The following is a 71,170-nucleotide window of genomic DNA, read 5'->3' as shown; positions in this document are numbered from 1 at the left end:
TGATTTAGACACCCAATGTGGTAAGTATAATACTGATTCTTTGGTATTTGAGATTTTTCAACAAGGCTAGAGAATGGTCTAGAGTATGGTCAATATTTACAGCAGCTTCATGGAAATGATCAATGAAAATACATACTCTCTAATATTAGGTAAATTTTCTAAGTAAGATATATTAAATCACCCCTTAAAACTGTGTTCCACTATTTAAAGTGATGCTCCTTTGGATGCACATGTACACTTTGCTCTATTTAAAATGGGCAATCTACTGTATAGCATAGGGAACTCTGCTCAATGTTATGTGGTAGCCTGCATGGGAGGGGAGTTTGTGGGAAAATGGTCACATGTCACTTTGCTGTCCACCTGAAACTATCACAACATTGTTAATCAGCTATATGCCAGTATGAAATAAGAAGTTTAAAAAAAAAACTGTGTCTTAGTCTTGGGTCCCCCTGTGATAACTGTGTGCAATTTGTGACATCTTTTGCAGGTGCCATTCCAGTTTTCCTTTTTTTTGTTAATATGATATAAAATACTCCAAACTTTTATGGTGTAGGCAGTATGTTTGATATTAAACTATTAATTTATGGAGTTTTATACCTAATAGCTTGTTAATATTTTAAGATACTGATATTTTATATCCTTTTTCTTTTTTTTGGTTGCACCATGTAGCTTGTAGGATCTTAGTTACCCAACTAGAGATTGAACCCAGGTCCCCTGCAGTGGAAGTCCAGAGTCCTAACTACTGAACTGCCAGGGAATTCCCCTGATATCCTCTTTATATGAAACAATTGACTTCAAATTTTAAGCTGGAATGTCATTGCAAAATTGTTCAGAAAATTATTACAACCATGTAATTTGTAGAGATTTTCAATACTTAGATTAAGAATTATGTGCAAAATGGTCACAGTCTATGTTCTGATCATCCAACAAAAATAATTTTTAAAAGGTTATAAAAAAGTTTATGTTAGCATAGAAAAAGATTGAATTCAGACATACATTTCAGTGTACATGAAAATTTTAGGAATGAAAAAACAGTCATCCTTCCTCAGGCAGGAAAGTATAGGTGATTTAATAAATGGCACAATTGGCCACCCATAAGAAGAAAAAAATAAGATTGGGCTCTCAAACTCACTACATTCAGAAATAAAGCCTGGATGCATGAAACTTCAAAGATAAGAAAAAAATGTTAATAATATTTTAGAGTCTAAACATATAATTTAAGATTTAGAAAGATCTTTCATTTATTTTTTATTTTATTGAAGTATAGTTGATTTAAAATGTGTTAATTTCTGTTGTACAGCAAAGTATTTCAGTTATGCATATATATGTATACTTTTCATATTCTTTTCCATTATGGTTTATCACAGGATATTGAATATAATTTCCTGTGTTGTGCTCAACAGTAGGACCCTGTTCTTTATATTATACATATTCATTCTTTATATTAATAAAATAGTTTGCATCTGCTAATCTCAAACTCCCAAACCTTCCCTCTCCCTCCTTCCCCTCCCCCCAAGCATGGCAACCAAAGTCTGATTTCTATGACTGTGAGTAGAAGGACCTTTTAAATAGGAGAAAAATTCAGAAAATCAAGAAAAAGTTAGATTTATTATAGCTCATAAAAAAATTTTTTTAATGTGAAAAGATAACAAAACCAAAAAGTAGATTGAAAAAATGTTCACAATGCATGAAATTGAATAAGGATTATTACCTGCAATATACAATAAGAGTCTATAAATTAACATTTTTTAAAAAGACAACTTTACGCTCTGTAGCAATGGAGGCTATAGTTCATCCCATTAACCTCCCTCTTCTGTCTGCCCTCAGGAAGAGGGGCCTAGGAGAGCCTTGGAGGAGAAGCTGCTTTCCAAAGCTGTGTGGAAGAGTGGATCCTTGAGCTGTGCAAGGAACAGACTATGTCAGCAAGGGATAGACTGTGTCCATGACCTCTTCAGTTCAGTTCAGTTCACTTCAGTTGCTCAGTCATGTCATGACCTCTTAGATCTATATTCAAATAGAGAACTGCTGGACTTCCCAGTGGTCCAGAGGTTGAGAATCTACCTGCCAATGCAGGGGACATGAGTTCGATCCCTGGTCCAGAAGGATCCCATATGCCTGCTGCTGCTGCCACTAAGTCGCTTCAGTTGTGTCCGACTCTGTGCAACCCCATAGATGGCAGCCCACTAGGCTCCCCCGTCCCCAGGATTCTCCAGGCAAGAACACTGGAGTGGGTTGCCATTTCCTTCTCCAATGCATGAAAGTGAAAAGTGAAAGTGAAGTCGCTCAGTTGTGTCCGACTCTTAGCGACCCCATGGACTGCAGCCCAGAAGGCTCCTCCGTCTATGGGATTTTCCAGGCAAGAGTACTGGAGTGGGATCCATTGCCTTCTCCCATCCCACATGCCAGGGAGCTAAAAAAAAAAAAAAAAAAAAAAAAGCTCCTGCATCACAACTAATGAAGCCCATGCTCTGCAACAAGAGAAGCCACCACAAGTCCTCACACCGCAGCTAGAGAATAGCCCCCACTCACTGCAACTAGAGAAAGCCCATGCGTGTCAAGGAAGACCCAGTGCAGCCATGCTGTTGTGAGGAGTGTAGGTGGCTGACAGCGTCCAGTTGCAGTACTGCTGGGGTTTGCCACAACCTGCATGCCAAGGCGCCGTCTCCCTGGGTTATTCTTAGTCCATGGCTGAGCCCAGTAGGCCTAGCGCTGGGCCATTTGTGCCTCGCATAGTGTTCAGCTCATGTGAAATCAGCCTGGCCAGGGCATTCTCAGTGCTGTCTGCACTGCCCTTGAGGCTCTTAGCCGCTTCTCCTTTTATGGGCCAGTCCTGTGTCATGATGTGAAGGTTCTCCTTGTCTACTCTGGCTTCTCATTTTTATCTTTTATAGGCATTTACCCTTGAACTTCCAATTCCATCTTTGGCATCTGCTTGCTAGAGGACTCAGTCTGGGGTGATTCATTGTGCAGCAGTACATAACAAAACAGCTAGATGTGGGTGCTGCCATAACAAACGCCCAAAATGTGTGGCACTGGTTTTGAAACTGCCCAGCAGGGGCCGGAGGAGCCTGAGGGCAAAGGCTTTCAAAGAGCTTCAGTGCGAGTGTAAGCTAAAACCTAAAGGACCCGAAGAGAATTGTTGGAGGACACAAAGGACAGAGAGGAAAGGGGGTCCTTTCCCAGAAAGTTTGGCAACACTGTCACGTGAAGTAATACAGAAAATAAGAAATGTCTTTGTTGAACTCAAGGAGTCAACCAAGGAGATTTCTAGGTAGAATTTTGAAGGTGTTACCTGCTTTCTACACATTGCCTGTGATGAAACATGAAAGGAGAGAGAGAAACTGAAAAATAACTTAACTGTAAAGGAGACTGGGGCTTCCCAGGTGGCACAGTGGTAAAGAATCCGCCTGCCAATGCGGGATACTCGGGTTCAATACCTGGGTCAGGAAGATTCACTGGAGGAGGAAGTGACAACCCACTTCAGTATTTCTTGCCTGGAAAATTCCATGGACAGAGTCTGGAGGGCTACAATCCTTGGAGTCACAAAGAGTTGAACACGATTGAGCACATGTGCAAAGCAAAATAAAGGAGACCACGTATGGTATGATTCCATTATTATATGAAATGGAATCAGAACAGGCAAATCTATAGAAACAGAAAGATTTGTGGTTGCTATAGCTGGACACTGAGGACTGTGGGGAAATGAGGAATGACTGCGAATGGGTATGGGGTTATTTTTTGGGGTGATGAATATGTTCTAAAACTCATAGTGGTGATGGTCGTAAAAGCTCTATGAGTGAACTAAAAACCATTGGACTGCATACTTTAAATGGATGAATCGTATGGAATGTGAACTACATCTTAACAAAGCCTTCCTGAATACTCAGGACCAGGACTTGGACTCAAATTTAAAATTGGTTTTCATTGTTGGCATCTCCAGATGGTAAATTATTCTAAAATTAAGAAGTATCTCTTGGGAATTCCCTGGTGGTCCAGTGGTCAGGACTCTGGTACTTTCACTGCCATGACCTGGGTTCAATCCCTGATCAGGGAACTCAGATGTTTCAAACCACGAGGTGTGGGGGTACAAAAATAGTGTCTCTTTGCAAAAATAAAATCCAAGACACTATTAGGAAAACATTATCTAAAAATGAAATTAAAGGTTAACACTACAAAATGATCTAAGGAGGTGTCCAACAGAACCTGTCAGATGGAAAGTAGTCTCCCCAGGTATCTTCAGGATATTCACTCACAGTAGTCTTTTAGTGAGCCCAAGGTAGAGAAGAGCTGATCTCAAAGAGTTATGGCTTTTGTTGAAAGGAGTGGGATAAAAATCAATGCATTAAAACCCCACAGCGCCTTTAAGGGAACTGCCCTGCCAGCAGCATTATCAGCTTAGACTAACAGGCACAAAATGAAAAGAGGCCTTTGCAACCCTTTTATAGGCAAGAAGCAGGCTGAGAAGACTACTTGGTTGCAAACTCAGTTTTTCTTTTGGGAAAGGAAGGATGATTCAGAGGGTGGAAACAAGAACCCAGACACTGGAGCCAGAAACCACAGTGAACAAGAATGATTCTCATGCAGTTGGGCAAAGGACTAATCCAACAAACATTTCAGAATTGGCTCTGTTGTGTACCTCCTTCTTCCCCTCTTTTTGAGGTTATCTGATGCCTTTCCCAGTATGGTATGAACAACGTATGTAGGGAAGAGATAACTTGCCTCTTTAGTTTACAGATCTGCTATACAGAGAAGGGGTGTGAGGGAGAGACCAGTTAAGAGATAAATTCAGAAGCTCTTAAGATAGCCCAAGAAAGAGATAGTGGTGGTTTTGAATAGGCAGCAGTGGAAAAAGTGATTAAGTGGTGAGATTCAATGTATTTTGAAATCCGAGCCAACAGGCTTTGAGTTCAGTCAGTTCAGTTCAGTCACTCAGTCATGTCCAACTCTTTGTGACCCCATGAATTGCAGCATCCAGGCCTCCCTGTCCATCACCAACTCCCGGAGTTCACTCAGACTCACGTCCATCGAGTCAGTGATGCCATCCAGCCATCTCATCCTCCGTCATCCCCTTCTCCTCCTGCCCCCAATCCCTCCCAGCATCAGAGTCTTTTCCAATGAGTCAGCTCTTCGCATGAGGTGGCCAAAGTACTGGAGTTTCAGCTTTAGCGTCATTCCTTCCAAAGAAATCCCAGGGCTGATGTCCTTCAGAATGGACTGGTTGGATCTCCTTGCAGTCCAAGGGACTCTCAAGAGTCTTCTCCAACACCACAGTTTAAAAGCATCAATTCTTCGGTGCTCAGCTTTCTTCACAGTCCAACTCTCACATCCATACATGACCACTGGAAAAACCATAGCCTTGACTAGACGGACCTTTGTTGGCAAAGTAGTGTCTCTGCTTTTGAATATGCTATCTAGGTTGGTCATAACTTTCCTTCCAAGGAGTAAGCATCTTTTAATCTCATGGCTGCAGTCACCATCTGCAGTGATTTTGGAGCCCAAGAAAATAAAGTCTGACACTGTTTCCACTCTTTCCCCATCTATTTCCCATGAAGAGATGGGACCAGATGCCATGATCTTTGTTTTCTGAATGTTGAGTTTTAAGCCAGCTTTTTCACTCTCCTCTTTCACTTTTTTTTTTTTTTTCTCTTTCACTTTCATCAAGAGGCTTTTTAGATCGTCTTCACTTTCTGCCATACGGGTGGTGTCATCTGCATATCTGAGGTTATTGATATTTCTCCCAGCAATCTTGATTCCAGCTTGTGCTTCTTCCAGCCCAGCATTTCTCATGATGTACTCTGCATAGAAGTTAAATAAGCAGGGTGACAATATATAGCTTTGATGTACTCCTTTTCCTATTTGGAACCAGTCTGTTGGCTTTGAGTTAGGACATGAGAAAAAAAGAAGAGTTGAATATGAAGCCCTGGAAGAACCTGGTGAATGAATGTCCCACTCATACCCCTTTCATCTGCCTCCTTTCAGAGCAGAATTTTCCAGAATGACCTACACTGTTGTCTCCATTTTCTCACTCCCACTTTGTCATCCCACACCTAGTTTCTGCCTACTACCTCTGCAAAATTGCTGTTGACAATATTACCAATGACCACCATATTTCTAAATCCAATGGACACTTACCCATCCTCTTTTATTTTTTTTACTTTAAAAATTTTATATTGGAGTGTAGCTGATTTACAATATTGTGTTGGTTTCAGGTGTACAGCAAAGTGAATCTGTTATATATATATATACATCCACTAGTTTTTAGATTCTTTTCCCATATAGACCATACACAGTTACTGTGTAGAGTTTCCCATGCTATATAGTAGGTCCTTATTATTACCTATTTTATATGTAGTGTCCCAATCCCAATCTTCCAATTTATCCCTTCTCTCTTATCCCCTGGAAACCATGTTTATTTTCTAAATCTGTAACTCTTTTTATTTTGTCAATAAGTTCATGTGTACCATTTTTTTTTATATTCCACATACAACTTATCCATAATTTTTCTCTTTCTCTGACTTACTTCACTCAGTATGATAATCTCTATGTTCATCCATGTTGCTGCAAATTGCATTATTTTGCAACCAGCCAATCTGATCGCAAACTCAGGGAGGCCTGGCATGCTGCAGTACATGGGGTCACAAAGAATCGAACATGACTGAGCGACTGAACTGAACATCAAAAGATTATATTTGAGTGCTTCGTGTGTGTGTGTGAGTGTGTATGTGTGTGCGCATGCATGCACGTATGCATGCTAAGTTGCTTCAGACTCTTTGAGACCCTCTGGATTCTAGCTTGCCAGGCTCCTCTGTCCATGGGATGCTCCAGGCAAGAATACTGGAGTGTGTTGCCACGCCCTCCTCCAGGGGATCTTCCTGACCCAAGATTGGAACCCAGGTTTCCCACTTTGCAGGCAGATTGTTTACCATGTGAGTCAACAGGGAAACCAGCCTGTGTGGGTAGCCCAAGGCAAGTAGCCTGCCTGGCCTTCATTGTAATCAGCTCTACATTTAGCCCTTCTAAGTCTCTTGCAACGTTAGGTGTTACAAGAGGTAAGTGTTGCAAGAGGGCATCAGAGGGCAGACACACTGAAACCATACTCACAGAAAACTAGTCAATCTAATCACACTAGGACCACAGCCTTGTCTAACTCAATGAAACTAAGCCATGCCTGTGGGGCCACCCAAGACGGGCAGGTCATGGTGGAGAGGTCTGACAGAATGTGGTCCACTGGAGAAGGGAATCGCAAACCACTTCAGTATTCTTGCCTTGAGCACCCCATGAGCAGTATGAAAAGGCAAAATGATAGGATACTGAAAGAGGAACTCCCCAGGTTGGTAGGAGCCCAGTATGCTACTGGAGATCAGTAGCATACTAGACAATCTAGGAATCAGCAAACTAAAATGGACTGGAATGGCTGAATTTAACTTAGATGACCATTATATCTACTACTGTGGGCAGGAATCCCGTAGAAGAAATGGAATAGCCATCATAGTCAACAAAAGAGTCCAAAATGCAGTACTTGGATGCAATCTCAAAAACAACAGAATGATCTCTGTTTGTTTCCAAGGCAAACCATTCAATATCACAGTAATCCAAGTCTATGCCCCGACCACTAACACTGAAGAGGCTGAAGTTGAATGGTTCTATGAAGACCTACAAGACTTTTTAGAACTAACACCCAAAAAAGATGTCCTTTTCTTTATATGGGACTGGAATGCAAAAGTAGGAAGTCAAGAAACACCTGGAGTAACAGGCGAATTTGGCAACGGAGTACAGAATGAAGAAGGGTAAAGGATAGAGTTTTGCCAAGAGAACGCACTGGTCATAGCAAACACCCTCTTCCAACAACACAAGAGAAGACTCTACATGTGGACATCACCAGATGGCCAATACCAAAATAAGATTGATTATATTCTTTGCAGCCAAAGATGGAGAAGCTCTATACAGTCAGCAAAAACAAGACCAGGAGCTGACTGTGGCTCAGATCATGAACTCCTTATTGCCAAATTCAGACTTAAATTGAAGAAAGTAGGGAAAACCACTAGACCATTCAGGTATGACCTAAATAAAATCCCTTATGATTATACACTGGAAGTAAGAAATAGATTTAAGGAAGTAGATCTGATAGACAGAGTGCCTGATGAACTATGGAATGAGGTTCATGACATATTACAGGAGACAGGGATCAAGACCATCCCCATGGAAAAGAAATGCAAAAAAGCAAAATGGCTGCCTGGGGAGGCCTTACAAATAGCTGTGAAAAGAAGAGAAGCGAAAAGCAAAGGAGAAAATGAAAGATACAAGCATCTGAATGGAGAGTTCCAAAGAATAGCAAGAAGAGATAAGAAAGCCTTCCTCAGTGATCAATGCAAAGAAATAGAGGAAAACAACAGAATGGGAAAGACTAGAGATCTCTTCAAGAAAATTAGAGATACCAAGGGAACATTTCATGCAAAGATGGGCTCAACAAAGGACAGAAATGGTATGGACCTAACAGAAGCAGAAGATATTAGGAAGACATGGCAAGAATACACAGGAGAACTGTACAAAAAAGGTCTTCATGACCCAGATAATCACGATGATATGATCACTCACCTAGTGCCAGGCATCCTGGAATGTGAAGTCAAGTGGGCTTTAGGAAGCATCACTATGAACAAAGCTAGTGGAGGTGATGGAATTCCAGTTGAACTATTTTAAATCCTAAAAGATGATGCTGTGAAAGTGCTGCACTCAGTATGTCATCAAAGTTGGAAAACTCAGCAGTGGCCACAGGACTGGAAAAGGTCAGTTTTCATTCCAATCCCAAAGAAAGGCAATGTCAAAGAATGCTCAAACTACCGCACAATTGCACTCATCTCACACGCTAGTAAAGTAATGCTTAAAATTCTCCAAGCCAGGCTTCAGCAATATGTGAACTGTGAACTTCCTGATGTTCAAGCTGGTTTTAGAAAAGACAGAGGAACCAGAGATCAAATTGCCAACATCTGCTGGATCAGAGAAAAAGCAAGAGAGTTCCAGAAAAACATCTATTTCTGCTTTGTTGACTATGCCAAAGCCTTTGACTGTGTGGATCACAATAAACTGTGGAAAATTCTGAAAGAGATGGGAATACCAGAACACCTGATCTGCCTCTTGAGAAATTTGTATGCAGGTCAGGAAGCAACAGCTAGAACTGAACATGGAACAACAGACTGGTTCCAAATAGGAAAAGGAGTTCATCAAGGCTGTATATTGTCACCCTGTTTATTTAACTTCTATGCAGAGTACATCATGAGAAATGCTGGGCTGGAAGAAGCACAAGCTGGAATCAAGATTGCTGGGAGAAATATCAATAACCTCAGATATGCAGATGACACCACCCTTATGACATAAAGTGAAGAGGAACTAAAGAGCCTCTTGATGAAAGTGAAAGTGGAGAGTGAAAAAGTCGGCTTAAAGCTCAACATTCAGAAAACGAAGATCATGGCATCTGGTCCCATTAATTCATGGGAAATAGATGGGGAAACAGTGGAAACAGTGTCAGACTTTATTCTTTTGGGCTCCAAAATCACTGCAGATGGTGATTGCAGCCATAAAATTAAAAGACGCTTACTCCTTGGAAGGAAAGTTATGACCAACCTAGATAGCATATTCAAAAGCAGAGACATTACTTTGCCAACAAAGGTCCATCTAGTCAAGGCTATGGGTTTTCCATGAGTTTGGGTAAACTCTGGGAATTGGTGATGGACAGGGAGGCCTGGTGTGCTGCGGTTCATGGGGTCGAAGAGTTGGACATGACTGAGCGACTCACTGAACTGAATTGGTTTTTCCTGTAGTCATGTATGGATGTGAGAGTTGGACTATAAAGAAAGCTGAGCGCCAAAGAACTGATGCTTTTGAACTGTGGTGTTGGAGAAGACTCTTGAGAGTTCCCTTGGCTGCAAGGAGATCCAACCAGTCCATCCTAAAGGAGATCAGTCCTGGGTGTTCATTGGAAGGACTGATGTTGAAGCTGAGACTCCAATACTTTGGCCACCTGATGCAAAGAGCTGAAGAGCTTTTCATTTGAAAAGACCCTGATGCTGGGAAAGATTGAGGGCAGGAAGAGAAGGGGATGACAGAGGATGAGATGGTTGGATGACATCACTGACTCAATGGACATGAGTTGGGTGAACTCTAGGAGTTGGTGATGGACAGGGAGGCCTGGCGTGTCGTTGTTCACAGGGTCACAAAGAGTCAGACATGACTGAGCGACTAAACTGAACTGAACTGATGACTGACTAATATTCCATTGTACATATGTACCACCCCTTCTGTATCCATTCCTCTGTTGATGGACATTTAGGTTGTTCGACGTTCTGGCTATTGTAAACAATAAATGTTGGAGAGGGTGTGGAGAAAAGGGAACCCTCCTTGTTGACGGGAATGGAAACTGGTACAGCTACGATAGAGAACAGTATGGAAGTTCCTTATAAAACTTATAAAAGAGCTACCATATGATCCAGCAATTCGTACTCCTGGGTATATACTCTGAGACAACCAGAATCAAAAAGACACATGCACCCCAGTACTCACTGCAGCACTAATTAAAAGAGCCAGAACATGGAAGCAACCCATTTTCTTTTTATTTGATCACTCTGCTGCATTTAGTACAGGTACACTGCCTTTTTGAAGTATATTCTTCCCTTGGCTCTCTTGAGCCATGTACTTCTGATTTTCTGCTACCCCTCTGGTTGCCCCTTCTCATTTTCCTCTTCTGGATTCTTTTCTAATACACTATTTATATAGATCAATATCTCTGAATGACCCTTTTCTATAGTCTGTCAATCCTAGGATTTCTAAACCAACACCTCCTGCCTAGACTTGTCTTCTGAGCTCCAGTTCTATATATCTACTTGCATATTCAAGAATCCAACAGATAAACAAACTGAACGTGTGAATGTAGGAGTCATCACTTTCCCCAACAAACCTACTCTTCCTCCAGTGTCCCCAGCCTCTATAAGGAAATACCATCTACCCAACTGCTCAAGCCAGAAAGCTATAGTCTTGGCTACTCACCCTCTCTTACACACAGACAATCAATCATTAGTTCCTGTAATTCTACGTCTTGGATCACTCACTCTCAAATCTGTCCATTTCTTTTTATCTACTGCTGCCAAGCAAGATGTAGGCCAAGCCATCATCATCCCTTGCCTGGACTTTTGTATCAGCCCCCTGCCTCTATCCAGCAGCCTCCTTGTACTCAACTTTAGCTCTCCATGCTATTTGCTTGTTTAGGCACAAACAGGACAGTGCATTCCCTCAGTTTAAAGTCTGTCAATGATCTCCTACATCCTTGGAATTTACTACAAATTGCTTAAGATAGCTCATAAGACTTTGCATAATCTGGATTGTGCTGTCTCTTTCACCTCAGCCTCATATCATTTTCCTTTCTTTTCTGGAGCCCGTCTCAATGATCTGCTCTCAATCCCTTGAACATGCTCACTTTTGGACCTTCACACTTTCCCTCTGCTTAAGCAGCTCTTCTCCATTCTGTCTGGCTCTCACTCATCCTTCAAGCCTCAGATTAATAACACTTCCTGAGGGCAGTTGACCCTAGCCCCCAGATTACGTCAGCTCACTCTGTTTTCTTAACCTTTTGAACTTCTGCTTGGCAGCACTTTGCTTGTGATTCTTCTAATAAGTTAGTAGAGTATCTGTTTCATGTCTGCTTTCCCCACCAGAGTATTAGCTCCATTACAACAGAGCCTGCTTATTTTATTCATCATCATAGATAAGCATGTAGTTAGATACTGAGTATTTCTGGACTGGCTGACAGCTGGGGGGCCTAAGTAGCACTAGTCTTGGGTACAGACTAGACTTGCCTAAGGCTATAACCCCCACCCTTTCCTCTCTTAAAGGAAGTTATAAGGACCAGAGGAAATAAAAGTACTGGGTGACTTCATGCACTGTCTAGTACAATATGAAAGAGTATTCATCACAATTTTACTTATTAGAGTGAAAAATTTTAAAAAAGCCAATAGCCCCTAAATGTCCAGCAATATGGGAATGGCTTCATACATTAACCAGTGGTTTAAAATAACTGCCTAATATATCTAAGCCTTGTTTTTCAAATAGAACCTCACATAGGACCCCAACGTAAGATGCATTAAAATTGGCTATTCTGGTGAACATGGGAGGGGGCAGAGTTTCATCTTTTCGGCCTCCCCAGTTTTCCCTTTCTCTCCCCTCCCCCACTTTTCATCCTTTCTCCTACAGGTCTTGAAGGTGTTCCAGTTCCTGGCTCTATTCTCTCTTTTCAAGTCAGGACATCATTTTCTGTTTGGGTTTCCATGAGACACTCCCAAATACTTTGTTGTGTCGTTGTTATGCTGACTCAAGTTGGTTTTCTGTTACTTGTAATTTTCAAAAACAAAAACATCTTAAATAATACTGTTGCAGCTTGAAATTCATTTTTGTAATGGAAAGAGAACTGCGTTTGGAGTCAGAGAAAACTGTTTTTAAATCCATGTCCTGACTTCAGGCAAATAGTCATTTTCAACTCAGTTTTCTCATCTGCAAACGGGGCTGAACTTTTTCAAGTATTAAAAAAACAATATTAATATATTAAAAGGATCAGTATTAAGTAGGCTTTCAACAAATGCTTAACAAATAAGATTAAAGTCTTGTTAGAGGTCCCTCCTACCTACTATAACTTGAAGGAGCATATTTAGTGCAGCCAAAGCTAGCAAGACTGCCATCTTGTGGCAATTTACAGTATCACTTGACACATTTGAAGTAAAACGTTCACGGTCACATCTCTCTCTTTTTAAAAAAAAAATTCTTTGGCAGCACCACGCGGCATGTGGGATCTTAGTTCCCTGACCAGGGATGGAACCTACAACCCCTGCATTGGAAGCGCAGAGTCATAATCACTGGACCACCAGGGAAGTCCCATATCTCTTTTTCTGACTGACTCTCCTGCTTCCTTCTTTCTCTTATAAGGCTCCATATGATTGTATTTGGCCTACCCGAATAACCCAGGATCACCTCCCCATTTCAAGATCCTTAATTTAATCACATCTTCAAAATCCCTTTTGCCATGTAAGGTAGCATATTCACAGGTTCCAAAGATTTGAACGTGAACATCTTTGGAGAGTCATTATCCCACATATCACAGTGCATTTTTCTTCAGTATAACATTGGTAGCTTAAAACTGGCCATGATAGGAGTATTTACAATACAGAAATTGGCAAATGCTACAAATCAGGTATTTCCCCAGGGGAGCACATACTGCTAAAGTCTCACTGCATACCTCTGGTCCTGATGGTTTGTTGAGGTGAAAAGCCATTAGAATTACGATATAATCCAGAGGACTCCTAGGGCACCTCCTAGTTCTGCCGTGTTTAGTGCAAAAAATTGTGGGAATTTTATATAGGCAGGAGCACCAAGGTCTTCAATCCCTTAAGAAAAAAGTTTTGGGTGACCTACAGAAAATCAGTTATGGCTCCATCTAGAGGCTATACGATTAAGTTAAAGTTAATGCAGTATATGTGGAAGTGATATCTGCCATTTATGGATCAGGACTTTTCCTTCATGCCCTATCTCTTTTTCCATCACTATGATCCTGATGAACGTAGGTGTTGGTTGAAAACAAAGAGAATATGGAACGTGTAGTGGATATGTGAAGTCAAAATTATCAACTAAGACCTTGTGATCAGTTCCAGAAAGATTGTGTCATGTCAGCTCAATAGGTATGTGTGTGGGCAAGCTAAGTTGCTTCTGTCGTATCTGACTCTTTGTGACCCTATGAACTGTAGCCCGGAAGGCTCTTTTGTCCCTGGGATCCTTTAGGCAAGAATACTGGAGTGGGTTGCCATGTCCTCCTCCAGGGGATCTTCCCGACCCAGGGATCAAACCCACGTCTCTCATGTCTCCTGCATTGGCAGGCAGATTCTTTACCACTTGTGCCCCTTGGTAAACTCTCAGTTAAACTGCATCTAATTTTCTTCTCCCCATCTTCCAATAGATATAGGGTGTGGCATGTTGTGGTGGTTGCTCTTTGAAGTTCAATTCACAGGCTGATAAACATTGATGAAGGGTTACTGTGGAAATGGAGGAAGATGAATATCATTCCAAAATCCTGGACTTGGAGCTGGATGAAGTAATTGATGAGACTTGGATCGATTCCTTTGCGGGGTGGGGGGTGGTAGGAGGATAAGTATAGTGATGACAATTTGGTTATAAAAGGGAGGGTTGTTTTAGTTAGGAGTTTTGGTTTGTTTCATTTATTAAAGTGTTAATATAGAAAGAAGAGGATATATTGCTCTTGGGCCATCCAGGGTTTATTATCATGACATCTATCACTTATTGGGCACTCAGCATCGGCCTGCGCTTCATATATCTGGGCAATACTATCCCAAACAAAGAGAGTGCACCTTTTATCATCAAAGCTGACAGAGCTCACTGTCCTTGTATAGCTGACCCAGCCAACTCCATTCTCTTTACTTTGAGTTCCCTGAGACAAGTGATTTGGGGAAAGGAGAAAAGCCATTAAAAGTTCATTAATGAATGGGTTCCTACTGTGGACAGCTGGAGCTCAGTCCCTCTGGGGACCCTCAAAAACACTGTGAAACACACACCTGAAAATGTCCCTCCAAGGGACAAGGAAGCTGCAATATTTATTGACTGCTGGTTCTGGCTTTGAGACAGAAAGCAGAGTAGGCTTTGTGGAGTTCTTTAGGAAATTCTAGCTTTCCAGTCTCAGAAGCTGCAACTTCCCTTTTCTCTTTACTTACACATGATGTGATGGCTTGGGCTACAGCAACGAACTTGCAACTTTAAAAGTAAGTCAAACTGAATCACAGAGCTATCAGCTCGGACACTAGCGAGCCAGTAAAAGTGCCCACCGACATTATTCTTGTGAGCAAAACACACTTAAAAAAAAATGTTACCCTAGTCAATTTTTCTCTTATCCGCAGCCAAAAGCATTCATATTACTGACTTATCTAGTCTTGCAGGCAAGGGCACACAGGCCCAGACTTTGAATCAAAAGTTAGTGATATAAAGGAAATTTACTGGTGGTCCAGTGTTTAGGACTTGGCACTTTCATGGTCTGAGCTCATTCCCTGATTGGAGAACTAAGATCCCACAAGCTGCAAGGTGAAGTTTAAAAAAAAAGTTAGTGATATAAAGAAGCAGATGCTTGGGACTTTTCTGGTGGTCCAGTGGTTAAGAATCCACCTGCCAATGCAGGGGACACGAGTTCAATCCCTGGTCTGGGAAGATCCCAGAAGCCTCGGAGCAACTAAGCCAGTGAGCCACAACTACTGAGCCCACATGCTCTAAAACCCATGCTCCGCAACAAGAGAAGCCACCACTATGAGAAGCCTACGCACTGCGACTAGAGAAAAGTGTGTGTAACAACGAAGACCCAGTGCAGCCAAGAATAAAATAATAAATAAAAAATTTTAAAAAGCAGATGCTCTTTGATGATGGGCCAGTAGTGGCAGTGCTTCTAATGGCACCATCCAGAATGTTGACCCTTCAGATCTTATTTTGCCTCCTAGTTACCTTTACCAGGGACAGAGACAATAGACTTTCAGAATCAAATAATAATTATTACTACTCATTGAATATTTAGTGAGCCAAATGTTTTTATAAGTTTTTTCTAATTGTCACATCGATGATTCAAGATGAATTTTAACATATATGTTAAAATTTTTTGGCTGCAGCATGTGGGATCTTAGATGAATTTTAACATACATATATATTTTAAAAATTTTTCGGCTGCAGCATGTGGGATCTTAGATTCCTGACCAGAGACCAAACCTACAACCCCTGAAGTAGAAGCACAAAGTCTTAATCACTGGGCCAACAGGGAAGTTCCTGGATTTTAATATCTTTTCCTGAGGTTAACTACCTTGACCAAGATTACACATTAAGTGTTGTGGTTCAGGTTCAGATGAGCATGGTGCCAAAGCCAGATCTTAACCACTGTATTATCATATCGCCAATATCTCTTTTGCCAACTTGTAATGTTTGGACTTGAGAGCTTAACTCAGGGACTCTGTCCTAGGAGAAGAAAGATGGGCTCACATAGATTGTTGTCTGTCAGCCCCTTCTGGCAGGGGGATATAGGATCTGCCCAAACACAGACAGGCTCTGGGCCAGGCAGCACAGATGCAGACACTCCTCTGAGCCAGGCTGGCAAACACTCCAGATGAACCAGCAGACTTTGTGTCTGAAACTCTGAGTGATAAGGAAGAATCTTGTGTGGCATCCTCTGAGACAAAGCGATCCTGCAGGTTTAGAATTTTGCTGAAATCCAGGCAAAATAAGTGGCAAAATACATGAAGAGGGGGCACATGTGAGAATCAATCAACTCTCTGCTGACAATTCTTGCTTGAGAAATAACTGTACTCCTTTCTCCCTTTCTCTTCCCAGGCTAGATTTTGAAGCTCTGAGGCTGAAACCCCCCAAATCCAGTCTTCCGCTCATCTCCTATTTACCCATCTCCAAGTCTCAGAGCCACCTGGACCCCTCTCACCCTTTCGTTTAGTCACATTCTCCATAAATATCTATTGAGTACCAATTTTGTGCCAGAGAAGCAAGGACTCTAACCTCAAGGTAGTTAACAAGATACTAAAAGATAATCACACAAATAATTATTTAATTAAGACTGTGCTATCTGCCAAGAAGGAAAAGTAATATTCAATAGGAGTGGACCCCTGGGGAACTAGATCTAGTCTGAAGGTTCCTGTTCATCCTCTTTCCTCCTGTCTGCCTCCTCTTCACTGACCACTTTGTACAAATGCTGTCTCCTGCACTGTCTTCTTTGTTGCATCCCCATGCTAAAGCCTTGATTCAGACCTCACTACATCTTTATAGCTGTTTTCTAATAGGTCTCCCTGCCTCTTTTTTCACTCACTCAAGCCTATGCTCTACACCAGAGAGTTGTATTTCTAAAATGCGATCTAACCTGCTCTGTCTCGCTTTCAGATTAGGGTTTCGCATCTTCTGCCTGGTACAACTTACTCAACCTCTTTTTTCAGGCTTATCTCCTATCCTTCTCCTCCAGGAAACTCTCACCTCATCCAGGCACAGATTCCCATCTCCCCTACTGTTTATTCATGCTTGCCCTGCAATGAATTCATCTCAGCCCAGGGGAAGATTATTCTGAATTCAAGGGGCTCACTGAACATGAGCTTGATGAGAGTCCAGCATGGATGAGGCACTGAGCACTGGGCAATGAACAAGATCAGTGAGGAGGAAAAGCTGGAACCAGTAGTCAGCGCATCTTCTGATAGTATCCCCCATTGGTGATGCTGGTTTCCACAATACATTGCTAAAGGTCCATGAGAGCAGTGACAGGGACTGACTTGTCTACTGCTGTACTCCTAGTTGTGCCTGGTACAAAGTAGTGTGGAGCTTAGCACAGAACTCAATAATTTTTTTCAGTGTATAAATAAACGAAAAAAATAAAAGTCACAGATTTTTAAAAATTCTTAAACAGTCTTGCACTGGAGTCACAATGCCTATGTTCAGACTCCTTAAAAGATTAGAAGTTCCTGAAGGGCAGGCATGGTGATGTACTCACGTGTACACTCTTTACAAAGAATCACTTTACCAAATGGTTTTACATGGGTTATTGGTTCTGTTTCTCATTACCACCACATGCATTACTATTCCCAGTTTATATTTGGGGAAGATTTGTTCCTTATTTTCTTCATTCTCCTTTCTGTTTCCTCCTTTCTCTCCCCTTCCTTTAGGAAGCATGTATGGTTTAAGCATTTCTTGTCTGTAATCCAGAGAGACTTCAGTTCAGTTCAGTCGCTCAGTCGTGTCCGACTCTTTGCGACCCCATGAATCACAGCACGCCAGGCCTCCCTGTCCATCACCAACTCCTGGAGTTCACTCAGACTCACGTCCATTGAGTCGGTGATGCCTTCCATCTCATCCTCTGTTGTCCCCTTCTCCTCCTGCCCCGGATCCCTCCCAGCATCAGAGTCTTTTCCAATGAGTCAACACTTCGCATGAGGTGGCCAAAGTACTGGAGTTTCAGCTTTAGCATCATTCCTTCCAAAGAAATCCCAGGGCTGATCTCCTTCAGAATGGACTGGTTGGATCTCCTTGCAGTCCAAGGGACTCTCAAGAGTCTTCTCCAACACCACAGTTCAAAAGCATCAATTCTTCGGCGCTCAGCTTTCTTCACAGTCCAACTCTCACATCCATACATGACCACTGGAAAAACTATAGCCTTGACTAGATGGACCTTTGTTGGCAAAGTAATGTCTCTGCTTTTGAATATGCTATCTAGGTTGGTCATAACTTTTCTTCCAAGGAGTAAACATCTTTTAATTTCATGGCTGCAGTCACCATCTGCAGTGATTTTGGAGCCCAAAAAAACAAAGTCTGACACTGTTTCCTCTGTTTCCCCATCTATTTCCCATGAAGTGATGGGACCAGATGCCATGATCTTCGTTTTCTGAGTGTTGAGCTTTAAGCCAACTTTTTCACTCTTCCTCTTTCACTTTCATCAGAGGCTTTTTAGTTCCTCTTCATTTTCTGCCATAAGGGTGGTGTCATCTGCATATCTGAGGTTATTGATATTTCTCCCAGCAATCTTGATTCCAGCTTGTGTTTCTTCCAGCCCAGCATTTCTCATGATGTACTCTGCGTAGAAGTTAAATGAGCAGGATGACAATATACAGCCTTGACATACTCCTTTTCCTATTTGGAACCAGTCTGTTGTTCCATGTCCAGCTCTAACTGATACTTCCTGACCTGCATATAGGTTTCTCAAGAGGCAGGTCAGGTGGTCTGCTAGTCCCATCTCTTTCAGAATTTTCCACAGTTTATTGTGATCCACACAGTCAAAGGCTTTGGCATAGTCAATAAAGCAGAAATAGATGTTTTTCTGGAACTCTCTTGCTTTTTCTCTGATCCAGCAGATGTTGGCAATTTGATCTCTGGTTCCTCTGCCTTTTCTAAAACCAGCTTGAACATCTGGAAGTTCACGGTTCACATATTGTTGAAGCCTGGCTTGGAGAATTTTGAGCATTACTTTGCTAGCCTGTGAGATGAGTGCAATTGTACGGTAGTTTGAGCATTCTTTGGCATTGCCTTTTTTTGGGATTGGAATGAAAATTGACATTTTCCAGTCCTGTGGCCACTGCTGAGTTTTCCAAATTTGCTGGCATATTGAGTGCAGCACTTGCATAGCATCATCTTTCAGGATTTGGAGTAGCTCAACTGGAATTCCATCACCTCCACTAGCTTTGTTCATAGTGATGAACACTAAGGCCCACTTGACTTCACATTCCAGGATGTCTGGCTCTAGGTGAGTGATCACACCATTGTGATTATCTTGGTCTTGAAGATCTTTTTTGTACAGTTCTTCTGTGTATTCTTGCCACCTCTTCTTAATATCTTCTGCTTCTGTTAGGTCCATACCATTTCTGTCCTTTATCGAGCCCATCTTTGCATGAAATGTTCCCTTGGTATTTCTAATTTTCTTGAAGAGATCTCTAGTCTTTCCCATTCTATTGTTTTCCTCTATTTCTTTGCATTGATGGCTGAGGAAGGCTTTCTTATCTCTTCTTGCTATTCTTTGGAACTCTGCGTTCAGATGCTTGTATCTTTCCTTTGCTCCTTTGCTTTTTGCTTCTCTTCTTTTCACAGCTATTTGTAAGGCCTCCCCAGACAGCCATTTTGCTTTTTTGCATTTCTTTTCCATGGGGATGGTCTTGATCCCTTCCTCCTGTACAATGTCACGAACCTCAGTCCATAGTTCATCAAGCACTCTATCAGACCTAGTCCCTTAAATCTATTTCTCACTTCCACTGTATAATCATAAGGGATTTGATTTAGGTCATACCTGAATGATCTAGTGGTTTTCCTATTTTCTTCAATTTAAGTCTGAATTTGGCAATAAGGAGTTCATGATCTGAGCCACAGTCAGCTCCTGGTCTTGTTTTTGCTGACTGTATAGAGCGTCTCCATCTTTGGCTGCAAAGAATATAATCAATCTTATTTTGGTGTTGGCCATCTGGTGATGTCCATGTGTAGAGTCTTCTCTTGTGTTGTTGGAAGAGGGTGTTTGCTATGACCAGTGCATTTTCTTGGCAAAACTCTATTAGCCTTTGCCCTTCTTCATTCCGTATTCCAAGGCCAAATTTGCTTGTTAATCCAGGTGTTTCTTGACTTCCTACTTTTGCATTCCAGTCCCCTATAATGAAAAGGACATCTTTTTTGGGTGTTAGTTCTAAAAGGTCTTGTAGGTCTTCATAGAACCGTTCCACTTCAGCTTCTTCAGCGTTACTGGTTGGGGCATAGACTTGGATTACTGTGATATTGAATGGTTTGCCTTGGAAACGAACAGAGATCATTCTGTTATTTTTGAGATTGCATCCAAGTACTGCATTTCAGACTCTTGTTGACCATGATGGCTACTCCATTTCTTCTAAGGGATTCCTGCCCGAAGTAGTAGATATAATGGTCATCTGAGTTAAATTCACCTGTTCCAGTCCATTTTAATTCGCTGATTACTAGAATGTCGACGTTCACCCTTGCCATCTCTTGTTTGACCACTTTCTATTTGCCTTGATTCATGGACCTGACATTCCAGGTTCCTATGCAATATTGCTCTTTACAGCATCGGACCTTGCTTCTATCACCAGTCACATCCACAACTGGGTGTTTTTGCTTTGGCTGCATCCCTTCATTCTTTCTGGAGTTATTTCTCCACTGATCTCCAGTAGCATATTGGGCACCTACTGACCTGGGGAGTTTCTCTTTCAGTATCCTATCATTTTGTCTTTTCATACTGCTCATGGGGTTCTCAAGGCAAGAATACTGAAGTGGTTTGCCATTCCTTTCTCCAGTGGACCACATTCTGTCAGACCTCTCCACCATGACCCGCCCGTCTTGGGTCGCCCCACAGGCATGGCTCAGTTTCATTGAGTTAGACAAGGCTGTGGTCCTAGTGTGATTAGATTGACTAGTTTTCTGTGAGTATGGTTTCAGTGTGTCTGCCCTCTGATGCCCTCTTGCAACACTTACCTCTTGTAACACCTAACGTTGCAAGAGACTTAGAAGGGCTAAATGTAGAGCTGATTACAATGAAGGCCAGGCAGGCTACTTGCCTTGGGCTACCCACACAGGCTGGTTTCCCTGTTGACTCACATGGTAAACAATCTGCCTGCAAAGTGGGAAACCTGGGTTCCAATCTTGGGTCAGGAAGATCCCCTGGAGGAGGGCGTGGCAACACACTCCAGTATTCTTGCCTGGAGCATTCCATGGACAGAGGAGCCTGGTAGGCTAGAGTCTAGAGGGTCTCAAAGAGTCTGAGGCAACTTAGCATGCATACGTGCACACAGGCGCACACACATACACACTCACACACACACACGAAGCACTCAAATATAATCTTTTGATGTTCAGTTCAGTTCAGTCGCTCAGTCATGTTCGACTCTTTGTGACCCCATGGACTGCAGCATGCCAGGCATCCTTGTCCATCACCAACTTCCAGAGTTTACTCAAACTCAGGTCTATTGAATCCGTGATGCCATCCAACCATCTCATTCTCTGTCGTTTCCTTCTCCTCCTGCTTTCAATCATTCCCAGCATCAGGGTCTTTTCAAATGAGTCAGTTCTTCTAATCAGGTGGCCAAAGTATTGGAGTTTCAGTTTCAGTGTCAGTCCTTCCAATGAATATTCAAGACTGATTTCCTTGAGGATGGACTGGTTGGATCTCCTTGCAGTCCAAGGGACTCTCAAGAGTCTCCTCAAACACCACAGTTCAAAAGCATCAATTCTTCAGTGCTCAGCTTTCTTTATGGTTCAATTCTCACATCCATACATGACTACTGGAAAAACCAAAGCTTTGGCTAGACGGACCTTTGTTGGCAAAGTAATGTCTCTGCTTTTTAATATACTGTCTATGTTGGTCATAATTTTTCTTCCAAGGAGCAAGTGTCTCTTAATTTCACAGCTGCAGTCATTGTCTGTGGTGATTTTGGAGCCCCCCCAAAATAAAGTCTGTCACTGTTTCCACTGTTTTTCCATCTATTTGCCATGAAGCGATGGGACCAGATGCCATGATCTTCGTTTTCTGAACGTTGAGCTTTAAGCCAGATTTTTCACTCTCCTCTTTCACTTTCATCAAGAGGCTCTTTAGTTCTTCTTCACTTTCTGCCATAAGGGTGGTGTCATCTGCATATCTGAGGTTATTGATATTTCTCCCAGTAATCTTGATTCCAGCTTGTGCTTCTTCCAGCCCAGTATTTCTCATGATGTACTCTGCATAGAAGTTAAATAAACAGGGTGACAATATATAGCTTTGATATATTCCTTTCCCGATTTGGAACCAGTGTGTTGTTCCATGTCCAGTTCTAACTGTTGCTTCCTGACCTGCATACAGATTTCTTAGGAGGCAGTTCAGGAGTTCTGGTATTCCCATCTCTTTAAGAATTTTCCACATTTTGTGGTGATCCATACAGTCAAAGGCTTTGGCATAGTCAATAAAGCAGAAATAGATGTTTTTCTGGAACTCTCTTGCTTTTTTGATGATCCAGCAGATGTTGGCAATTTGATCTCTGGTTCCTTTACCTTTTCTAAATCCAGCTTGAACATCTGGAAGTTCACAGTTCACGGACTGTTGAAGCCTGGCTTGGAGAATTTTGAGCATTACTTTGCTAGCCTGTGAGATGAGTGCAGTTGTGTGGTAGTTTGAGCATTCTTTGGCATTGCCTTTCTTTGGGATTGGAATGAAAACTGATCTTTTCCAGTCCTGCGGCCACTGCTGAGTTTTCCAACTTTTGATGTTATGTCTGAATAAAGTTCATGTGTGAGACACTGTTCTTGTTAAATGTCAGTATTTAAAATATACTCCAATTTTTGTTCCATATTTTGTCACGTGATTTTTTCTTTTAACTATTCCGGGAGTCATAAAATTGAGAAGAGCCCCAGGTTTAGATAACTTAGGTAACCTGACCAAATTCTGACCCCTGGCAAAGCACCTAAGTCGTAGCTGGAACCCCGGATGTCTTCCCACCAGGGCCATCACTGCCTCCAAATTGCAGTAGATGATTCCAGTATGGTCTATCACAGGGGTTACGTTCTGGGGTTTAGTCACATAAATGTGTTTCCTCTAAAATTCCGACACTTTGTGAACTTGGCAAATAATTCAGCATCCTCGCTTGAAAACTGGAGGCCATAATGGTACCTACCGCGGAGAGTTCCTATTAGAATTAAGTGAAAATGAGCTTGAAGCTTTCAGCAGAGGCCTGGCATGTACTCAGCGCGCAGTAAATGGTAGTCGTTATTATAAGAATTGTATTTGTTGAATGACTGACTCTGGCATATAACGCTTGCATTGAACTTGACGCTTGGAGCTGTCAGAGGCGTTCAACTGAAGGGGTGGCATCTTGCCAATTTTTTTCTGGAAATAAAATCTTTGTGGGAGTATAATCACTGGTTGGAAAGCGTGAGCCTTGAGAGAACAAAGCTCAGATCCCCAGGCCCAAGGAGCACGGAAGCGAAGTCTCCCTTGCGCTTAGCGGCCACCGTGCTGAACCTCCCCCGGACTGAGTGGCAGCCGGCTGGGAACGCCCAGCCGGGGCAAAGATGCCTCAGAAGCAAGGTTTTAGCAGAGTGAAGCAGGATCTCTTCTAATTCTGCTCATCTTTTTTCCCCCTCTCGATTATCTTATTCTCGGGGACCACACCCTGAGTGCGGGGAAGAAGGACTCCTAAACCGCGGGGCGGAGGCTTCCGCGCGGTCCCAGACCTGACCATCTATGGTCACAGAGCGCACCGAACTAACAGGAAGTGGGTTGCGCTTCCACCTTCCCAGTCCCGGCGAGAGCAAGCAGGGCAGCGGCGGCGGGTACGCCCAGAAATCCTGGGCTATGCCTGAGCGCCCCCGCCGACCCCTCCCCACACCCAGCCTCCGCAGGTACTCTCAAAACACTGCCCAGACCAATGGCCTCCCAACATCACAAACGGGGAAACCGAGGTATCCACGCCCAGAGGGAGGCGGAGCTTAGCTTGGTCTACTACTGTTGGAGGGCGTGGTCTAGCCTTAGACACGCCCCCGTCGCTCCCGTCTCGGGGGCGGGGCTCTTTTACCAAGCTACAGGGGAATTCTTTCTCCCGGGCGTGGCGGATAAGGGGCGGAGTCACTAGCCGGGCGGCCAGACTTCCTCCCGGGTCCCTCCACTGGGCCGGCGTTTTAGCCGGCCCTTCATTTCCGGTGGGGGTGCCGCGCCCAGTGAGGGCCCGGAAGTGGGTCGCGCGAAGGTTGCTGGGCGGTTCTTGCCGGAAGTGGAGAGAGGCTGATCGCAGTCCGGAGGTGAGACAGAAGTCTGAGGTGAGTGTGCGCGGTGGGGAGTGACTGGGGTCCATTCTTCGGCCCACTGGCCTTTGGCGTTATTAATGGCCTTTCTGGCCTAGGTGCGTGCGGTGAGCCCTCCTGAGGGGGCCAGCGCGGTGGGGCTCTTAACGCCGACCCCGGATCCTGGGCGCGGTCTCTTGAGGTGGGGCCGGGGTGACCAACTGAGCCGGCTCTCCTGTGGAGGCCCTCCCTCCGCTGGACCTAGCGGTTCTGGAGGTCAGTCTCAACGGAGGCCTGATTCCTAAGGAGCTCTGACTGAAAGAAACCTCCGAGACCTTAGTCTTCACTAGTCCTGGTCTCGCCCCCATTGCTTGGATGGGTAAACTGATTCCCGAAGAGACGAGGCTTGTCTTACTGCGAAACAATTGGAAACAATCTTTTAACAGGTAAACAATCGGAATCTAGACCTCAGTTCCTTAGTTTACCAACCCCAGATCCCTCCCCCGTTCATTTCCCAGGAACCTTTCTGTACCTTGGGGTGGTCTTCCGGTAGGTGTCTCTCAGGCAGTTGCAGGTTTAAGGGCTACCCGCTGCGTGGAACTTTTATTTAAAAGCACAGCATGTTTGGAATGCCTGGGGAGTTTTTTTTTTTTTTAAGAGTGGAGCAGTTCTTTGTGTTTGCAATTTGAGAGCCTCCCCTTTCTCTTAGTCTGTAGTTCTTATCTTGAAAACCCAAGTTAACTTTATTGAAGGTATCTCATACTTCTGGTCATAAAATCTGTTGGCTCAGGTTTGGTCTGGCTCCACTGCAAAGCCTCGGTAGCCATAGGTGCTTTATTTAATTTGTTTGAGTCTCATTTTATCTCATCTTTTAAGTGAAGATCTCTGCTCACCTCACAGGATTAAATTCTGTGTAACAAATTATGTTCATTCTTTGTTAGGCACTCTGCCATATCCAGGGGTTGCAGAAACAAAATAAGGTAGACCCTGCCCTTATGGATCTGACATTGGTCACAGGGAATTTAACAAATATTATAAATGTGATGCCTGTTAGGAAAGAACAGGGTACTGTGGCAGTATGTAACAAGGGGCTCAGGAAAATCGCTTCTGCAGAAGCAGGGTTTAAGTTGAGTTTAAAACAATGAAGAACTCGATGAAGACAGGATGAGAAACTTAAAGCAGAGGTTAGTATCAGAACTGTGTCAGTTGAAGCTCTTTACAGGGATCCCTGTTCAAGTGAAAAACGGGGTGGGGAGCCCAGCACATTAATCATTTGCTAGTCATTTATTGAATATGTGTGAGGCACGTATGAAATGAGGCACTTGGCCCTGGTGACCAAGAATACAGTAGTTCTCTTGGAGTGGAGGAGGAAGCAGACAAGTAAATCGAGGGTAGCTTACAGTGTTGAGGTGCGCTGTGTAAGCACAGGACTACCTGAGCCAGGTTTCCAGGCTTTGGGGAGGAAGTGGGAGAGTAAGTCTTGCAGGATTTATTTGGCCATATGGTGAATCTGAAAAAAGAATTTCCAGCCAAAGAGTCCAATGCAAGAAATGGAGACTGGATGTTGAAAGACCAAAACTGGAATTCCAGTAAAGCTCAGAGAAGTGGAGGAAGTGGGCAGTGGTGGGATCAAATATGAAGGCCCTTGTAAACCCTGCTAAGGAATTTGGAGCTTACCCTGAATGCTGTGGGGAGGCTTTGAACACTCTTAAGTAGGAAAATGATATGGTCAGATTGATGTTTTATTAATAATTTGCCTGTGGAGGGGGGAGGGGAAGGACCTTAATGGGGAAGTAGACGGGTGTTCGGAAGGTTGAACAATGGCTTGAACTAAGACAGTGAGAATGGAAAGAAGAGGAGGGATCAAATTTGAGCAATATGAAAAAGATGGAATCCGTAAATTTGGAGGCTGATTACTTATGGAAATGAAAAAATAGAGCCTAGGACAATTGTCTGATTTTCTGGTTTAGGGAAGTGGTAGTACTATTTACCAAGATAGGTACTCAATAAAGAAGGTTAACTGGAGAGGTGATACGGAAAGAAAATAAATTTTGGACATATTTAGTTTGAGGTGTTTGCAGCACATCTAGGCAAAGATGTCTAATAAGGTATCCCGGCTAGAAGAAACAACACGAACAAAGATGTGGAGGCAGGAGAGGGTTTATATTGTTCAGTGAAGTACTGGGATCTCGGGTTTGTAGAGGAAGATAAGACCAGAAAGAAAAGGTAGGTGCTCCCAGGTTGTCAGGGGCTTTTGATGCCTTGTTTGAGTGCATTTGGATTTATTCTGTGGTTGCCATTTTGCTTATTGTTTGAGTTACTGCTGTTCAGTATAAAGAAATTAAAGTTGAATTTTCTTCCCTCTTCCCCAGAAATACTTCGTCAGATGTTTTGGAGGAGTTTAAATAAAGTGGTAGTGGTGAAGGTACTTTGTCAAGTACAACCTGTCATACAAATCAAAAGTGGTAGTATTGCTAAGCTTCAGTGTGTGTATTTTTGATTTGCAGAGGTTAGCTGTTTAGTTTGTAAAATGTTTCCAGCCTGAAGGATTGAAGCCTTTTTTCCATCCCTTTTCTTCCTTATACATACCTTTGTTTAGTTGCAGTTATTTTTCAACTAGGAACTGAGCCTTTAAAAAATGACTTCCTTTTTCAGTTTTCTGTGAGGCGTGGTGAATCAAAGATGCATTTTACTTAAGCAAATGCAGTGTCATTGGAAGTTGAACCTTCTGGTTTGAAATTTAATCCTGAGATTTGAAATCTGAGAATCATCAAGCCATATCTTAGGCAGTCCAACTGATTATTTCTTTGCCTTACCCTCATCAGTTTATTTTCTATTAAGCTGGCTTTCATATCGATACTTAAGCTTTTCAACCAAACCAGACTGCTTGTTTGAAAAGAACCATTTTCATCTTGTTACCCCTTCACTGGCTTCATTTTCCCAGAAAATCAAGTCTAAACTCTTTTGTCCAATTTACAGAGTTCTCCAGAGTCAGACCCTTAATTTAGTTTTCATTGGGTGGTACAGATTGACATTCTGATTTAGAGAGTTCCAAACTATTAGCATTTTATTTGTACCTTTTGCACTTACCTTTTGCTCATGATTACATTAGAACAGAGTTTCTCAACCTCAGCATAATTCACCCTTTGGGCCAAATAATTCTTCATTTTGCAGGGTTGTGCTATGCTTTGTAGGATTTCAGCAGTATCCCTGGCCTCTACCTATAAGATGCTAGGGGCAGTCCTTCATCTGTGATAACCAAAAATGTCTTCAGATATTGCCAGATGTCTCCCGGATGGAGAATAGTGCATGAGAAAATATCTTAGCTCTGATTGTGTGGTGTCTTATCTTCAATTCAGTTCTCTGAGAGCAGGCTCCATTGCCGTGATTAACACAGTGTATGGCACATGATAAGCGCAGTGTACTTTGCAAGAAATGGATCATGGGTTTCATTGAAGCGTCAAGAATTGTTTATTCAAGGAATTTCTGGGTGGGCTTTGAAGGACTGGCTGTTTTATGGTTTTTCCCCCCTCAGAGAATGTGATCTTAATGAAGAAAGCCATTGTTAAGGCACTCACTAGAAATGAGATTTGTATTAGTTGACAGCACAAGTCAGCCGATTTATAGTTCTCCTATATTGGAGGTATATAAATTCCTCTCTTCTTTGCCTGCACTTAGGCAGCTTTCTTTAGCAAACAGGGATTCTCATTTTATTTATTTTTGGTTGTGCTGGATCTTCGTTGCTGCGCACAGGCTTTCTCTAGTTGTGGCGACTGGGGGTTACTCTTGGTTGCAGTGCACGGGCTTCTCGTTGAAGTGGCTTCTCTTGTTGCAGAGCATGGGCTCTAGGTGCATGGGCTTCAGCAGTTGCAATACTCAGACTCAGTAGTTGTGGGCTCTAGAGCTCAGACTCAATAGTTGTGTTGAATGGGCTTAGTTGCTCTGAGGCATGTGGAATCTTCCTGGACCAAGGATGGAGCCAGTGTCCCCTGTATTGGCAGGTGGATTCTTAGCCTCTGTATTCTTATCCACCAGGAAGGTCCCTATCATTTAGTTTAAATTGCATGCAGTTTATGGTGTTGTTACTCAACATTTATTTTGACTGATAAAATTGTTATATAGTTGACCCTCGTACAACATGGATTTTCAAGGGTTCAGTTACACCGATGGATATGGAGGGCTGGCTGTAAAGTTATTTGTGGAGTTCCTGCTGCACTGAGGGCCTGTGCTCATACCTCCAAGTAGTTCAAGGGTTGACTGTAGTTTCATGACCATAAAGTTAATGCAGCTCTAGCATTCACCATGAAACTATTTGTTCTTGATATACCATCACGTAAACATAATAAAAACTATCAAAGCTCTAAAAATACTCCTCAGCTACAATGCAGCTTTGTTTGCCTTATATTACCAGACCTGTTGTGTCACATTTTTCCATTCCACTGCAAAACATAGTTGAAGTGTTTCGTGGAAAGAGTGAGCTTTGTTGTTGTTGTCTTTTCCCCTCCAGGGGTCAGTAAAATTCCTGTACTTAAGTTAATTATAGAGGTACAGTCACAGGTCTTTTCATATCTGTAGCTGTAGCTGAATCATGGCTAGGGACAAATGACATCCTTGAATCTATCTCTGTGCATGAGAATGGGAAATGCTGTTCTGTTTAAAGCAACTACCAATTGAAATCAACCAATGTGGTTTTTCCTTATATAATGTAAAAGATGCCTACTGAGTGCTTTTATGCTGTTAGTCTTCATAATACGAATGAATGTTCATTGAATATAAGAGAGAAGGTAACCCATGACCACACAAAGTTATCTCTTTGCCCCAAAGCATTGAAACAGCTAGTTCTTAAATCTGACTTCAGCTTGTACAATTACTAACTTTACTCACTCTTGGAGCTTTAGATAGAGGACATGTTTATTGAGGGAACAGGAGACAAGTGCTGATATTAGGCAGAATTCTTTCCCTCCCTAGAAGACACACCTTTCTTGCTGGGGTGGCAGTGACTTGGGCACTAAATGTCATTGGTTTCATCAGAGAAACCAAATGCTTGGAGAAGAACATTGGCTCCTGATTTGGGTTAGATTTAGATAGCATCTTTACTGGGGCGAAGTGCTGTCTGTTCTTTGGTTTCTGGGTTACAAGCCAACTTGTAAGTATCCTGTTAGCATGTGTAGGTTTTGCTCTGTAACATGTTAGAGCCTAGTGATGAGAATTTCTATATTGTTAGGAGTAGAACTAAACTAATGCCTTATGGTTTAGCAGTAGCTTAGAAGAGCTATCCAAGTGGAACTGTTTTGTTGTCTTTTGTTTAGAAGAAATTATATAACTTTTTTTTTTTTTTTTAAGTTTGGAAAACGGAAGGGGAAATTGTGCAAAAATCCATCACTTTAACTTGGCAAATACTGTAAATCTTGTGTTCTTTTCAAGTCTTTTTCCACAGTAGCTATTTCCATGTAGCTATTTCCCTGTAATTAGAAGTCTAAACTAACACTGCAGTGAACATCTTCATGCCTATCACTTTTCCCACATTGGTATTACTTCCTTAGGATAACATCCTGGGAACAGAATTCCAAAGTAAAGGCCAGCAGAAGCATTTTGAAGCAGATCGGGTGGGCTACAATAATATACAGGGTGACTTGTATAGTTGCTTTATTTTCAATTCTACTTAAGGGTATGACCTACAAGAACAACTACCAGACAAAGCAGAAAACATTTTGATCATAGCAGCTTTTTGTAAGTAGAAATTCATTCCACTGCCTTAATTGCCTAGTGAAAAGAGGCAAGAACTGCAGGAGTAACCTGGTTCCATTTACTTCTGAATGACAGGTAGAAGGAATTGGGTTGTTTGAATTGTTAGAATGAGGAGAATATGGAGCAGCTTTGGCAGGAGTCACTGACCATTTCTGATTTCACTTAGTTTCAAACCACAAAAGAAGTTGCTGGAGAATCAAGCTCCTCGTTTCTTTTTGTTCTGCATAATATCCCTCCAAAAGCCTATGCATTCTCATTACTTAATGATATTTCCTTGCTGATGACTTGTAAACTTTGATCTCCAGCCTTGATCCTTCCCCAAGCTTATTTCTAACTATTTATTGGATATTCCTACTTGGAAGCTTCATCTTCTGTTCAAACTGTGTATCCAAGATTGACCTTATGTTCTTGCCTTAGCTAGAACATGCCAAAAACGTGTTTTTGCCTATAGCATCATCATTCTCTTACTCCCCTGAATTTGCCACTCTGGAGTCATCTTTGACTTCCTTCTCTGAATGCTACTATACAGACAGTTAATACTTGTTCTGTGTTTAATGCTCACTTGTTTTGTGTGACCTCAGGGGGCAGAACCAAGATCAGTGGGTGGAAGTTGCAGAGAGACTGGTTTTGCCTCCATATAAGGAAGAACTTTTAAATACTTTGAGCTGTGCGAATGGAATAGACTGCCTCCAGAAGTCTTGAGTTCTCCACACTGAGGGTGTTTGAACAGAGACTACCTGACTAATTGCTGAGGATGTTGAAAGATTTGTTCTTGCATCTGATTATGCTTTCTAGACTCCTTCCTGATCCTGAGAGCCAGTGATTCGGTGAAAGATAGCTTTGTCAGTCCTGCTAGACTCCCTCAGAGCAGAAAAACTATTTTACTGTTAATTCAGGTGCTGGTCACTTAGTGACCTAAAAGTGATTTTTTTTTTTCTTTGCAATATGAAAAATGTTTTTTGCAGTAGCTCTTTTATTTTGCAGCTAGTTGAACAGCTTTCAACCTAAGCTAAATCCTAATAATTATCGTCCTTCTTTCCCCCCAAAACCGAGTCTTTCAGTACTTGTAAAAATTTTGCTTTCATCGTATTACTCCTTCCTTAAACATCCTTGAAAGGCTTCACATTTATCACAGCACGAAATTCAAATGCTGCCTGGCCCTCAGTGCCCTCCATAACTAGCCCACCTTGCTTATCCCCATAATACTCTGTAGACTGTCCGCTCACACTCTGTACTGAGCCTCCTTGGTCTTTATTTGCTTTTCATTGCTCTAGAATGTCTTCTCTTTTTTCTTTTAGTTTTTCTGCCCCACTTCTCTCCTGAAACCCCTGAGAGTAACTCTAGTCCTCATTGATTTCTTCTGAACTCCAAGCATATAGTCATTTATAGTCTTAATAGTAATAATCCTAAATAGTAATTTAGGATCATACAACATCTTACAAAGAAAAAGCTCCAGTGTATTGGTTGATACTTTAACTTTTCCCAGTCCAAATGAAATTAATCCCTTAACAGAACTTTAAAACACATAGTCTTCAGGATTTATTCCATTGGCATTTGTGTTGTCTTTCTCAATAAGAATGAAAGCTTCTAGATGGCAGAGACCGTGGGTCTGCCATTTCTTCAGTAGCTGTGACAGTCTGAGCACTTTCATGTTATGAGCATCTTCTATGTGCCAGATTTTCTAGATGCTGGAAATTTGGTGGGGGGGCAGTTAGGGGAGCAGAGGCAGGGAGAATGAAGAAGTTTCCCATGCTTCTGGAGCCTATATTCTAGTACATGGTAGGCAGTGATAACATTTTACCTTTGAACTGCATTTTAAGGCTCCCAAAGAGACTGTGCTTAGTCGCTCAGTTGTGTCTGACTCTTTGTGACTGTAACCCGCCTGGCTCCTCTGTCCATGGGGATTCTCCAGGCAAGAATACTGGAGTGGGTTGCCATGCCCTCCTCCCCGGGGGTCTTCCTAACTCAGGGATCAAACCCAGATCTCCTGCATTGCAGGTGGATTCTTTACAGTTTGAGCCACCAGGGAATCCCATGAATACTGAAGTGGGTAGCCTATCCCTTTTCCAGGGGATCTTCCCCACCTAGGAATCGAACTGGGGTCTCCTGCATTGCAGGCGGATTCTTCACTACCAGCTGAGCTACTTATCTATAAAACCAACTCGTTGGATCCTTACATCTCCGTGTGCTAGGTGCATGCATGCTAAGTCACTTCAGTCGCGTCCGACTGACCATTTGGACTGAAGCCTGCCAGGTTCCTCTGTCCATGGGATTCTCCAGGCAAGGATACTGGAGTGGGTTGCCATTTCCTTCAACCCAGGGGCTGAATCCGTATCTCTTAGGTCTCCTGCATAGGCAGGCTTGTTCTTCACCACTGGCGCCACCTGGGAATCCCCAGGTGTGCGAGGTGATGATCCATTAAATGACTGTCCTGAAGTTACACAGCTAATACATGACAGAGTGGGGACTCAAACCTTGGTCTCCTGAATCGTAGTTTTATTAAGACTTGAGTAATTAAGACTGCCTCGCCTTCCGAGGGTTTTATGATGAACACATAAATAGTTGGGAATCTGTATATTCATTTATGGACACTTACATACAGTTGTTGGCTATTGGCAACCAAAAATGACAGGGAACAAGATTAGATTCTGTATTGGGAAAAATCTTATTGTAAATATTTACCTTCCATATATGTGTCATCTCTACTGAAGGTGAAAAAAAATATTGGCCTCCATGGAGGAAATTGAAAGCAGAGAAATTGAAGGCTGCTAATAATGTGACTCAGGATACCATAAAGAGACCTTGAAGCCACAGTGCTGTGCTCAGCAAACAGCTGGGCCTGGATGCTGTGATGAACTCGTCAGTCCCTTAAGCGCTTGAAAGCCATGTAGAGTGGTGGGAAGAGCCTGAGAATTTGTGTTCTCCCCACTTTAACTTCTGTCAGTTTCTTTCCTCTAAAGATGGGGATCAGTATCTTTGTAACATACATCATAGAATTACTAGACAAAGAAGCAGCAGTTTGATGATGTAAAGCACAACTATAAGGGACTTTTGTTTTTTGTTTTTTTCTTTATACATTTTTTGTTTGTTTTGTTGGCTGCACCTTGGGGCGTGCAGGATCTTAGTTCCCCGACCGAGGATTGAACCTGTGCTCCTTGCATTGGGATTGTGGAGTCCTAACCACTGGACTGTCAGGGAAGTCGGGGAATTTTGTTTTTAATTGATATTATATCATTTAATAAAGTTATCTTCCTTAAGGTATTTGGTTTGACAATCTCCATATCAGTGTAATTTGTGCCCAAGAAGGCCGTGTTTATTTGAAAGACAATGTTTGTTAGATCCTACAATTGAGGGGGGGAATTTTTTTTAAGAAAGGGGGAAAAACACCCCACACTTCTCCTCAGACTTGACACAGAGAGGAGACAGCCAGACTTGTGTTGAGGGGAGAGAGGGTAAAGGCCCTTATTATTATCATTTTTTTCAAGGACCTATATTAACCTATTGTGTTTATAGTGCCTACCACATTTGTAATACTGGAATTACAAAGGCAAGACATGGTCTCTTCTGTAGGGTGACTAATTGCCTAATGACTATTAAATGATTTTAAAGCTGTGTGTGAAATGTATGGTAGAAATAAGTACACAATGAAATATTGTGGGAGACATACTGGAAATGCTTCTTGGTGAGATGATACCTTGCCTGAGATTTAATGGATGGTAGGAATTCTAGGGGCAGATTGAGAAGGGAAAGTGTACCAAACGGGAAAAAACTTCCTAGAGGAGGTGAAAGCGTAGCTGAATCTGAAAAAGGTAGTAGAAGTTATGAGATAAGGAACAGGTTGGGAGGGAAAGCAACCAAGCAGAGTGGATAGCATTGAAAAGTCTTAAAAGTGAGAGAAAGCGTTAACTCTTTCTGGAAATTGCCAGTAGTTTGGGTTGCTGTGGAATGTTGAGGAAAGGTGTGGCAGGAGATAAAACTGGTGGAGAGGTGGGAAATTTAAAACAGGGCCAGATTGTAGAAACCCTTGTTTGGACTTGACTCTGAATCACTGTGGTAATAAGGAGAATGGATAAGAGGGTGTGTTACTGAAATTAGAGGACTGGTGAACAGGTTATTGCAGTAATTTAGGCAACGTCATGATGGCTGAATTTTTATAAATCGGGATGAAGACAAGGGGCATTTATTTATGATACACAAAATAGAGCCTATGGATTTTGATGACTGATGAGATTAGTAAGAAGAGAGTTTAGTTAATGTTTATGGAATCCTAGCCATGTTTCAGGACTGAGCCAGTCAAGCAATTCCACATGTATTTCCTCACGTATTCTTTCTACAGCCCTTTGGATTTTATGCTGTTGTTCCTGTTTTACAAATAAGGAAGCTGAGGTTCAAAAAGTTTGGTAACACTCAGACACAGAGACTCCCAATCTATCTGACTTCTCTAAAGAATAATGCTCTTAACCACTATACTGTACTGCTTAACAGTTTCCAGGTTACTGTCTTTTTTTTTTTTAAATTGGAGTATGGCTACTTTACAATGTTGTATTAGTTTCTGCTCTACAGCAGAGTGAATCAGTTATATGTATACATATATCCACTCTTTTTAGATTTCCTTCCCATTTAGGTCACCACAGAGCATTGAGTAGAGTTCCCTGTGCTATACAGTAGGTTCTCATTAGTTACCTATTTTATACATCAGTTTATACATCAGCTCAGTTGTGTCCGACTCTGCGACCCTGTGGACTGCAGTACACAGGGCTTCCCTGTCCATCACCAACTCCCGGAGCTTGCTTAAACTCATGTCCATTGAGTCAGTGATGCCATCCAACCATCTCATCCTCTGTCGTCCCCTTCTCCTCCTGCCTTCAATCATTCCCAGCATCAGGGTCTTTCAAATGAGTCAGTTCTTCGAATCAGGTGGCCCAAGTATTGGAGTTTCAGCTTCAGTGTCAGTCCTTCCAATGAATATTTAGGACTGATTTGCTTTAGGATGGACTGGTTGGAGCTCCTTGCAGTCCAAGGGACTCTCAAGAGTCTCCTCCAACACCACAGTTCAAAAGCATCAATTCTTCAGTGCTCAGTTTGCTTTATAGTCCAATTCTCACATCCATACATGATTACTGGAAAAGCCAAAGCTTTGGCTAGACGGACCTTTGTTGGCCAAGTAATGTCTCTGCTTTTTAATATGCTGTCTAGGTTGGTCATAAATTTTCTTCCAAGGAGCAAGCATCTTTTAATTTCACAGCTGCAGTCATTGTCTGCGGTGATTTTGGAGCCCCCCAAAATAAAGTCTGTCACTGTTTCCATTGTTTCCCCATCTATTTGCCATGAAGTGATGGGACCAGATTCCATGATATTGGCTTTCTGAATGTTGTGTTTCAAGCCAGCTTTTTCACTCTCCTCTTTCACTTTCATCAAGAGGCTCTTTAGTTCTTCTTCACTTTCTGCCATAAGTGTGGTGCCATCTGCATATCTGAGGTTATTGATATTTCTTCCGGCAATCTTGATTCCAACTTGTGCTTCATCCAGTCCAGCATTTCTCATGATGTACTTTGCATATAAGTTAAAGAAGCAGGTTAACAATATATAGCCAATGTATTTTATATATAGTAGTGTATGTATGTGAATCCCAATCTCCAGATTCATCCCATCCCCCTTCCTCCCCATCCCTGATATCCATAAGTTTATTCTCTACATCTGTGTTTCTATTTTCTGCTTTGCACATAAGTTCTTCTGTATGACTTTTCTAGATTCCACATATAAATGATACTATATGATGCTTGTTTTTCTGACTTCACTCTGTATTACAGTCTCTAGGTCTGCCCGTGCCTCGTCATATGGCACTATTTTGTTCCTTTTTATGGCTGAGTAATATTTTATCATGTGTATGTTATATTTTCTTTATCCATTCCTCTATTGATGGACATATAGGTTGCGTCCATGTCCTGGCTGTTGTAAATAGTGCTGCAATGAGTTTTGGGGTGCAGGTTACTATCTTGATTACCTCAAGTGATTGGTGGCAGCGCTGTAAATGCTGTATTACTGAAACAGGGTGGGGTCTGGAGGAGCAGTGTTAGGGAAAATGATGAGTTCTGTTTTGGACATTTCCTTTGGGACATCTAGTTGATGTCTAGGTGGGAGCTTGATCTAAAATTCTGAATTCCAGAAGGATGGCCTGAGCTGGATACACTGCTCTGGGAATTGTTAGTCTGTAGGTGCTTGTGGTGGTATCACTTGGCGAGTGGACTGAATAGTAATATGATAGTACTGGTTGACAGCTTTGGAGTGGACATGAGCACCTAAAGATTGGTATATATACATCATAGAGCATAAGACAAGGTATGTCTTTTGGTCCCTTTCTTTCAGAATGTCTAGAATACATACATCTCAAATTTCAGTCCACCCCTACCAAAAACAAAAAACTAGGTACTATTTTCCTATATTTGATTAGTGGTGGAATGAGATAGCTTTAATGATAGCCGTTTTGTCCTTTCTCATTCTGCTTAAGTTAAACAGCAGAACGATAGCTTGTTTAGAATTAAAAACTTGTAAGTACAAATGAAAAATGGAAAAGAAGAAACCAAAATCCCATGAAGCTGTATTATTAAGCTATTAAGACTGGTAAGTGTTCAGCAACCCTGGCAGCCTGTAGAGACACTTGTCCTGTGTAACCATGTTAACAGTGGCCTCAACCTGTAGCATCCATTATGTATGACGGAACATGTTTTATAACAGAGTGAGTGGTATCTATTAATGGAAGGTAACTTGGGAGTTTATTGCATTCACTGCCTTTCCCCATGGTATTTACATAGTGTGATGGATTATATATATATATCAGTCTGTCCCTGGATAGTACCCAGAACAAACAGGGCAGCAATTGGGATACTCAGTGATCATGCTGTAACGTAAGGGAGAGTTATGGATGCTTCTAGTCTGCTCCATAGTCTGTTCATTTTCAGTAAGAATTTGGAGGCTTCTGCTGCCTCTCTAGGCCAGGGAATGGAAAGGTTTATTTGGTTCGCATTCTCATCTTTCTCTTTGATTAGCTTTTAAACAACACACTTTGGCAAATCACTAGCCTCTGAGAGATCAGAGCCTATACACAGAAAAGAGTGGGCAGGGATGATCTTAGTTTATCTGGTGAGTTGCTTCTCTCTTCCACAGGGAAGACAATGTGTTAAATCGAGGTATTCGGTCATGTCGTCATCTTTGAGGAAATTGTGATTCTATCGTCATTTTAGGTGGCTTCAAGGGAGTTGAGTCTTCAGTTACCTGACCAGATTAATGCTTTGAAATGAAATCTTTTCAAGTCTTCGGCTCAAATTTCACTTGACTGATTTTTACAAGATCACTTACAGTCTCAGCCACTTCATATTGATGTATATTGATAACGTTAACACTTACATATATGGGTTTGTGGGCAACTTTCAGAACCCTTGTCCCTTTGGAGTTCTGAGATTCTATACTTCAGGTTCATTGACTTCATAAATATTTATGGAACACTTTCTACCTGCCAGGTAGTGGTCTAGATGGTAGAGGATAAACTTGTTTAGGAAACAAACCAGAAAAAGTCCCTTCTCTTTTGAGAAGAAAGGAACTTCCTTTCTTTAGGATATCAGACATTGAATGAGGCTAGTTCAGTAAGTTGGTATTTGTGAAAAGATCTATAACAAGCCCTTCTGGATGTGTCTTGTTTTCCTTCTCTACTGCATATCTAGATCCTGCCCATCCTCCTTGGAAGCCTGGCTCAATTGGCAGCTTCTCCCTGATAGCCTTATCTGACCCAGCTGATATAGCCTTCTCTTCTCTGAAATCCTATGTTATTTTGCCTGCAACTTACGTCACCTTAAATTTTTTTCTGTTTGTTTTTAATAGTTTTAGTGCACAGTGTACAGTTCTCTTTTAGACTCTACGTTATTGTGGGTAGGATAAATATCCTGTTCATCTTGGCCTTGGGCATTCCACATGCAGGCAGCAAGATGTTGTAGGAAAAAACACTGAACTTAGAGCCAGAAGACTTGAGTACAGGCTTCCCAACTAACTAACTTTGTGACTATAGGCAAGTCATTTAACTTCATTGAAATTGTTTCCTATCTTTAAGAATATAGTAATTATCTTTCCATTCATAAGTAGTTGAGAAGCTTATTAAACTGAGAGAACATACGTGACTGTTCCTTGTAAGTTCTAAATTCTTACACAAATACTTAGTTGATGATATCATAGTAAATATTCAGTAAGTATTTGGATGAGTAAGTATTTGTTTTCAGTTAACACTGTTTCCTGGGTAGTTCTTTTGCTTAATGAGGTCTCTAGGCTTCTGCAAATATGCTAAACTATCTTCCGTCTTATTTTACTGTAAAATGATTCTGTTCCTCAGAATTGGCATCTTCTTCATCTCCAGGGCATTCTTTTTTATTTCTCCCCCCTAGGTTCTGTGTCATATTAAAGCAACAAATAACATTTGGTCTGTTTCAGCAGGTGGTACATTATGGCTGACATGCGAAATCTGGTAGAAAGATTGGAGAGAGTGGTGGGCCGCCTGGAGGCAGTCTCCCATGCCTCTGACACACACTGTGGGTATGGAGACAGTGCTGCAAAAGGTAAGCAGTATACATGCCAGTAGAATGCTTTGAGTGAAACTTGGTGTCCTGGCCTGAAATTTTTCTATCTTGGTATGATCTCTTCTTTGGAGCTAACTTGCTGAAACATTTAATTTAGAAAGTTCATCGCCTGTAAGATAAGGGAGGAAGTGATTTCTATGCAGGGAGGCCTGTGGTTAAGTTATTTTAACTGGAGAACTTCCTGCTTGTATGCTATTTCCTGTTCTTTCTTTAGCAAAATGACTCTAGTATAAGTCAAATGACAAGTGATATTAAAATTTCCTCTCTCCAAATTATTGGCAGATTGACCACATGTACCAGTTGAATTATAGAATGTTAGGCTAAAAGGAGCTTTGGTGGGGGGTAATTTTGTTTATTTTTGTTCTGTTGATTAAAAAAATCAAGCTCAGTTAGGAATGGGGACTTAGCTAGGATCACATAAGAAGTTAATGGTGATTCTGGAGCTAGAATGCAAACTCCTGACTTACACTTCAGCCTTCTGTTTACTGTGTTACCTTGCCTCTCTGCTTTCATATGGAGGTGCCTTTAACAAACTCTTTCTCATGTGTGACCATTCTTGGTGGTGTGTCTGTCTTCAGCAGGAACAACTCCATATGTGCAAGCATTTGACTCACTGCTGGCCGGTCCTGTGGCAGAGTACCTCAAGATCAGTAAAGAGATTGGGGGAGATGTGCAGAAACATGTAAGGAGGTTTGGCCCTTTTTACCATCTTTTGAGGACTGGTGGCTTTCTTCAAATCCTAGTCATCCTTGGTTTAAGAGCCCCTTGAGAGGCTCCTGGCTTCTTCTACCTGCATTGAGGAACTCAGTCTATGCACTGAAACAGTTTTTCACATTTTTTCCCAGGCCCTCTGCTTTTATCGCATGCTCTGATGGGCTTCTTTTATATAGATAGCTTGCTCTGCTCATCTTGGTAGTGAGAATATGCTACCCCACCATGTTATATAACCAAGCTTGGGGTGGCTTATTCAGAGGACTCATCATCATGACTTAGCATTTATGAAACTGTGCTTGGTAGTTATGCTAAAACTATGCTAATGTGAGTTATTTTCACACTTAGCCCACAGTAAGAATACGAAGTAGGCACTGACAGGTGCTCTCCACCCACCTCCCTTCATGTGCTGCTACCCACGCTGTCACCACCGCCCCCCCCGCTCTGTCTTTCTCTGCAGGACCCAGAACCTTCCTGCTAGTCTTTGAGTGATCCTTTGTAAGCAGTAACCATGTTTAGGATCAGCCTGACCCTTCAGTAAAACTGTTTGCCTAATCTTTGGAAGATCTATTTGAAGCCTCTTAGATACCATCTGTTGGCAGTGGTGTTAACTCTAGAGAGTGGGACTGGGGCTTAGGAGTATGGGGCTTGCATTTTTACTTTATACAGTAGATAACATTTGAAAAAGTTTAAAACGTATCAGTTCTACATTTAAAAAATACAAACCCAGAAAAAATGACTTGACTTTGAATTTTTATATGTGGTAGTGCTTATAGCTTCATGCTTCTTAAAATTCATTTGTCCATGACCCTCAGTAAGAAATACATATTTGTAACCAAGATATGCATGTGTGCTAAGTCTCTTTAGTCGTGTCTGACTCTTTGCGACCCTATGGACTGTAGCCTGCCAGGCTTCTCTGTCCATGGAATTCTCCAGGCAAGGATACTGCAGTGGGTTGCCCCCTCATCCAGGGATCTTTCCGACTCAGGGATCGAAACCGTGTCTCTTACATCTCCTTCGTTGGCAGGCAGGTTCTTTACCACTAGCACCACCTGGGAAGACCAGTTAAGATAGATGTTTCACAAAATAGTGTTTATGCTACTTGTATTGCACCTTAAAAAAAAAATTTTCTAATTGATGTATTGCACTCATTGTTCTACTGTACTTCACTTAATAAAGTGCTCATTATGTGTCACAAAGTTGATTTAATTATCTGTAGTAGGTCATGGTCCAACACTTGAAAACAGCTTTAACCTTATGGAGTAAATACCTTAAGAATTTGAGGCATAAGCTTAGGCTTTTGCTTTTAATCCTACCTCTGGTTTTTGAAAACAATTTTTTTTTGGTGATGAGAGGTAGGAGAGATTTTTCAGTGTACTTCATACCACACATGTGCAATTGCAAACTTGACTTTTTTGGAAGCCCTAAGTATCTTCATTTCCAACTCTGGATATACAACCCTGATTAGTTCCAACAGGAGCAATGGTATATGTAATTCTGCTGTCAGTCCCTGAAATCTGGATTACCTAAAGAAATCAACATGAAGTGCCTGGGTTGCTGTCAGAATACATGAACGTGGAGGTTTCAGGTTATTCTTATCAGGACCTGTCCAGTTGTGAAGTGTCGCTGATAGCTGGTTCTTTTCCTGTCCTCTTGTTTCCAGGCGGAGATGGTCCACACAGGTCTGAAGTTAGAGCGAGCTCTCTTGGTTACAGCCTCTCAGTGCCAGCAGCCAGCAGGCGTAAGTTCACTGCTAGTTGGTTTTGTTATGGTTTGACGTGCAGGACAGGTTGAGGGCTTTCTGCTGAGCTATCACAACATGTTAAGATAGACCTACCAGGCACCAAGTCCCAGGAGAGTCTGGTTTTAAGCCCCACTATGGGAATGTGCCATTTGACAGTCTTTTCTGGCCTCTTGGCTGAGCCCAAATTCATCATATTGTCTCCTAAGTTCATTAGGCCCTAGAAAGTGATTCTCTTGCGCCACTGTGGATGTGCTTTTATTAGTAAGACTGCTGGGGAGATCGTAAAAGTATTGCCTCTCCCCTCACCCTAAGTGGTTGGACATCTCTCTTAAACTTTATTCCTACCTCAAAATTTTATGCTGCCAAAGTATGAAAATAAATTTGAGAAAATTTAGATTTTTCTCAGAGCCACACATTTTAGCTTTGTTTTGTTTCTTCTTTTTTGCATTTGGCTCTCCTAGGTAGAGGGGTAATAAAATAGGTTTTCGTGCTAATGCTGTATTAAAACCTGTGAACCCTCAACATGCCTAAACAATATAAAAGTAGCAGAAGTAATGTTAAATATGTTAGACTCTAGTTTTTAATCTTAAAAGACAAAAGGTTAAAGCATTTTGTCTAAACCTTTTTTCCCAACCCCACACTTTTCACAACAATTCAGGCTGCGGAGACATTATTATATTTCCCTTACTTTAGATCAAGGATTGGCAGACTGTAGTCTGCAGGCCAAATCTGGCCCACCACCTATTTTAAGTCAAGTTTTTTTGAAACACAGCCATGTCCATTCTTTTAAGTATTGTCTGTTGTTGCTCTATGCACTACAACAGCAGAGTTAAGAAATAGCAACAGAGCCCGTATGGCCTGCAAAGACTGAAATATTTACGGTCTGGCTCTTTACAGAAAGTTTACCAACTCCTGCTTTAGACTGTTCTCATACTGAGATCTGAGAATCGAGATGTTCAGGAAACCAAGCTTTGTGGGAAGGATGAAAACACAGAAACACAAGATTCGTCCATTATGCTAAGCTTCCTGCTCAAATGCCAAGTCCTCTAATTGCATTTGATTCAGCAGATCTCTTCTCAGCAGCTGCTGTATGGCTAGCACTGTGTTGAGGGCTGTGGAGATTATAAAATAGGGCTAAAACAAAGCCCTTGTGTTTGAAGAATTAATGAGGAAGAAAAACATGTTCACATGGGTTCATTAATAAATGGTTGCGTGGTAAGGTGCCAGAATTGGCTCTGCTGACGAGAGATGCTGGAGGAGGCCAGTGTGGCTGGGGTTGGAAGGCTGTTCCTCATGAAGCAGAGGATCACGTGGATAGATGGAAAGACAAGAGCCCATCGTGAGTCAGGGCCCAGAAATGAGCTGGTAGCTCCTGTTAGTGGGACAGAAAAGAGACAAATGACAGAAATGGTAGAATTTTGTGGTATAGCTGGGGTATGGGTCCTGATCATGAAGAACCACAAAATCCTGCCTGAGAAGCTGGAACTCTGAGGAGAGTGAGGTGTTGAGTAGTAGTGTAGCCATATGAATCTTTGGAGATAAATACAGAGTTTATGTGTATGCTTGTTGTAGTTCATGAAGAATTCTTGCCTTACAAGATCAGAGTTGAGCAACATAAAACATAAAAGGACACTAACCTCTGTCTTTTCCTGCCTCTTTTTTTCTAGAACAAGCTTTCTGACTTGTTGGCACCCATCTCCGAGCAGATCCAAGAAGTGGTGACCTTCCGGGAGAAGAACCGAGGCAGCAAGTTGTTCAATCACCTGTCAGCTGTCAGCGAAAGTATCCAGGCCCTGGGTTGGGTGGCTATGGTGAGCTGTGCAGCTTCTATGGGAGGGAAGGGACAGAGATCAGGAGATGTGGCTGGAAAGGCCCTGAGTCACTGACAGCTTTTTCTTTTTCTAGGCTCCCAAGCCTGGTCCCTATGTGAAGGAAATGAATGATGCTGCCATGTTTTATACAAATCGAGTCCTCAAGGAGTACAAAGATGTGTAAGTCCAGCTTGTCCTCAAGGGGTCAAGAACAAACCCAGCTGGTTACTTGACTTGCTAGAGTAGGGCTTTGGGTTAAGTTAAGGCTGGCCATGGCTGCTGTGTTTATTCTCTTATCTCAGGGCTGCTTTTTGGAAAGTGTGATAGATGTTGACTCATAGAAGCTGCATTTGCAAGCAGGAAGTGTTTCTTCTTCCTCTTCTGCTTTTTCTCTGGGGTTTGTAGAGGGCTTTTGAGTTTTCTCATCCTTGCCTTTATGGTTTAGGAGCTTTTGCTGGATATGAAAATGAACTAATGCCCTTTTTTTTTGGCCTGTGTGGATAAGATTTTGTTCCTTTTTGAAAACTTCTAACTGGCTCAATGGCAAAAGTTACAAGATTTACTATAAAGTGACCCTGACTATTCTTATAGTCAGGTAAAGTGAGAGGAAGGCTGCCTGACCAGTGCAGGTATTGCGTAAGGGGAGTTATTGTATGTCCAACCACATGAGTCCACCAGTGTGAACTTCTCCATCACTGGTTTTGAGCTGGAGTGACTACAGGCACCTGTTACTTGGCTACGTAACTCTCCAAACCCTTCTTTTCTTCCCTCCATTTGTCCTCAGTAATCAGCATATGTTGAGTGACTACTCGGAAGGAATGAGCCTTCATGTGGGTCTGAAATATCTCCCAGAACACCAGGCAGTTCCTTGATCCTTCCAGTAATCTGGAATTAAGCATCACAACATTTTGATTATATCCCACTATTATACTCTACAATTTACAGTTGAGGAAATTGGGTTTTATGCTCAGTTCAGTTTAGTCGCTCAGTTATGTCCGACTCTTTGTGACCCCATGGTCTGTAGCATGCCAGGCTTCCCTGTCCATCACCAACTCCCGGAGCTTACTCAAACTCATCTCCATTGGGTCGGTGATGCCATCCAACCATCTCATCTTCTGTCGTCCTCTTCTCCTCCTGCCTTCGATCTTTCCCAGTGAGGTCTTTTCCAGTGAGTCAGTTCTTTGCATCAGGTGGACAGAGTATTGGAGCTTCAACATCAGACCTTCCATTGTCTGTGAGTGAGACCATCACTCAGCACTGATTTCCTTTAGGATGGACTGGGTTGATCTCCTTGCAGTCCAAGAGACTCTCAAGAGTCTTCTCCAACACCACAGTTCAAAGCATCAATTCTTTGGCGCTCAATAATCATAAAGTCTTCCAGCTAATAATATGTAAGAGAGGAGACTTGAACTACAGTGCAGTGCTACTTCTGTAATTTAATACTGATTCAGTTCAAACGCTCAGTTGTGTCCGACTCTGCGACCCCATGAATTGCAGCACGCCAGGCCTCCCTGTCCATCACCAGCTCCCGGGGTTCATTCAAATTCACGTCCATCGAGTCGGTGATGCCATCCAGCCATCTCATCCTCTGCCGTCCCCTTCTCCTCCTGCCCCCAATCCCTCCCAGCATCAGAGTCTTTTCCAATGAGTCAACTCTTCACATGAGGTGGCCAAAGTACTGGAGTTTCAGCTTCAGCATCATTTCTTCCAAGGAACACCCAGGACTGATCTCCTTTAGAATGGACTGGTTGGATCTCCTTGCAGTCCAAGGGACTCTCAAGAGTCTCCTCCAGGACCACAGTTCAAAAGCATCAATTCTTCAGCACTCAGCTTTTCTTCACAGTCCAACTCTCACATCCATACATGACTACTGGAAAAACCATAGCCTTGACTAGACGGACCTTTGTTGGCAAAGTAATGTCTCTGCTTTTGAATATGCTATCTAGGTTGGTCATAACTTTCCTTCCAAGGAATAAGCGTCTTTTAATTTCATGGCTGCAATCACCATCTGCAGTGATTTTGGAGCCCCAGAAAATAAAGTCTGACACTGCACTGTTTCCCCATCTATTTGCCATGAAGTGATGGGACCAGATGCCATGATCTTCGTTTTCTGAATGTTGAGCCTTAAGCCAACTTTTTCACTCTTCCTCTTTCACTTCCATCAAGAGGCTTTTTAGTTCCTCTTCACTTTCTGCCATAAGGGTGGTGTCATCTGCATATCTGAGGTTATTGATATTTGTCCCGGCAATCTTGATTCCAGCTTGTGCTTCTTCCAGCCCAGCATTTCTCATGATGTACTCTGCGTAGAAGTTAAATGAGCAGGGTGACAATATGCAGCCTTGACATACTCCTTTTCCTATTTGGAACCAGTCTGTTGTTCCATGTCCAGTTCTAACTATTGCTTCCTGACCTGCATATAGGTTTCTCAAGAGGCAGGTCAGGTGGTCTGCTATTCCCATCTCTTTCAGAATCTTCCACAGTTTATTGTGATCCACACAGTCAAAGGCTTTGGCATAGTCAATAAAGCAGAAATAGATGTTTTTCTGGAACTCTCTTGCTTTTTCTCTGATCCAGCAGATGTTGGCAATTTGATCTCTGGTTCCTCTGCCTTTTCTAAAACCAGCTTGAACATCTGGAAGTTCACTATTCACATGTTGCTGAAGCCTGGCTTGGAGAATTTTGAGCATTACTTTACTAGTGTGTGAGATGAGTGTAATTGTGCGGTAGTTGGAGCATTCTTTGGCGTTGCCTTTCTTTGGGATTGGAATGAAAACTGACCTTTTCCAGTCCTGTGGCCACTGCTGAGTTTTCCAAATTTGCTGGCATATTGAGTGCAGCACTTTCACAGCATCATCTTTCCTCCTAAAGGGAAGTGTTTTATTTTTAATTTTTTGGAGGAAGGCATATTTTTGACCTAAGGCATTGTGTTACAAGGCAGTTGAGTTTCTTGGAGTCCTAAAGATCCATAGTGATGCTTGAGAGCCCTCTTGACCATGGCTTCAGGCACAGAATATTTGCTCTTTTCAGTTTTTTATATAAGATTATGCCTAAGGTCTTATTATGCTTTGAAAAAACAGCTTGTTACTTTAAAAAGTTTAAGGCATATTGCTATAAGAGGTAGAGATATAGAGTCCCTATCAGTATGGACTTTGGTCTAATTAGGGTAAGAAAATAGGTTTAAAAAAGAAAGGAGAAGCTCAGTTATGATAGAAAAGCTGCCATTGAGCAGAGCCTAAGGAGCATCACAGGCAGGAAAATGTGCGCTCATAGAGAGGAAGGGTCTGGAATCATTGTTGTAATGTACCCTGATTGCCTGCAGTGAGTTGTTCTTTAATTCTCCCAGGGATAAAAAGCACGTGGACTGGGTCAAAGCTTACTTGAGTATATGGACAGAGCTGCAGGCTTACATTAAGGAGTTCCATACCACCGGACTGGCCTGGAGCAGAACGGTGAGTTCTCGTCCCCTCCTGTCATTCCTCCAGGAAATAGGAGAGGAGGAAAAGGGGTAAAAGAGTAAAGAAAGCGAGGGTAAGGGAAAGAATACTCAGTTCTGTTCCGTGTTGGTAAACATGGGTCAGGGACGTGCTCGGGCTGGAGGGGAGACAGACGAATAAATAACATCATCCCAACCCCCAGGAAGCTTAAAGCGGAAACGAAACCCCAGTACCAATCACCAGGCCAAGTGGTATTATAAAGGTACACACTACAGAGTATGAGAAAGCGTGATTCTCACCTGGGAGAGACTGTACTTTAAGGAGTCATATTCTCATCTGAGACTTTTCAGGTATAGGATGGAAGTGGGCGAGATGGGTAACAGCAAAGCTTAAAGTAAATGCAGAATAAATGTCATCTGCCTTCAGTAAGAAGAGAGGGTCAAATTTTTAGGAGGAAAGGATGAAAAGGAAGTAGTTGAGACATTTAGACTTTGTAACAAGTGATAAGGGGACTTCCTTGGTGGTCCAATGGCTAAGACTCTGCACTCCTAATGCAGGGGACCTGGGTTCAATCCCTGGTCAGGGAACTAGATCCCAACGTGCCACAAGGACCTGGCACAGCCAAATAAATACTTTTTTTTTTTAATTGATGATAAGAAGCTATTATAGGTGTTTGGGCAAAATAGTGGTAATGATCAGATTTGTCTTTAAAAGAGTCTTAGTATATAGATTAGGGGCAAGGACTAGTGTAAGTACTATTTGAGTACTCATGGTGCAAGAGGCTGATACAAACAAACTTAGGGAGATACAACCAAGATAATAGAATGAGTTAATGAGAAGATGATTGAACAGTCAAGCTTGGATGGTAATACCTTTCGCTAGAATAGAAATGGGGTGATTGTACAGGAAGGGGAGCAGGCAGGAGATGGTGAAATCAAACTTGGATTTTGTAAGTCTGAGGTATTGCTGATACACTAAGATTTTTAGAACTCTAGGTTTAGAGCTGGAAAAATGGAGCTGAGTTGGGTGTGGGTCGGGAGCATTAATCATTGCATCAAGGACTACAGTGAAAATCCCATGTATCTTGGACACATGTAAGGCTCTGTTGGGGCTGGTACCGAGGGGAAGAAAAGTTGACTGTGTTCCCTGCACTTACTGTTCCAGGGGCCTGTGGCAAAAGAACTGAGTGGCTTGCCATCTGGACCCTCTGCTGGATCTGGTCCTCCTCCGCCCCCCCCAGGCCCACCTCCCCCCCCAGTCCCCACCAGTTCAGGCTCAGATGACTCTGCTTCACGCTCAGCACTGTTTGCGCAGATTAATCAGGGGGAGAGCATCACACATGGTAAGTGAACGCTTTGGCAAGAGTAGTCAGTAAACAACTTGTTTTGGCAAGAACTTACAGGCTAGCAACCTGGCAGTCTGTAAACCAGAATCATGGTTTGTTTATGGGAGGTTCATTTGGGGTGTTACATTCTTTCAGGTTGCCTAAAGGGACAGCAGAGCTGGCTTAAATGGAAATGAAAATGGGTCATTATAGTTGTGGGGATCTCTCTTCCCATTGGAAAGTGATTTAAGGGGCACATGCAGAGTACCTACTATATTGTGCCAAGGCATGGTGCCAGTGGTTCTCCATAGAGCTTTTTCCATGTTACCACATGGTCTCTTTGGGAAGTCATCGTGGAAGGGGGTGGTTAACTTCTTCCGAGGATGTATATTAGTCATAACAGAAAACTTGCATAAGAATGACCTAATGTTGGCATAGAAAAGGCTCATATACAGTAGGTTGAAGTCTAAATTATACAACACTCTCCTAGGAATCTACCTATAAAAATAATCAACGGACAAGTTTTAGACATTATTATTTATAGTAGCTAAGAATGGTATAACAATCTATATATCCAACTTTAAGAGAAATGGTTAACTGTGATATGTTCCTCTTGATGGAATATTATGCAACCGTTAAGTCTTTTTTCTGCCATGAACCATGCCGTGTTTAAAGAAAAAAAACTAACCACACGGAGTGGTGATACTAAAAAGCTAGTGTTGCTTATGTAGATTGGGCTCTGTTCATAAGCAAGGCATGTGTCAGCCTATTGAGGGCGATTATGGAATTTTTTTTTCCCTTAAAAAAATATATTTTTAGAAACTATAGGCTAACTTGAGAAAAATTTTACTGTGTTACTTGGTTGAACCAAATTTTTTTGGTCTAAATGTGTATGCTTACATCTAAATAAAAAACAACTATGAATAGAAAAATTATTGGAAGGGAAGTTTCAAGTGCCAGCACTGATTGGGGGTGGGTGGTAAGTTAGCTGTGAATGAGGTTATTTTTCCTTTTACCAAATTTTCTTTATTATCACATAGTACTTTTTCTTCTTCTGTTGCTTTAAAAACTATGTATGTATTTTGTGAGTATATACTTAGTGTCTTTCTAGATCTTTTTCTTGTGTTTTTATCCCCATCCCCCCCATATATACACATTCTGCGTTTTATTTATTTTTTAGTGGAATTTTATAATTTAACCTTGAGGTAGAAGAGAATTATACAAGTGCTTCTCCAGCGGTGTGAGAGCGAACATCTCAGAGGCTCTGGGTTTTGGCTTTGAATTTTTGGTTAAGGATCAGTGTAACTTCTGATAGCAGAAGTTGGTTATTGCCTCAGCTCAAAGCCCTGGTACGAAGGACAGGAACAAAGCAGCTGTCGTTCTTACAGCCCTGAAACATGTATCCGATGACATGAAGACTCACAAGAACCCTGCCTTGAAGGCTCAGAGTGGTCTGATACGAAGTGGCCCCAAACCCTTCTCTGCATCTAAACCAGATCCCCCCAAACCAGTCACAAAGAAGGAGCCAGCCCTACTTGAACTGGAGGGCAAGAAGTGGAGAGTGGTGAGTTAAAAATGCCCAGAGTGGGGGAACAAGTGGGGGCAAAGAGACTAAACGGGGCGCAGCCAAACGAGTGCAGGCTTTTGATTACAAGAAAGAAAGTTTGGCATAGTCTGGTTTTGGGGGTGTGCTTAGTGATGAGGTTCCTAAAAAGGGATCTCTTTAACAGGAAAATCAGGAGAATGTTTCCAACCTGGTGATAGAGGATACAGAGCTGAAACAGGTGGCTTACATATTCAAGTGTGTGAACTCGACATTGCAGATCAAAGGCAAAATTAACTCCATTACTGTAGGTGAGTTCTTCTTGGCCCAGGCAGGCTCTGTCCTAGAGCTTAAGAGGGCTGGCACCCTACCTCTCCTATTTCTAGAGATTCTTAATAGAGTGTTTTCCTTTAAAGTTATACTGTTAACCTGCTCCCTTTCTTCTCCTAGATAACTGTAAGAAACTTGGTCTGGTGTTTGATGACGTGGTGGGCATTGTGGAGATAATCAATAGTAAGGATGTCAAAGTTCAGGTAACTCGATACCTTGGCTCCTTCCTTTGGTTTCGGGGATTAATTGAAAGAGACACAGCCGACCCGCAGATGTTGCCGTGGTAGAAATCTGACTCTGTGGGGTCTGTAAGCTGAGCTGCTCCGTATGTGGCAGGAAAAGAGTTGGCCCTTAGCGTGAGCTGTTTCCAGCACCATCCCCACCCACCCCTAGTATCCAGTATCTGTTGTACACCTGTGAGTTGTTCATGTGCTCCTGTGAAACAGGGAAAGCTTTTCCCACAGTTAACTGTTGTTCTTCCAGAGGCCAGAACTCAGTGCTCTTGTTTCCTCTGCAGGTAATGGGTAAAGTGCCAACCATTTCCATCAACAAAACAGATGGCTGCCACGTTTACCTGAGCAAGAACTCCCTGGATTGTGAGATAGTCAGTGCCAAATCTTCTGAGATGAATGTCCTCATTCCTACAGAAGGCGGTGACTTCGTAAGTTTCTTGATCCCTTTAGTAGTATGATGTGAAAACAGAAGGGCTGAAGGTTAGTGTTGGAGAAAGCTAGTTGATGGACATTCTGCACCAAGTGAGGTCCAACCCAGCTGTGCATACCTCAAGCACATGGAAGCCTGAGGTGGTCCCACAGAGTAGACCCCCTAAGGAGAGTGGTTTCTGGCTTAGGCTGAGCAGATGCTCAGGGTAGCAGAAAGGACTGGGGTTGAGTCACAGCACCCTGCTGAGCCATTCACATTCCCATCTGTACCTCACATGCTTAACAGCTGCTTAATAGCTGTCCAGGGTCACTGGTCAGTAGGAAATAGACTGACACCTCCACCTGGCTAGCTTTGGAGGCTCTGTCCTCATTCCTGCACTGCACTGCTTCGTCACTGTGTCAGTGGCGGGGGAGGTGGTCTCTAAGATGTGGTGCTGTCAGTTCCATAGCCCCCATAGCCAGGCTTTCACAAGAGGATTCCATTTCTCTCATTACATCCTACTTGCTCTCACAGTTTAGTGCAAACAGGCATTGGGAGAAAAGTGTTAAGATTTAATTAGCCCCATGTCGCCTAGCTCAGGTTTAAACTTGTTGTTTCTCTGTTTGCAGAATGAGTTCCCAGTCCCTGAGCAGTTTAAGACCCTATGGAATGGGCAGAAGTTGGTCACCACAGTGACAGAAATTGCTGGATAAGCGAAGTGCCACTGGGTTCCTTGTCCTCTCCCTCACACCATGGGATAAATCTGTATCATGACGGTTCTTTTTTAGATTTCCTCTACCTTTCTGCTCTTAAACTGCTTCTCTGCTTTGAGAAGCACAGCTACCTGCCTTCACTGAAATATACCTCAGGCTGAGATTTGGGGTGGGATAGCAGGTCAGTTGATCTTCCGCAGGAAGGTGCAGCTCTTTCATATCAGCTCAACCACACCGCCAGTCCATTCTTAAGCAACTGCAGACCAGGACAGGTGTGTTTTAGCTTTCAGCCTTTGGGGTTATTTGACCAACAAATAGTCTTTTGGGAAGACTATAGCAGTCCCAGGAATTAACAGGTCAGAATGTTCACACAAGTTAACCTTTTTCTAACAACGAGTGTGAAGGTAACAGAAGCTGATCCTAGTTAGTTCTTCTAACTTAAACTAATTATCACTATTGACAAGTGCGGCAAGGGTTGCACGGGACCAAAGGCTGAAGCGTGGCCATCTAGCATTCCTAGCAAAATGATTTCCTACAAGCATTCCTTTTCTTCTGCATTCCATCCCGCACCTGGCCAAACCTGACCGTAGGTCGTCCTGCGTAGGCTGCTGCGGTGGCGCCCTGCACCCAGGCCGGCTAAAGGAGTCGCAGACCCTTTCTCTCTTGGGCCCCTGCCCAGCACCTTCCTACAGAGATGACTTAAAAGAGTGAAAAAAAAGGAAAACTGCACCATTCCCAGAAATCTGGCTCCCTTTCTCCTTCCATTCTAGGTGCCCGTCGTCCATCTTCACTGCTTCCATGGCCCTGTCATACTCACAACTTTTGGCTTTTGTCTGGGCACCTGAACAAAGGACTAAAATCTCCACTGCAGGCTGTTTTTAGGTCTTGTGTAAAAATCTTGCACAGCCTTGCTAATGCAACTTTCAGTTTTCCTCTAGGACAGACACTTTACCAAAATATGCAACTTTTTTTTGGTGGGAAGAGAGATTGTCCTGTGATTTCTACCCATTTCCTGAGGCCTGTGGAAATAAACCTTTATGTACTTAAAGTTATACAGAAAATAGAATAAAATTAATACCAAACTCGTTTAGTATTTATGTATGATATTTGCTGAACAGAGATGTAAGAACTTTGAAAAGAAAAATGACACCAAGGATAAGAAACTACTCTTTATTTTAGATAACTTCATAAAATTGTTTTCACCCGTCCCCATTTCTTGCCTTTCATCCCCTTGTTTCAGTTGAAAAGTCTTGAAAGAGGTGAAGGAAAACCAGAAGGTAAACTTTGTAGCACTTAAGTGCTTCCCTCAAACGCAGCTAATCATTTCCAAAGACGGGGCATTCTGCAGAACAGTCTTCCAGAAGTGGTGCTAGGATTTCATGGGGTAAGGGAGTCAGGGGCTAAGATGTTGTCTTTAGCAGAAATTCTCAAAAGAGTCCTTAATAGTCTAAGGTGGGTAGATCTCCAAGAGAAAAGGGATATGGAATGTAAGTTTCTTGAGCAATCTTTTTTTTTTCACAGAACACATCAGAAGCAGTTTGGAGTGTGCTGGTAATACACATTTTTGAGATGGAAGTTAGAAAGCCTGATCTGTTCATATTTCCCCCCCTCCCATTCTTTGCTAACACCAGCAATAGAGTAACTCTGGAATCCAGACCACCAGTCATATTCAGAAGGGACAGGTTTATCAAGGGTGGAATGGAAAGAACCAGCTACCTCCTCCTCTTTAAATTTTTACATTTTTCTTTAAACCTCCCTATCGACCCCATCTAAGTTAAGCAATATGTATACTTCCTGCCTTAAGCAATCCAATTGGGTGCTACTTCCCTCCTTTTGTGACAGAGCAACTAATTCATCACTACCTAAGGAGACAGTGCTACCAAGGCAAGATCATGGGCTGCCGGAATTTGTAAAATAATACCCAAGACACACAGAAAGCAACATACTCAGAGGAGGACAGCCTTAAAGAAATTACATGGATGCATTAGCCAAGCGATACTTTTCTGAGCACTGGTCAAATCACCGGAACAGTTAAGAAAGCATTTTTCGTGAATACCTCAGGCCTGGGTACTGGCCCCTTGGCTTGAGATGTGGCTAGATTTTCCTGAGAAAGTCACTCATCTTAGACTATTTCATTGGTTTAGTTTGTTCAGTCTCATCCAGGCCTGGGCAAAGCTCTGGCACTGACCTGCAGCAAACTCCTGGTTCCTAAAAGAGCCTGACCATATCAAAGGCTGTAAAACAAGCTCCACGGCTATTAGCTAATTAAACTGGCATTCAGCACCATCTGCTGATAGGATGAGGCAAAGGATAAGATTCGTATCTTGGATCTTTCCAAGCGGGGCATGTTCGATGATGACTAGAGAAAAGGATTAGTTGCTAGCTGGATCTGAGCTCAGGCTTGGGCATAGAGGGAACTGGTGTGGGAGTGGGAGGGGTTCCCTGAGCTCTGGTTCAGACTACAAGGGTTTCACTCAAGGAAGGGTATGATGTGGGCGTAAAACCATTCTTCAGACAGCTGAAGATGGTCACCTTCAAGAGCCAGGAATACCAGCTGTCCGGCCTTGTCCATTGCCTTTAGCCCCAGGCGGTCCTGTAGAGGATAAGGCCATAATTAAGAAGCTTAATGGTTTCACAGTAAAATCATAAATAATGTTAATGAGATATTCTCAAAAATGCAGTATTTTCTCTTGAGTATTAAAATTTAGGTAAATGAAATGCAAACAAGGATACTTCCCTCCCATTTTTTCCCCTAAATATTGATGGCTGTTCCTCTCATTGCTTGAAGCCTTAGGTGGTAGGATTTTAGTCCACTATGTATCTAAGCTGATTGGTCTTCTCTTTAGGACACCATGGGGATGGGCTGGTGGTCCATTAGTGTCTTCTGATTTTTATGGAGTCAAACAATTGGGAAAAAAAGTTATGTGCCACTGAGGTGGTTCTATACAGACTTTTATACTCTGCTTTCTGGAAAGTCTCCCAAAGCTTCTGGAGGACCATCTACAAGTGGGCAAGCCATGGGCAAAACTGCCTCAAAATGTCAACTGGGACTGAACCAAAGATGGGAGAACATTAGCTAGAGAACTTAAAACATATCCAACTCTTAGATAATAAAACTCAGACACTTCCACATTCTGCAACTGAGTAAGTCATGACAGCTGGGTTGCTGAAGAACAAGTGTGGCTGGGAAGATGAGCAGTTAGGATGGTGCCAGAATGCTGCTCCTGCTGTTCAGTCTCTCAGTCGTGTCCAACTGTGACCCCATGGACTGCAGCATGCCAGGCCTCCCTATTCATCACCAACTCCCGGAGTTTACCCAAACTCATGTCCATTGAGTCAGTGATGCCATCCAGCCATCTCATCCTCTGTCATCCCCTTCTCCTGCCCTCAATCTTTCCCAACATCAGGGTCTTTTCAAATGAGTCAGCTCTTTGCATCAGGTGGCCAAAATACTGCAGTTTCAGCTTCAACATCAGTCCTTCCAATGAACACTCAGGACTGATCTTTAGTATGGACTGGTTGGATCTCCTTGCTGTCCAAGGGACTCGCATGAGTCTTCTCCAACACCACAGTTCAAAAGCATCAAACCACCAATTTGAGTTTCATGACAAGTTCTTAATTGTAGCTTGCAAAACTCTTAACAGACCCTAGCTTCCTTTTACCTCACCTGCAGCAGAGCACCAGAGGCAGGAGAAAAGCCAAGAGATGACAATTAGCCTCTGAAATTACTTGGGATCTGAATAGAAGGCAAGTGGTTCAGATGCATCATTTCTGCACTTTAGGAAGAGCCTGAGAGTGTGGGAGACTCCAGAACTGGGAGTGGTGAAAAGCTGCTTGAGAAAAAAGCCTATGCTGAACAAAATTCATAGCTCTGTTCCAGTCTCCTGCAGGAGGCGCTTTCCCCTGTCAGTGCCTGGTTTAACAGCATCTATTGATATTAGTGTTTTGAAGTAACAGCCCTCCATATTTTCTCATGTGGGGGCTCTTTGGATTTGTGACGGACTGTGCCTCAGCAAAGGAAGCCAGTTCTAGCCCTGTTATCAGAAGGAGTTAGAGATATATCCCTTGCCCAGGCCTGAAAACACAAGGAATAGGTCCTTCAACCTTCAGGATGGAGACTTCAGTAAACCAGCGCCTGATAAGCTGGTGCCAGAATCAGCAGCCTAATGAGTCTTGCCCACAGCACCTGCTGTGCTGGAGTGTACAGAACCAGGTATGTCACCAAAGCACCTAGCAGCTCCCAGAATCGAGCTGACCAGGACTGTACCTCTCCTCCCCAGTTACCTGTGTGTATAGGGTGCTCTCCTGTAAGGGAATGGTCTCCTTGGCTTGGCCACTTCTGTAAAATCCAAACCACTACAGGAAAGGAGGAAGAAAGGAGGTCCGATGAGATACACACGCACATTGCCAAACTATTTCAAAACTGGCTAGTAGCTAAGACTACTGACAACTCGCTAAGGCTGTGGCAAGGAGGGACAACAAAGCATGTCTCGAGTCATTTCTTCTTAAGGGTGGATCCTGAGGTATGAGTTAATCATTCCAAAGAGCTTTCCAGTTCCCTAGAATTGCTGCTTCCTACAGTTGCTGAGCACTACTCTGAAAATCCTTGTGCGGTATAAACATTCCAAGATGAATTTATGTATACAGTCCCTACTTTTAAGCAGCTCTGGTCCAATGCACAGACACAACTAATTGTTTAGCATGGGAGTCAGCAAACTTTTCCATAATAAACACAAAATAATTCAGGCTTTAAGGGGCCACGTGGTTGCAACTACTAAATACTGCCATTGTAATGCAAAAGCCACGAGACAGTATTTTTTAAATGAATATGGCTGCATTCTTTTTTTCCTCTGTCTCTGCCCACCAGCTCCCAGCTGCATCCCAGCATGGCATGTGGGATCCTGGCCAGGCATCAAACCCACGTCCCCTGCAGTGGAAGCTCAGAGTCTTAACCAGTGGACTGCCAGGGAAGTCTCAATATGGCTGCATTCTAATGAAACTATTTATAGACATTGAAATTTGTAATTCATGTAATTTTCACATTATCAAAGTTTTTTACTTTTTTCTACCATTTAAAAACAAAAACCATTTTCCTTCGTGGACCATACAAAAGCAGGTGCAGGGTGGATTCAGCCCATAGGCTGTGGTGTGCTCTGACACAGTGTGATGAACGCTGATATGATAGAGGCTGATAATTCTTAAGAGGGAGCAAATTCTGCCTAGAAGAGGGGTGGCTTTCTGGATGGAGGAAATGACATTTGAGCTGAACAGGAGCCTGTCAGGTGGAGAAGCCCAGGGAAGGGCATTTTAGAGACTAAAGCATGAACACAGGAACATAAGAAACACGTGCCAGGAGGAGGGCATTTCAAGTAGCACAATATGACTTGGTCAGAGAGGGGATGAAGTGATCATGAAGTAAGATTAGGTTGGGAAGAAATCAAAGCCAAGTCAAGGCTGAATGTGAATGTGAACCTCAGGGAGTTACAAATTTTGGACTGGTGTGCTGAACCTTTTCTGGATCACAGATCTCTGAATATCTGATAAAAAATTTCTAGACCCTTCCTCAGAGAATGCAACTTCAGCTTACCCTTGAACAACATGGGTGTGAACTGCTCGGGTCCACTTATATGTGGGTTTTGTTCAGTACTGTGGATGCTGAAGGACAACTATAAGTTATATGTAGATTTTTGACTGTGGAAAGCACCAGTGTCCCTAACCCCTATGTTGTTCAAGGGTCAACAGTATATAAGTTTGCAAACAGTTTTGGGTTGTGGGGGGTTACAACCCTGAGTGTCCCATTTATAGACCTCAGAACCCCTGCTCTACACAAATATGGGTGGAAGGGACTGACAATTCTTCCCAGCAGGCAGCTGTGGGTTTTTTTTTTAATTTGTTTTTTTAAAATTGATTTATTTATTTGGCTACATTGGGTCTTGGTTGCAGCATGTGGGATCTTAGTTCCCTGACCAGGGACTGAACCTGCATCCCCTGCATTGGGAGAACAGAGTTTTAACCCCTGAACCACCAGGGAAGTCCTCAGGCAGCTGTGTTTTAATGCCATTTTCTCTGCCAGTCTCCTGGCATGTTGTGGCCTAAGAAGCGTCTCACCTCAGAATCCACAGGGTCCACAATGGTATCATTGAGGAATTTCACCATCACAAACTTCTTGAGGGCCATCAGGTTTTTCTTGTAGGACTCATTGACACCCTGGAGGAAAAGTCAATAGTAAGAACCGTGGGGACATTACCATCAGATTCTAGCCAGGCAATTAAAACCTTGCAGTGCTCTGGTCTGCGTGACCCTGGGTTTCTTCTCCATGGTAATAGGCTACTTTTCTCGCTTCCCACCCAGAACACACCAGGTACAGCCTTTTTCTTAACATGCCATCTGATTGACAATGCTCCCAGCAACCATGGCGGACAGATGGCCACCATGAATCTGTCACTGCACTCCACAGGTCTCCATCACATAGGTTAAAGGCTTCTAGCCAGAGAAAGCCAAGGCAAAATAAAAAACTGAACTCTGAGTGCTTCTGCCATACTATTCTGTTCCTATTGCCCCCCTCTTCAAATTCTGTTTTTGTTTGTTTGTTTTAAACCTCCAGATAAGCCAAAAAAAACTGAGCCAGAATCTCCCAACCCATGTTCATCTCTGGGACGCACTACTCAGTCTCCTGTGCAGTCTTTCTTCTTAAGTAAATCACCCTTCTGAAAAAATACGACCCCAAAGCGATCCACTTGAAAGGCTTCCCTCAGTAAGGCAGCAGTTGAGTTTCCTGCCAGCCAGCACCTAATGAGTTCACCCCGCTGCTTCAACACTAGGCAAGAGGAAGAATCCACAGGAAGAAAGCCAAATGAATTTCAGCCTCCCTAAAGCGACTTAGCAGCAGCAGCAGAAGGAACTGAACCTCATAAGCACCGCCTCCCCCAACACAGAACTTCCGGTTTCCTGGGTTCTGCCTGGGATATTTGGACAGTCACTGCTCATCCGTTTATAATGTCCCTAACAGGAAAGGGAATGCACAATTATGGTAGCCTGGGCTGGGTGCTTACTCTCTCTTGATTAATATCTGCCAGGAAGATGCTGTGGTTGCGGTATATGTCCTCCCTGATGGGGTCGTGCCAGTATTCTGCTTGCACCAGGCTGTGGGAGAAAAAAAAATAAAGGTGACCAAGCGGCACACTAGTCAGTATGCCTGAGGCATGGCCCTGGGCACAGGCCACCAAGAGATCGAAGGGGCAAAAGACCAGAGCCTTCTGTTCCTGCTGCCTGATCCCTTTTTCCTTAGCATTTCCTATGCTCCTTCCTTCTTGTCCTTGAGACTTAGCTTAAATATCTTTTCTTCAAAGACCATTCTGGCCAAACTAGGCACCTCCTCCATTACTGTCCATCACTGCATCTTGTTTCTGCCACAGCCTTAGCTGGTACTAAGGGGGATCTAGTTCCCTGATCAGGGATCGAACCCAGGCTCCCCTGCATTGGGAACTCAGAGTCTTAACCACTGGACCATCTGGGAAGTCCCTGGGCTATCTTATTTTGAACTTCCAGGATCTCTCTCTTACTCTAATGATTGGTTTTATTTGAATTCTTTTCTAGAGTCATGGATGATCTCTTTCTCTCTGAAGATAATAATATAGGCTTTTTTTTGTTTGTTTAAGGTTTCCTTCAGCTTCTTGAATTGCCAACTGTTTCTTCCAAGTCCCTTTTTACTTTTTGTTGTTTTGATCTGTCTTCTATTTTGGAAGCTTTCCTCAGATGTCTGATGGAGGGGTGGGTGGCGGTCCTTGGCTCACTGTTCATATTTAAACAAGAGCTTCCCTGATAGCTCAGTTGGTAAAGAATCCGCCTGCAATGAAGGAGACCCTGGTTCAATTCCTGGGTGGGGAAGATCGGCTGGAGAAGGGAGAGACTACCCACTCCAGATTTCTTGGGCTTCCCTTGTGGTTCAGCTGGTTAAGAATCCGCCTGCAATATGGGAGACCTAGGTTCAATCCCTGGGTTGGGAAGATCCCCTGGAGACAGGAAAGGCTACCCACTCCAATATTCTGGCCTGGAGAATTCCATGGACTGTATTGTTCATGGGGTCGCAAAGAGTCGGACACAACTGAGCCACTTTCACTTTCACTGAGCTGAATGGAAGTTCTTCACATAGTTCAGTTCAGTCGTTCAGTTGTGTCCAACTCTTTACGACCCCATGAACTGACGCATGCCAGGCCTCCCTGTCCATCACCAACTCCCAGAGTCTACCCAAACCCATGTCCATTGAGTCGGTGATGCCATCCAACCATCTCATCCTCTGTTGTCCCCTTTTCCTCCTGCCCCCAATCCCTCCCAGCATCCGGGTCTTTTCAAATGAGTCAGCTCTTCACATGAGGTGGCCAAAGTACTGGAGTTTCAGCTTCAACATGAGTCCTTTCAATGAACACCCAGGACTGATCTTTAGAATGGACTGGTTGGATCTCCTTGCAGTCCAAGGGACTCTCAAGAGTCTTCTCCAACACCACATTTCAAAAGCATCAATTCTTTGGCGCTCAGCTTTCTTCACAGTCCAACTCTCACATCCATACACGGCCACTGGGAAAACCATAGCCTTGACTAGACGGACCTTTGTTGACAAAGTAATGTCTCTGTTTTTTAATATGCTGTCTACGTCATAACTTTCCTTCCAAGGAGTAAGCGTCTTTTAATTTAGACAGCTATCTACTGGTGGTTCCACTACGTGCTAGTCAAAAGGCGTCCTGATTTGTTGGAGGATTGCAAAACATCAACCTGCAGATCTTCTCTCTGGGACCAATCAGTTTTTTCAGGGAGGGATCCATCAAACTTCTGCCAAGGAGGTATAACCTGGCTGCTATCATTCTGGGAATCAAACAGGAGGAGGTGGGTTTTCACTATGGTGTCTTATCACCATTCTGTGTTTATTATCACAAAGTCTGGTACTTCTTGAGTTAAACTGCTCCAGAAAATAAATTTGGCTTCTCTTGTCAGTGTTGGGGACGAGCAGTCACTTGGACATACACTTAAGGGATTCGGGGAGTCTGATCATTGTTTCTACAGATTTTCAACGAAGAGTCTCATGCACTTACTCTACCAAAGTATCTTAGAGGTCAAATTCCTGAGTCTTTCTGAGATTATAAAAAGTGAACTGGTCCCTTCTTGTCAGTGTTTCCTTCAACAGACATAAAGGTTTCAGAATTTTCTGCTCTGCTCAAACAGTTATCACTCATTCATCTGCTTTCTTTCAAAAAACATACTGACATCTTTTTCATCATCTCTTCTCTCCTCTCTGTTCTCTTTGTCCTTGTGAGTTTATCACAGTTTATTCTTTTAGCTTCCCTGGTGGCTCAGAGGTTATAGTGTCTTCCTGCAATACCGAAGACTCCGGTTCGACCCCTGGGTCAGGAAGATCCCCTGGAGAAGGAAATGGCAACCCACTCCAGTACTCTTGCCTGGAGAATCCCATGGCCAGAGGAGCGTGGTGGGCTACAGTCCATGGGGCGCAAAGAGTCGGACACGACTGAGCACTCTTGCCATGCTGTTGCCATTCTTTTGCTTTGTTGTTGTTTAGTCACTAAGTCATGTCTGATTCCTCTGTGACCCCATAGACTGTAGCCCGCCAGGCTCCTCTGTCCAAGGGATTCTCCAGGCAAGAATACTCGAGTGGGTTGCCATGCCCTCCTCCAGGGGATCTCCCTGACCCAGGGATCAAACCCAGTCTCTTACATCTCCTGCATTGGCAGGCAGGCTCTTTACCACTAGCGCCACCTGGGAAGCCCCATAACCATACTGCTGCTGCTGCTGCTGCTGCTAAGTCGCTTCAGTCGTGTCCGACTCTGTGACCCCATAGACTGCAGCCCACCAGGCTCCCCTGTCCCTGGGATTCTCCAGGCAAGAACACTGGAGTGGGTTGCCATTTCCTTCTCCAATGCAGGAAAGTGAACAGTGAAAGTGAAGTCGCTCAGTCGTGTCCGACTCCCAGCGACCCCATGGACTGCAGCCCACCAGGCTCCTCCGTCCATGGGATTTTCCAGGCAAGAGGACTGGAGTGGGGTGCCATTGCCTTCTCCACATAACCATACTAGTTGATCCCAAATCTCGGCTATTACCCAGAATATTCCAGACCTCCTAAATCCAAATTTCTAGGGATGAAGCTCTGGAATTCATTTTTAATGAATTTCCCAGGGGGTCTGACATATAATTTAGGTTTGGGAACAAGTGAAGGACAACATACTCCAAAAGTAATTCTGAATATGTTTAAATACCCAAACATATGTAGTTGAGGACACTGATGTAAGAGGTTAACCCTTTGCTGCTGACAGTATAAAGAATCTGTCCTTCAAATATTAACAGTAGTTTCTTAGCCTGAGTAATTTCTATAGGCTTGTTTTTTTTTTTAAAGATGATAATGTATTGCTGTAATTACATTCTTCTTATATAGAAAAATGTCCTCCCTTTCTTTAAATTACTATTAGAGCAGTTTTAGATTTACAATAAAATGAAGCAGATAGTATAAAGATATTCACAATCATTTGAATATCATTTAAATATCACTAGCAACTACTCCTAGAATCACGGTTAGCATGCAAGTCCGCATCATATCATCATGCAGTGACAGTTCAGCATCCTTCTCGGCCAACCGTACGTACCGTTCCTGTATAGCTTTGTTGTAAGCCCCAGCGTTCAGTGTTTTTCTGATGAAGTCACAGATGTGTGAGCTTTCTCCTGGGCACCGAGGGAGTCCAAAAACACCTACAGCAGCAGAAGACAAATACCCATGCCTTTAATAATCATGTCCTGAACACCTACTATGTGCAGGGCATTGAGAGAAACAAAAAATCCAGCAATAGATCCTGATTTCATTCATTCATTTCTTAAGGAAATAATGTCTTTGGAATTAATACTCTAACCAGCTCCCTCCTAGTGTTCCCTCTCCTTTCTGCCTCAGGCCCTTTGCACCCACTCCCCTCCGGAGGATGTGCTTCTCTCACTGCTTCAACGGGGGGCCTCATTCTCATCTCTTGGGTCTTGGCTTAGAGAAGTCATATCTGAGAACCCTGACTCAAGCAGTGCTCAACCCCTGTTCCTCCCCCAACCCCAGTTATACCTGCAACCTCATCAATAACATTTTGGGGGGTACCAGACATAACAATTCTAAGCATATATTGGCAATAATTAATTTAATCCTTACAACCACCCTGCGGAGTAGAAATCATTATTTAGAGCATATTACAGATAGGAAACTTTTAAATAGAGAGGTTAGATACTTTGTCTGAGGTTAGACAGTAAGTGATGGAGCCAAGATATGAACATGAGCAGTCTGGTTCCAGCGGCCAGGCCTTTCACAAATATAACCACTATTCTTCCATTATTGTATTTTTTTCTTTATCACAGTTACTACTATCTGTATTTATTTTGTTTGCTTACTTGTTTCGTGTCTACTCTCCCCTACTAGGATGGAAGTTTCATGAAGGCAGAAAACTTATCTGTCTTGTTTTGAGGTTTTAAATAAATATTCGTGGAATCAATGAATGAATGATAAAGCTGTTTCTACCAATTTGCATCTGAATAAAACATATACTTTTAAAAAGTATTTTCCTACCTGTTATTTTATTTCCTCCTCTGAAAAATTCCTGTAAGATGGGCAGCGTCTTATTTTAGCTTCTCTCTGTGAGAGGGACCCTACGATACCAAATTACTTGCCCAATTAACACTTAATTGGATGAATTCAATTTCCTGATTATAAGGGGAATCCTGCTCCTACACTCAACCAGCTTAACAGCTAAATCCATCAGAACAGAAATAAAGTTCTACCCCAAGACACATCTGCCCCAAAAGTTTATTAATTCTATCTAAATAGCAAACCTGTTGCAGTTTGTTTGTTTTTTTTTGAAAGATTTAATCTCTGCTGTTAATTTTACAGGCAAAAAAAGTCTAGACACTATTCACTGCCTAAGTCCCAATTCAATATGACACCACTCATGTCAGAAAACAGGAAAGGTTGTTGGACTTTCCAAATTCCTCAACCACTGCCTGCTACATGCCTGCAACCATCTCAACTGCAGGAAATCATGTCAATTATATTAGAGAAAAGTAGGTGGTAATGTAATGACTCCCCTGTGTTCCAGGTGTCTGGAATCCGGTTTTATCATCGCTGCTGGCTAGTTTGTTATAACTTAGAAAAACAGGATTTGGGGGAGGATGGCTGACTTCTTGTACAAATAGAGATGCTAGAATATTTTAGGTAAAAAGGACAGTTACCTTGATGTTGTCCCCCAATTGAGATGAGATTGACCATGGGAGGTGATGGGCATCTCTGAGCCACTGCCCGCCTGGAGGAAAAAAAAAGGGATTATCAGTTTCCGCTGTCAGATGGAAATAGATCATTAATAATCAACTTCCCAGGGGAGTCTGGGGGAGAATGGGTACATATATATGTATGGCTGAGTCCCTTCACTGTTCACCGGAAACTCACAACATTATCTGCTAATCAACTATACCTCAATACAAAATTAAAAGTTAAAAAAAAAAACTTCCCAGATTAAGTTACTTAATCTGTGGTTCCCCAAAGCCACAAAGTTTCAGGATTTATTTTCCTCTGATACAGCCAAACACAAATCTTTATTCCTTCATAGAAAATAAATTAAGTTCCACAAAGCTTCTTTCAAGGGGCTATTTTAGAAGAGTTTCCATCCAAGGTAGATGAAGATTCCAAAAACACTAAACGGATAGATCTACCTGCATCAAAGGGCAAACAGTCAGTTTCACGTGATATGATATATAAGTGGTATGATAGAACAGAAAGGGACTTACAGAAACTGGCCTCCCTGGGAGAACCCCATAGCATTGTAGCCTTGCTGCAATTTAGGATCCTTAGCAAGAATCTGACACACTGCTGTTACTTGGAAGTTGACATTCAAAAAGAAGCTGTTCTCCACATCCTGAAAGAGAAATCAAAGGACGGGGCTGAACACAGGCACTGGCAACTTCTCTAAGAGGCAGACTTGTTTAGGTCGGTACCCTCATAAGCCACTCAAGAACTTAAGTATCATTGTATGGTCTTCTGCTAAAAATGCAAGGTAACCCATTTTAATATTACATTCTACGAAATCAGTCAGCAAACCTTCAAAGGAACAGAACGGTGAAGCGCCTCACCTCTCTGAGAGTCTTCCCAATCTCTAAAGATAAGACGTGAATTCCAGGTATTTTCTTCTCAACCATTTTTTTAATAGCACCCATACTTAAGGGATTACAACAGCTGTCTCCTAGACAACAAAGACAATCATGGAAACTTATGAGTAAAAACAACATTATTTGACTTTTTCAAACTTTGTACTTCAAAAGCATTAATGGAAATATGCAAAGACAACACAGAGAAGAAAATATTTGCAAAACATACTTACTAAGCATTTAATATCTGGAATATACAAAGAACTCTACGAGTCAGCAAGAAGATAATCTAATTAAAATAGGAAAAGGATTTGAACAGACATCTCTTCAAAGAAGATATACAAATGGCCAACAAGCACACGAAATTATGTTCAACATCACTGATCATTAAGGAAATGCACATCAAAATCACAATGAGGTACCAATGCAAACCTACTAAGATGCCTTTAAAGCCTTCAATTTTTTTTAAATTAACTTCTTTAAAAATGGAAAATAACAGACTTACCTGGGGGTCCAGTAGTTAAGAATCCACCTGCCAATGCAGGGGACGTGGTCCTAGAAGACTCCACATGCCACAGGGAACTAAGCCTGTGTGCCACAACTACTGAGCCCACTCGCCCCAGAGCCCCTGCACCCCAAGAGAAGCCGCCTCAACGAGGAGCCCATGCACTGCAACCAGAGGAAGCCCTCACACAGCAACGAAGACCCAGTGCAGCCGAAAATAAAAAACAAATGTAAAAAATTTTTAAATAGAAAATAACAAGTGTTGGCAAAGACAGGGGGAAACAGGAACCCTTCACATTGCTGGTGGAAACTGTGAAAACAATTTGATGGTCCCTCAAAAGTTAAATACACAACGACCATTTGACTCATTAATTTCAATTCTAAATACATAACCAAGAAAAGGGAAAACATATGTCCCTACAGAGACCTGTACAAGAATATTTAAAGCAGCATTATCTGTAATAGCTAAAAGGTGGAAAACACTCAAAAGTCCATCAATGGATGACTGGATAAACAAATTATGGTAGATATATACAAGAAAATATTATTCTGCCATAAAAAGGAACAAAGTATTGAAACATGCTACAACATGGATGAACCTCAAAAACCTTATTTTAAGTGAAATAAGCCAGAAATGAAAGCTTACATACTGTATAGTTCCTTTTATATGACACATCCAGAACAGGCAAATCCACTGAAACAGAAAGCAGACTGAACATTTCCTGGGTGATGGGAAGACGGGGTAAAGAGTGATTCCTTAAAATGGGGCACACATGCTTTCTGCGGTGATGAAAAAGTTTTGAAACTAGAGAGAAGTGATGGTTGCACAACATGAATACACTAAATGCCACTGAACTGTATGCTTTAACATGGTTAAGTGTATGTTACATGAATTTCACCTCAACAACAACAAAAAGAACAACATTTTTTGCTCCGCTCATGTTGTTAACAAGTAATAACTTCAAAAGCCCAACACGGTATCATGGGGACCCCAAATTCACAATTGAAAATAAGCAGAGGTGCGTGTTCTCTTATCATCTAGAGCATCTGCGGCTCACAGGCCCCAAGGCACCCTGGAATCTTCTCTCTCCTTAGGGCCAGGACTAGAGCAAGACAAGTAAAGAAAGCTCATGTAAAGTGCTAATGCTGAACTCACATTCTGCATTTTTTTTTCTTCCTGTTTCAAGCAACCAAGAACTAAGAATAGGAAGCAAAGTGACTGCTGAGTAGGATAAGTGGGCTAAGATCATTTTCCATTTTGAACTTAATCTTTCCATTTTCAACCTGAGAGCTAAACTTAAAAATTCGTTTTTAAAGAAGGAAAAGAGCTTGAGCATGTTCTATTTCTCACACTGAACTATAATCACGGGTTACTTAGGTGGCTTCCAAATAGACTGACTGTGCTCTGGGAGGACACAGAGCTCTCATGCTCTCTTTTAAATCCACGGCAGTAGCCCGAGGCCCTGGCACAGACCCTTGAAAGAACAATCTCTACTTACTGACTCTAATTCCTCTCTGAACATTTTTCTTTCACCTATTCCAATAAGGTTCTCACTTTCACCACTCCCCTAAAAGTGGTTTAATCAAAGTCATTAGTGATCTTCCCATTGTTAAATCCAATAACCAATTCTTAGCCCTCATCTTAGTTGACCTATCACCAACATTTCACAGTTCGCTATCCCTTCCTCTTGAAACATTTTCACGTGGTTTCTAAGACATTGCCCTCTCCTGACTCCACCTTCTCCCTAGCTGTTCTATCTCTGTCTCCTTTGCTAGTTCCTCTCCATCCCCTTGGGGGCTTCCCTGGTGGCTTAAGGGTAAAGAATCTGGTTTGATCCCTGGGTTGGGAAGATCCCCTGGAGAAGGAAATGGCAACCCACTCCAGTATTCTTGCCTGGAGAATCCCATGGACAGAGGAGCCTGGCGGGCTACAGTCCACAGGCTCAAAAGAGTCAGACATGACTGAAGCGACTTAGCACACATGCATTCCATCTCTTCATCCTCCAGATGCTGGGAATGCCTCAGCATTTGGTCTTTAGACCTCTTTCCTCTTCTGAATATCGTCACTCCCTAGGTGATCTTGTCCAGTCTCACAGCTTTAAATACTAGCCATATGCCAAAGGTTCCCAACTTAATCCTCCAGCCTGTATCTGTCTCAAGACTCCACACTCCAAATGCCTCTACATCTCCTGAATATGTAACAAACATCTCAAATTTAGTAAGTCATAAAGCACATTCTTGATTTTCACCCTACAGGCTCCCCCATTTTGGTAAAATGACAACCTCATCCTTCTTGTTGTCCAGGCCATGGAATCATCCTTGACTCCTTTCTCATGCCATGTATAATCTGTTAGCAAATCCTGCTGGCTCTATCTTCAAACTGTATCCAAATGTTGACTACTTTTCAACACCTCCCCTTTTACTATACTTTTTCAAGTCACCGTCACCTCGTTTCAGTTCAGTTCAGTTGCTCAATCGTGTCTGACTCTTTGTGACCCCATGGACTGCAGCACGCCAGGCCTCCCTGTCCATCACCAACTCCCAGAGTTTACTCAAATTCATGTCCACTGAGTTGGTGATGCCATCCAACCATCTCATCCTCTGTCGTCCCCTTCTCCTCCCACCTTCAATCTTTCCCAGCATCTTGTTTAGATTATTGCAAAAGCTTTCTATCTTTTTTCCCTGCAAAGGGCCACGACCTCCTACAATCTAGTCTCAATATAGCAACTTGTCTTTGTTCAGTCACTCAGTTGTGTCTGACTCTTTTTGACCCCATGGACTGCAGCATGCCAGGCTTCCCTATCTTTCACCACCTCCCGGAGCTTGTTCAAATTCATGTCCACTGAGTTGGTGATGCCATCCAACCATCTCATCCTCTGTCGTCCCCTTCTCCTCCCGCCTTCAATCATTCCCAGCATCAGGGAATATAGGAACTAGAGTGCTTTTAAAATGCAAATCAGATCATGTCACTCATCTGCTCAAAACTCACAACAATGTCCCATCTCTTCTAGCCAAAGTTCCTACAGTAGCCTTAGTAGCCCCAACAACATATGCAGGCCATCCTCCTACCCCTATTTTCTTCTGACTCACTGCGTTTCAGCTACACTGACCTGAGTGTTGCTCCTTGAACACACTAGACATACTAGATATACTTCTGGCTCATGGCTTTGCATTTGCTGATCTTTCCACCATATACTCACATGGCATCTTCTCTCAGGGACTTCAGGCCTTTGCTCAGATAATCACTTTTTCAGTAAATCCTGACTTTGCTCTATGAAACTGCAAGCCCTCACTTGCACTCTCTATCCTCGCCCTCCCCTGCTTTATTTTCCTCCATTGCACGAATCACCATTTGACATATGTTTATTTATTTATCGTTTGTCTCTTCCACTGGGAAGTTCTAAAAGAGCAAAGAATTTAGTCTGTTTAGTTTACTGTATACTCAATGGCACCCCACTCCAGTACTTTTGCCTAGAAAATCCCATGGACGGAGGAGCCTGGTAAACTGCAGTCCATGGGGTCGCTAGAGTCGGACACGACTGAGCAACTTCACTTTCACTTTTCACTTTCATGCACTGGAGAAGGAAATGGCAACCCACTCCAGCGTTCTTGCCTGGAGAATCCCAGGGACGGGGGAGCCTGGTGGGCTGCCGTCTATGGGGTCGCACAGAGTCGGACATGACTGAAGCGACTTAGCAGCAGCAGCAGCAGGATCCAGTAGGTAGTCAATAGCTACGCGTTAAAAGCATAAACGAATTACAGGTGCCTAAGAAATCTCTGTTCAATGCACGGATGAACAAAAGGATGGCGATGCTGCGGTCACGCAGGCACAACCCTGCCTTCCCGAGCCAGAGTCGGATGCTGCACCCTGACTCCACTGCCGTGAGATTAAACCAGGACACCGCGTAACACCCTACCGCAGTGCACAGCCCGCTGTGAGCGCTTACCAAAAGACAACTCCTTCCCCATCATCTCCCTTTCCAATGCAGGATAACCCCTAAATCCTAAAACGTGGAGCCAGTCCGGTGCTGTGTGACCACGGTCCTCGCCCTCCACACTTGCACTTTGCAGACGCGACCCCAGGCTTGGCGAGGAAAAGGCTCGCCAAACCTTTTTGACTCTCTTCTCACTCCCTCCTTCACTCACCCATCCCATGCCAGATCACCAGCGGCAGGGGAGCGGGCGGGTCGAGATGCCCCAGCGCCAGGGAAGTGCAGGAACCCAGCAGGAAAGCGAGAGCCAAGAGCCACAAGCAGCTGGACGACGCCATCTTGACTATCACGTGACCGCGCTCCCCTTGCCCCGGCCTCTATGCGGGCGCGGGCGCGAGCGCGGCCGCGGGCGCGGGGGCGTTGCAATCGCCACACCTCCGCCTGGATTGTCCCGGTCCGACGGGCGTCTCTCCTGGCTAGTTGCCCCAGTAGACTGCTCGCCACCAGAAATCAAACGCGTGCCAACATATTCTCAGTGCTTCCTGTGCATCAAGCACTGTTCTAAGCGCTTTACATCTGGTAACTGCTTTAATTCCCATCACGCCCAAATACCCTTCTCCCCATTTTACAGGTCAGGACACTTGAGGCACTGAGAATGTGGGTTAGAACCAAGGTCACAGAGATAGTACGTTGGTGGATCCAAAGGCTTTGCTCTTACATCGCCCTGCCTTTGGAAGAAAAGTACTTTGTGAAAGAGAAGGAAGAGGGAAGGAGGAAGGAAAAAAGAGCTGACTCAGCTCTTTGTCAGAAATTGAAGGAGAGTTATAATTTCCAGGGCTAATCATGGCAGTGTGGTGTTTGCTATCGTGCAGGAAAGATATAACTTAAAAAGGCAAAGATAAAATGCCAGAGAAGGACTGGTATAAGCTAAGATAGAGAGGGAAGGTACATGTTTTCTAAAAGTGGCACAACTTCCAGATTGACAAAAGCGTCTGATGGATGTAAGCATGGTGGGAAAAGCCACTGCCACTTTCTGGTATAATCTCAAAAGCTGAATTAGGGTAGGAACCTCTCATCCACCATTTCCCGCTTTTCATTTGCCTCCAGATTAATAATCTCAATCCTTGCCCGCAAAAGAAAAAAATGATTTTTTTCAGCAAAACATTGAAATTGTTTAAATGGAGAGTTTAAGTGAATTAAAGTGTATCCATTATATAATGGAAAATTGTGAGGTGGATTTTATTAAAGGATAGGAAAATTTGTATATGAGGTGGTGGTTGTTTAGTCTCTTAAGTCATGTCTGACTCTTTTGCAACCCTATGGACTGCAGCCTCCCAGCCTCCTCTGTCCATAGGGTTCTCCAGGCAGGAATAGGGGAGTGGGTTGCCATACTCTCCTCCAGGGGATCTTCCCCACCCAGAGATCGAACCTACCTCTCTTGCATTGGCAGGAGAGTTCTTTACACCTAGCACCGCCTGGGAAGCCCGAAGTTGTATATAGTGACATGGGAAAATGTTTTTGATCTATTTTAAAGGAAAAACTAGGAACTGTATTTTTACAGGAAATATATATGTTGTTCTGAGGGGCAACTACTGAGTCCCATGCTCTGCAACCAGAGAAGCTGTGGCAACACTCAGGGCAAATAGAGAAAGCCACAAGCAGCAACGAAGACCCAGTGCAGTCAAAAATAAATAAATGATAAAAATTTTTAAAAAAAGAGAAGTATATATATCGTGATGGATATACCACTCTATCTTTACTGAAAATTGTTGGGTTGTCCACATGGAATTGGTGAATATTATGGTATGTAAAACCTAGCTTAATAAAGCTGTTCTTCCAACATCTGTATATTCACATATTTCTACTGATTTTGACTGAAAAGCTGAAGCACTGACAAGCAAAAAGAAAGAAAATAAATATATAAAAAGATCAGGAAGCTGTTAAAAGTGACATCTGGGGGACTGTGTTATTATGTCAACTGAAAAAAAGTGCACAACATGAGAGCTGCGATGTGAGTTTTATTTGGGGCAAAGTGAGGACTATAGCCCAGAGATAACTTCTCAGAGAGCTCTGAGGATCTGCTCCAAAGAGGTTAAGGGACGGATGTCAATGTATAATGTGATTTTGGTGAAGCAAGAGACCTGCAATCAAGCGCTAATTTTGGCAGAGGGTTGCCGCTTTTCGCTATAAGGTAGCTGCTGGTCAGGAGGAGCAGATGCTTCTGTTGAGGATTTTAGTGCTTTCCTGGGCATGAGAAGATGCAAGAACTGGGGCTCATAAAATCTCCTGAAAATCTCTGACTACCTGGAGGCCTGTTCTGCCAGTTGTTTCCAGAGCCCACCGTGCTTCATTCCTGATCTCCACCCTGAACTCCCTTCAGGGGATGTTGAAGGTCAGAGACTGAAGGCTAGTGACTTCATGCTTGTAGTGCCGCACGTCGAGCGACAGTCTTTAGTTGCCAATTATAAGGCACTTTCATTTTGTGTTTTATACACTTCTGTATGGTTTTAATTTTTATAGGAAGGATATATAACTTATTTTTCCCCCAGTTTTATTGAAATATAGCTACAACATTGTGTTAGTTTGAGGTATACAACATAATGAATATGTGTAATAGATACATAACTTTTATAATCAGTAAAAGATATATGT

General features: G+C 42.8%; 2 protein-coding genes and 2 non-coding genes across 10 annotated transcripts; 3 read left to right on the top strand and 1 right to left on the bottom strand.

The window, feature by feature from the left end:
- The first annotated feature begins 24,174 nt into the window (after positions 1 to 24,174).
- On the top strand, positions 24,175 to 51,997 carry CAP1 (cyclase associated actin cytoskeleton regulatory protein 1). 7 transcript variants are annotated; one of them, XM_025289023.3, is made up of 13 exons: positions 24,175 to 24,330; positions 38,521 to 38,642; positions 39,245 to 39,345; positions 41,038 to 41,115; positions 42,786 to 42,929; positions 43,024 to 43,109; positions 46,273 to 46,378; positions 47,528 to 47,705; positions 49,076 to 49,251; positions 49,418 to 49,541; positions 49,681 to 49,763; positions 50,078 to 50,221; positions 50,832 to 51,997. In XM_025289023.3, exons 2-13 carry the CDS (start codon positions 38,531 to 38,533, stop codon positions 50,913 to 50,915), a joined length of 1,416 nt encoding a protein of 471 aa, XP_025144808.1. In that variant the 5' UTR covers positions 24,175 to 24,330; positions 38,521 to 38,530; the 3' UTR covers positions 50,916 to 51,997. The 7 variants fall into 7 exon arrangements, with proteins under 7 accessions (XP_025144808.1, XP_006061982.1, XP_025144809.1 ...); XM_006061920.4 differs by having other exon boundaries at positions 39,242 to 39,345; XM_025289024.3 differs by having other exon boundaries at positions 38,518 to 38,642.
- On the top strand, positions 46,878 to 46,950 carry TRNAR-CCU. The gene has a single exon. It is a non-coding gene; the product is annotated as a tRNA-Arg (tRNA).
- Positions 51,998 to 52,071: 74 nt separating the features above from the next.
- Positions 52,072 to 68,890, bottom strand: PPT1 (palmitoyl-protein thioesterase 1). The gene is made up of 9 exons (XM_006061922.3): positions 68,733 to 68,890; positions 64,068 to 64,177; positions 63,726 to 63,853; positions 63,174 to 63,244; positions 61,562 to 61,664; positions 57,968 to 58,058; positions 57,024 to 57,122; positions 55,200 to 55,271; positions 52,072 to 53,508 (listed from the first exon to the last, which is right to left on the bottom strand). The coding sequence occupies exons 1-9, from the start codon at positions 68,854 to 68,856 to the stop codon at positions 53,386 to 53,388; spliced, it is 921 nt and encodes a 306-aa protein (XP_006061984.2). The 5' UTR covers positions 68,857 to 68,890; the 3' UTR covers positions 52,072 to 53,385.
- LOC112585877 lies at positions 53,676 to 53,824 on the top strand. Its single transcript, XR_003110451.1, has one exon. It is a non-coding gene; the product is annotated as a small nucleolar RNA SNORA79 (small nucleolar RNA).
- Positions 68,891 to 71,170: the final 2,280 nt, after the last annotated feature.

This window comes from Bubalus bubalis, chromosome 6 (genome assembly GCF_019923935.1).
Source record: "Bubalus bubalis isolate 160015118507 breed Murrah chromosome 6, NDDB_SH_1, whole genome shotgun sequence".
Lineage (NCBI taxonomy): Eukaryota > Metazoa > Chordata > Mammalia > Artiodactyla > Bovidae > Bubalus > Bubalus bubalis.
This window is presented reverse-complemented; position numbering and strand designations above follow the sequence as displayed.

Coding starts and splice junctions, on each gene's coding strand:
- PPT1 (XM_006061922.3), bottom strand. CDS start 68,856: ATGGCGTCGTCCAGCTGCTTGTGGCTCTTGGCTCTCGCTTTCCTGCTG. Junction 58,059..61,561: donor AACAAAGCTATACAGGAACG/GTACGTACGGTT, acceptor TTTCTCCCACAG/CCTGGTGCAAGCAGAATACT. Junction 53,509..55,199: donor AGAGCACCCTATACACACAG/GTAACTGGGGAG, acceptor TATCCTCTACAG/GACCGCCTGGGGCTAAAGGC.
- CAP1 (XM_006061917.4), top strand. CDS start 24,670: ATGGGTAAACTGATTCCCGAAGAGACGAGGCTTGTCTTACTGCGAAAC. Junction 42,930..43,023: donor CCCTGGGTTGGGTGGCTATG/GTGAGCTGTGCA, acceptor TTCTTTTTCTAG/GCTCCCAAGCCTGGTCCCTA. Junction 49,764..50,077: donor GTAAGGATGTCAAAGTTCAG/GTAACTCGATAC, acceptor TTTCCTCTGCAG/GTAATGGGTAAAGTGCCAAC.